Source organism: Cibotium barometz, chromosome 62 (assembly GCF_041138505.1).
Source record: "Cibotium barometz isolate CiBa-2024 chromosome 62, ASM4113850v1, whole genome shotgun sequence".
NCBI lineage: Eukaryota > Viridiplantae > Streptophyta > Polypodiopsida > Cyatheales > Cibotiaceae > Cibotium > Cibotium barometz.
In genome coordinates, this window is record NC_141107.1 from 807,373 (window position 1) to 879,461 (window position 72,089).

General features: G+C 43.4%; 1 protein-coding gene across 4 annotated transcripts; it reads right to left on the reverse strand.

Annotated features, from left to right (window-relative positions):
- Window positions 1-27,012: 27,012 nt before the first annotated feature.
- Window positions 27,013-55,296, reverse strand: LOC147603997 (RNA-binding (RRM/RBD/RNP motifs) family protein). 4 transcript variants are annotated; one of them, XM_086795192.1, is made up of 12 exons: window positions 55,003-55,293; window positions 54,841-54,912; window positions 54,140-54,385; window positions 53,628-53,709; window positions 53,357-53,512; window positions 52,926-53,087; window positions 52,552-52,764; window positions 28,529-28,616; window positions 28,278-28,336; window positions 27,986-28,051; window positions 27,632-27,759; window positions 27,013-27,503 (listed from the first exon to the last, which is right to left on the reverse strand). In XM_086795192.1, exons 1-11 carry the CDS (start codon window positions 55,209-55,211, stop codon window positions 27,667-27,669), a joined length of 1,446 nt encoding a protein of 481 aa, XP_086651318.1. In that variant the 5' UTR covers window positions 55,212-55,293; the 3' UTR covers window positions 27,013-27,503; window positions 27,632-27,666. The 4 variants fall into 4 exon arrangements, 3 of the variants coding, with proteins under 3 accessions (XP_086651318.1, XP_086651316.1, XP_086651317.1); XR_015265402.1 differs by having other exon boundaries at window positions 27,295-27,503; window positions 27,632-27,859; window positions 55,003-55,296; XM_086795190.1 differs by having other exon boundaries at window positions 27,013-27,859; window positions 55,003-55,296.
- Between the last annotated feature and the right edge of the window lie 16,793 nt (window positions 55,297-72,089).

The window sequence follows — 72,089 nt, forward strand, 5'->3', positions numbered from 1 at the left end:
AGACTGGTAAAATACCAAAAGGGCTAGGAAAAATCACAAAAAAATATGGAAAAAAGGGGTGGCCAGCCCACAACCAAGGGCCATGCAAAAGGGACCAAAAGGGCACCCGAAATGGGCAGAAACTGGGGATGAATGTGCCAACACCCCCTCTCAACACCAGATGCTGAACATACTCCGAGAAGCCGAAGAAGTCGTCCTCTGTCAAAGACAGAAGAATGCAGCAACAACAGGTACCAAGAAAGCTCCACAAGCAATCTCCATAGCAACTCAGCTACAAAAGCAACAGAACAAGCTACCAGGTACAGTGCTTCTCTAGAAGAGAACAACCATGTAGCAACCTGTTGCATCGTGCTGCTCCAAATATCGGTGCCAAACCCAAATGTAAACACAGTGTCACAAGAATCCCTAGAAGCGTGTAGCTCCAAGAAGATAACACCCTCAAAAGAAATAGAGTCCATCTGCTCCAACTCTGTACCAAGAGTAGCCAAATGCTATACAATAGCACCCTCCTCGAAGGTCGGCATCGCCAGATGTAAGAACTCAACTGCCCCCTCTGAAAACTGATGTCGGGACTCCACAAGCCCAACCAAATCCAAATCCCAATCCTTCAATCTCTAGAAGTACCACTGTGCCCCAGGCACGGTCACGGACAAACCTGACCACAATCCAGAATCCTCACACAGAGTAAGGGAAATAGGAACATTCACAGTAGTGGCAACTGAAGTAGTAGTAGCCTCCTCAATAGCATCACATAGCGTAGAAGCAAGCTCCTCCATAGAAGGCAAAGGGACCAGCAACACATCCTGGTCACTAGTTGTCGAAGAAAGAGTCAGAGGCGAAGCAATAGGAGACAAATCCCCCTCAAAAGCTGTGAGCAAAGATAGCCCACTGTCTTCCTCAAAAACATTACCAGAGATATCATCCTAGCAAGGAGAAGTATGCAGAGAAACTGAAGGCAAGGCAACAAGAGAAACAAACTCCTCTGATGCAATGAGCAAAACTGGCCCACTATCCTTTGTTGCAGGAACATCTCCAAAAGAAGTATCCATAAGATCACTGGCTACATAGCACCCAGAAGCAGAAACCATCTGTCGATCACTAGCATCATCATACAGGTCACAAAGAAACTGCCACACAGAGAAAATAGAAGCATCATCAGGAGCATAGATGAAGTGTCGAAGAACCGAATCCTGACAATTCAAGAGCAGAAAGCCATAGATCTATCCGACAGTCTTCCTCCACCGAAACACATCCTCCGCAGAGGCAAGGTCCAGCAAGCACCGATTCTTGTACGAGAGAAACTCCATCAAACCAACTCCCTGAGAATAGAACGTGCAACTTCCATGACTGAAAGTTACCACCATCCAGCTTGTCTGCCTCATCAAGGAAATAACAAGAGAGTGGTATGGGAGCCAAATCTGAAATTGTCATCATTGATCCAATCAATAGAACCAACCCTCATAAAATAAAATTGTCCATTGCATCCTTGAGATGATGAAAGGCATTCTCATCGTCAGTCCATTTGAATGATGCTTTCTTCTTAGTGAGCTCATGTAATGGCGAGGCAATAAGAGTAAAATGTTTTATGAATCACCTATAATATGAACATATACCAAGAAAACTTCGAACTTGGTGTACATTAGATAACTCTGGCCAACTTTGGATTATATCAATCTTTGTTGGGTCCATATGGATACCATCTTTTGAGACAGTGTGACCTAAATAGTGTATCTCTGAAAGAAGCAATTCACTCTTCTTGGCAGCATTAATGAAGATTTTGTGCTTTCGTAGCTCATGAAAAATAATGGCAAAATGAGCTCGATGGTCTTCCTCATTCTCGGAGAACACTAAGATGTCATCCAAAAAGACACTTGTAAATTTTCGATGTCAAAAAATTCTGTCTATCATTCTATTGAATGTTGCAGGGGCATTTATAAGACCGAAAGACATGACCAAGTAGTTACACAAACAAAATGCTATCCAAAATGCCGTCTTATGTACATCCTGGGGTACTACACACACTTGGTGATACCCACTCTTCAAATCAATACATGCCGATCCATCCAACTTATCAAGGATGTATCAATGCATGGAATATGAAGCTTGTTCTTGATTGTGAGCTTGTTTAAAGCCGTGTAATCCACACACATTTGGAAGGATCCATCCTTCTTTTGTACTAGAAGCACGTGAGAATATAATGGTGAACATTGTTAATATCTCATTTTTTTATTAATATCTCATAACTTTTTACTAATAAACCTTGTACTCAGTCAACTCTTTATCTTATGTGGGCATTTGCTCATTTTTGGGTATTTTCTTTTATTCATTGGATTTATCTCCTCCCCACACATGGATTGATCCTATTGGTCCATAGGAACCTTAATTGGACCATAATCCAATTTTTTTTTTAAATCTAGACCCTTAGGCTAAGGTCCTTTATACACATTTTCAATTAATTCCAATTGTAGATTAGAAGTTCTTTTTGAATTTCTGTTTCACAGGAAACCATTTTAGACACTAGGAGGATTTTTATATCCAAAAATATCTCAATTCTGGACTATCTCCCTCTAGACATTTTCTCTCTCCCCCCAGGCCAAAATAAGATCTTTCTTCTATTTCAGAGAGGGGAATAATTACAAGATCAGAAGGGGAGGTTCTTACACCTGTACACCTTAAACGCTGGAGGGAGGAATCTTACATCCTACCCCACTTAAAAAAACGTGAGATGTCCTCATCTCGCAGGTGGAGTATAATCTCTTTCATCTTCTACTTCTTCAATCACTTCCAGCGTTACTGCCTTGGAAGTGGACGGTCGATTCGGGAACATCTCTCTTTGACTTTCCTTATTCTGAGGCGGAGGTCTTGCATTACTTTGGATTGAAACTGAGGGTTGGCTAGAGGGTCTACCTCTGGGATTTCCCTGATTTTGGCGGAAAGGAACCTAATTACTCCGGAAGGAAGAAACTAAAGTCTGGCATCTTGGTCCCTGATTTCCCTGCCCCGAAAACCTTGATCCAAAAGGAGTTGGGCAATCTATACTGTGATGTCCAAATCCTTTACAGTTATAGCATTTCACTTCCTTGTTCAAGGGTGGAACTTCAGAAGTTGAATTCCAGGGGATTGAGTTCCGGGAAAAAGACCTTTCTTCCATTTTGGAACTTTCCATATTCTCAGCTTGACCTTGTTGTCTCTTAGGAGGTGGAAGGTTGGAATCACCTTCTGGAGCTAGAAATCTTTTGAAAGATGATGGTGTTGGCTTTGGCGGGACCTTGACATCAAAGGCCTTGGCGAAATCCTTTGCCATCCACACTGCTTCGGCCATGGAAACTGGCTTGGCATTCTTCACTAGGATATTCAAAGGTTCGTTCAGTCCCTGAATGAACCTGGCCATCGACTGTTCTTCATCTAGTGGTGGTGAGTACTTGAGAAGGCGAGCGAACGTTTGGTGATACACTTCAATAGTTTTGCTCCCCTGGGTTAACTCTAAGAATTCATTCATCTTTGTTCCCAAAAAGCCAGGAGGACAGAATCTCTTCCTTAGGTAAATTTTGAGATCATTCCATGTTTGGGTGTTCCGATCCAGACGGTTTGTCTCGCAGTGGTTTTTCCATGCCACTCTAGCTGTTTCTACTATCTTCAGCCTTGTAAGAGCCATTTTACTCTTCTCATTTTACCCGGTGACATCGAAGTACTCTTCCATTGCTCGGCGATCCACTTCTCCACAGTCTCTCCCAAGTTTTCCCCTTCACCCTTGAAAGATCCAGGCTGTGATCTATGAAGAGTTTTACGAACATCCAAGTCGAGCTCTTCCTCATCGAGTTGGGGGTTATCATTCCTACCACGACGACCTCGATCCATGATCCTATAAATACGAAAATTCTTGTTAAGTCCCTTTATTGATAATTCCAATCCGACTTTAGATCCAACTGATTTTGGGGTCCATTAGATTGGTCAGTCCCCCACAGAATCCTGATACCAGCTGAAAGATCCCTTCTAATAGGAGAACATACAGAACCCATTATCAGAGAATAATTTATTCATATTCTTAACATAGAAATGGTCCATCAGACCAAAAAGTTTTATTTGAATATTCCTCTCCATGGGAATTTTAGTTATGCAGGTATTCAGTTTGTCATCCCTTAATTAGATCCACTGGGTCAAGGGTTAACAGCAATAATGTCTGCAATCCACTAATCTCATAGTGATTTACTGAAGTCATAATCATCATTCCAGTTACCAATATCTTCACTGGGATTTGTCCCATTCATCCTCATTGTGGCTTTGTTCAACTTATCTTCTTTTAACACCAGAATTCAAGAATCATCATCTTTCAACCAGAATCCAAATCAACTCATCAATTCTGAACCAGAATTCTAAAATCATATCAAAGCAGCATTCGAATTCATCATCTAGATAGAATTTTTGCTTATAATTTCAAGGTCTTAGATTTACTTGTATATGCTGCGAGTAAAGAGCTGCAGTTATACCCTCGGTATATACGGGTAGTCACGGTCCTTGGAATTATAAGGTAAATACCATCATATCTAGGCCTCAAGCAAGTAAGGGATTCCATACAGTTGCGGTACTTCCATCTGAAGACCCAATTACAAATTTATGAATCTTCATTCTGAATATCAATTTGTATGAATTTCATCACATAATTACAACCTTTTATTGCTACTTCATAAATTTTTGACATTTCTGGCTTCTCGCTTGATCCACTTTAGCCAATTCTCTCTAATACCAGCTCAAAGATCCCTACCCCCTCTGCGCAATGAATTCCGGGGTGCTAGTAGCGGAAGTAGCAGTTCTAGCGCAACGCTGCAGGGCAAAGCCTCTCACTCCTCGGGGCCTCGCCCCCACGGATATTCGGACAAGAGACTAATCCCTCGGTTCTTCCAAAACTGAACCCGGGAAAACTTTCCTCACCCAGAAAGCACGGGCAATTCCTCCAGGATATTTCTAATCTAACGTAGTCAAGGTCATTACTAACCAACCTGATCCGACCGAACCTGTAAGTCACTTGGTCAGATCAAAGGAGAAACTTGCACTTGGATCATAGAGACCAATGCTTTTTTCCTCATCGAGAGGCACAGTCGTTGATTCTTTTCCATAAAACAAGGACTGTCTAGGATTTACTTCATTTATCATACCATAACACAATTGAGTCTCATTTTAGTCTCATCTATCATACCATAACAGAATTGAGTCTCATTTTAGGGATCCATCAGTCCAGCCTAACCGCATCCAGTCCCATGGGTTAGCCAACCGCCCAGCCACTGTAGTGATGGGATCCAATTAGGAATTTGGCTAGGTTTTGTCCCGAGTACCACAGGGAAAAGAGTTCCCAGGCCCCCTAGCCGGCGCTTCATGCAAACTTCAAGATAGTCACACCACTTACACACCCAATATGAAATCGCCTGTTTCACAGATTCAGCTAACTTTAAAATAATCTTTTAGCGAAACCATAGTATCACTGATCATAATCCTCCAAAATATCCAGTTGAATTCTAATTTCCAATCATTCCTTCATTGGTGTACCTATGGCATCATTGGCAACCAGAACGCTCACCACCTGTCCACTCAGGGGTCTTTTCGATTGTTCCTAGCTTATAGTACCCGATAATATATTCACTTAAAAAAATCCAGATAGAGTCTCTGTTGAAGATCAGCAAGATCAACCAATAGTTCCATATAAAAGAGCCATGGACTCATCCGTTGAGGACCAGCAAGGTCAATCAACTAGATCCATGCCCGGTTTCAGAAAATAACTCTAACTCCTTGTCCATTATCTTCCTCGACTCACGTGTGGGTATCTTCGACGGCACCATATGGTCAGCACCCTCTAGGATCCTTCGCTAGGTCACCTAGCACTTCACTCATAGGTGGCTTCCTTGGTCCCTCATCCACCATACCGGAAGCTCACCATTTAAATCGAACCGAGGTTGGTCAAGACCTCGGTCGACGACCTTGCTACGCGAGACGTCCTCCGTTGACTCTCCGTTAGCTGTTGCAACTTTATCAGTTAGGTCTCCACGACCTCATTCACAAGACGATCAAAATGCTTCCCCAGCATTCTTGACATAAAACATGTCATAAATACTATTTCTATAACAAACTCTCGTCTTTCCACATTGTTCCACATCAATCCACATTACTTAATCCAAGTCCAATCATATGTATTCCCATCGTCCTTCATCCATTCTTATCCAATCACATCATTTTCCATCTCATCACATCTTTCCACATTTATACTCCATCACATCTCATCCACTCACATCTACCCATATCCACATCTGATCACATCACATTCATTCACATCTCATCCATTCAGATCTACCCTGATCCACATCACATCACATCCATTTCACCTCACATCTCATTCATTCACATCTATCCCGATTCACATCCCATCACATCTCATCCATTCACATCACATCTCATTCATCCACATCTATCCCGATTCACATCTCATCCATTCACATCACATCTCATTCATCCACATCTATCCCGATTCACATCACATATCATTCATTCACATCTATCCCAATTTACATCACATCTCATCACATCCATTTCACATCATATCTCATTCATTCACATCCCGATTCACATGACATCACATCTCATCCATTCACATCCCGATTCACATGACATCACATCTCATCCATTCACATCACATATCATCCATTCACATCTATCCCAATTTACATCATATCACATCACATCACATCCACATTCATCACATTCATTGTATCCCCACCCCATCACATACATTCTATCCACATTATATCACATCCACATATCATATCTCATTCATACACACCCCATCTCATTCATCCACATCCATCTAATCATTCACATCTATCACCTCACATCCACATATATTCACATCACATCACATCTCTTTACATCGCATCGCATCACATCTCATCCACATCCACATCGCATTCAGATCCACATCTCTTTACATTACACCACGTCTCATCCACATCTACATCACATTCACATCCACATCCCTTTACATCACATCACATTCATTCACATCTCATCCATTCACATCTCATCCACTCACATCTACCCATATCCACATCTCATCACATCACATTCATTCACATCTCATCCATTCAGATCTACCCGATCCACATCACATCACATCACATCCATTTCACCTCACACATCTCATTCATTCACATCTATCCCGATTCACATCCCATCACATCTCATCCATTCACATCACATCTCATTCATCCACATCTATCCCGATTCACATCTCATCCATTCCCATCACATCTCATTCATCCACATCTATCCCGATTCACATCACATTCATTCACATCACATATCATCCATTCACATCTATCCCAATTTACATCACATCCATTTCACATCACATCTCATTCATTCACATCCCGATTCACATGACATCACATCTCATCCATTCACATCCCATATCATTCATTCACATCCCGATTCACATGACATCACATCTCATCCATTCACATCACATATCATCCATTCACATCTATCCCAATTTACATCATATCACATCACATCACATCCACATTTATCACATTCATTGTATCCCCACCCCATCACATACATTCTATCCACATTACATCACATCCACATCATATCTCATTCATACACACCCCATCTCATTCATCCACATCCATCTAATCATTCGCATCCACATATATTCACATCACAGCACATCTCTTTACATCGCATCACATCACATCTCATCCACATCCACATCTCTTTACATTACACCACATCTCATCCACATCTACATCACATTCTCCGCATCCCTTTACATCACATCACATTCTTTCACACACACATCCACATCCATTCTTTCACATACACATCCACATCTATTTACTTCCCATCTCACCCTTTCACATATCCTCTCATCTCATTCTCATCTCATCATTCACATCCACATCCATTTACTTCACATCTCATCCACATTCATTATCATTACCCCACATCATATCACATCCCATTTACATCTTATCACATCCCATTTACATCTTATCACATCCATTCACATCCTATCGCATCCCATTTACATCTTATCACATCCCATTTAATTTCTTGGATCTCAAATATCATGGGAATTTCTCTTTTTGCATTTAATTAATTACATTCCAAATGTCATGTGGGAATTCCTCTTTTATCATAAAATAAATTTATCTAAATTTTCTCTTTTAAATTTAGATAAAATATTCATTAATTCCAATATACCAAGAATTTCACTTTTTCCATTTAAATGATTGAATTCCAATATCATGGAAATTTCTCTTTTATCATTTAAATATTTCTCATGCATAGAATAAATTTATCTAAAATTCATCTTTGAATTTAAATAAAATATCCATGAATTCCAATATGCTAAGAAATCCACTTTTCCCATTTAAATGATTGAATTTCAAATGTCATAGGAATTCCTCTTTTATCATTTAAATATTTATCATACATAAAATAAATTTATCTAAAATTCATCTTTGAATTTAAATAAAATATCCATTAATTCTAATATGCTAGGAAATTCACTTTTCCTATTTAAATGATTGAATTCCAAATTCCTCTTTTATCATTTAAATATTTCTCATATATAAAATAAATTTATCTAAAATTTATTTGAATTTAAATAAAACATCCATTAATTCCAATATGCTAGGAAATTCACTTTTCCCATTTAAATGATTGAATTTCAAATGTCATAGGAATTCCTCTTTTATCATTGAAATATAATTACCATAATTTTCTCTTTTCTTAATTATTTAATTATACATAAACCTTAAAAATTAGTTTTCCATTGAATGTGACATTAAAAATCATTCTTTTAGCCTAAGATATTCAATCCTAGAATATGGTAGGAAGTCCTCTTTTCACATTATGCTGCATAAGAATGAATTATGTATCAATTTCTTAAAAATTTTGCCATAGCTTCGCTGCTATTACTGGCAAATTTCAATATTCTTGAAAAGAATAAGACATAGTAATGTAATTATGATAGTATAACTATCTTTTAACCTTAAGTCCAATTTATGGATTTATCTCATAATATTACTATAATTTTCAAGCATATAAGCATAAAAAACCATTTTCTTAACCTCTAGCTTCACAAGCCTAGATTTTGATTTGTGAATTAAGAATTTCTCCATGAGAAGCATCAATTGAATAGAGAATTGCTCATAAGAATGACCATTCTTTGGAGGAGAGAGAGATTAACATAAAAGCATTCTAATTTAAGCATAAATGTAAACTTTTCTTAATTATTCATTACAACACTTACGAAAAGCTTGATTTGCATTATAAACACTTAATTAGGAAACTTCTCAAGCTTGAGAGGGGTTGAGAAGTGAAAACATTAAGAATAGTAGAGAAAAACCATAAAATTACACTTTACCTCTTGTTTTTGCTTGCTTCTCTATCAAAGAAGAAGCCCCCAACCAATCAATTGGTTTGTATGTTGAAAGGAAAGCTCCAAGGATGGTTGAAGAGAGAGAGAGAGAGAGAGAGAGAGGCTCCACTCTCTCCAAAAGTAGAGGATTTTTAAGGGATAATAAAAAATATCATTATTTTAGTATAATACTGGCATGGTATAGTTCACAGATTTTTTTACAAAGGACTAAGGATCTATTTATAGGTGAGGGAGGCCTCTAACCAAGTCCAACTAGGTTCTAGAATTTTCCAGGTTCAGTTTGGCTGAATTTGGACAAGATTTGGACCTAATTTGGCTCCCTTTTGATTTGGTTTGATCCAAGAGAGAGGAGAGATAAAAATATCACAATTTTTTTGAGTTAAAAACTCCATCACATGTGTGAAATAGGTGCCTCCTTGAAGTCCCCCCTTCTCCTTACCAAGGTGTCAAAAATGTATCATTATACCCAAAATATCTCATTTTTTTTATTAATATCTCATAACTTTTTACTAATAAACCTTGTACTCAGTCAACTCTTCATCTTATGTGGGCATTTACTCATTTTTGGGTATTTTCTTTTATTCATTGGATTTATCTCCTCCCCATACATGGATTGATCCTATTGGCCCATAGGAACCTTAATTGGACGATAATTCAAATTTTTTTGAAAATCTAGACCCTTAAAGGTCCTTTATACACATTTTCAATTAATTCCAATTGTAGATTGGAAAGTTCTTTTTGAATTTCTGTTTCACAGGAAACCATTTTAGACACTAGGAGGATTTTTATATCCAAAAATATCTCAATTTTGGACTACCTCTCTCTAGATATTTTCTCTCTCTAGGCCAAAATAGGATCTTTCTTCTATTTCATAGAGGGGAATAATTACAAGATCAGAAGGGGAGGTTCTTACACCTGTACACCTTAAACGCTGGAGGGAGGAATCTTACATCCTACCCCACTTAAAAAAACGTGAGATGTCCTCATCTCGCAGGTGGAGTATAATCTCTTTCATCTTCTTCTTCTTCAATCACTTCCAGCGTTACTGCCTTGGAAGTGGACGGCCAGTTTGGGAACATCTCTCTTTGACTTTCCTTATTCTGAGGCGGAGGTCTTGCATTACTTTGGATTGAAACTGAGGGTTGGTTAGAGGGTCTACCTCTGGGATTTCCCTGATACCCTCCGACTCATGTTCTCCGATTGAGGTGAGTTTTCATGAGCGCTTGCAGGTCCCTATACTCTGCAAATTAGCTCGTAGGGCTAAGCGTTCTCAGAATTTGCATCTGAGGTCGTTTCAGGCTCTGTTTTTGCATTTCAAGTTCTGCACAAGTGTTTTCCTCATTTTCTGCAGAAATTTCGACAGTGCAGTTTTCTGCAAAACAGGCATACGTGTTCTATTGTGGACCGTGCTCTACATAGCACAAGTTGTCTTCTGTTCAGTCTTTGCTTCATTACAGGTAGCTTTTGCATCAGTTTCAGTCAGTGGCCATGGCTGATAACAGCAATGATGTATTTCGCATGTTGTCTGCTGAAGACAAACTGGATGGAGACAGCAACTACCCACTTTGGGCATACATGATGCAGCATGTTTTGGTTGCAAAAGGAGTGTGGAACATTGTGCAGGGTACGGATGTACATCCAGGTTCTGTGGATGTAGGTCTGTTGAGGATGTTGCAGGTTCTAGACAGCTCTACTGTTGCTGCTGTTTTACCCACTGCTGAACAAGCTCGTTGGGATGGTAAAGATGTGCAGGCTCATGCCTTGATTGCACTTTCTGTCAAACGTAACATCACCCCACATATTCGTTCAGCTAAAACAGCAAAATAGGCTTGGGATATTCTAGCTGGTTTGTATGCAGGTCGTAACGAGGTAAAAATCGCTTACCTGCGTAAAGAGCTAGAATTGAAGATTATGCAAGAAGATGATGACATGAATGTTTTTCTTACTGAGATTAAAGATCTCAAAGAATAGTTGATTTCTGCAGGTGAGATTATTCCTAATCATTCTCTTGTGCAGACTGTTCTTGATGCTTTACCTGAGACATATCACACTTTTGCTTCCATGTGGAGACTTCTTAATGAGGACAGACCTGATGCTGTCCTTTAGTCAACAAGCTCTTGCAAGAAGCGCAGTCTAGGCAAAACAGGGCCAGGCAGCGTGCAGTTGATCAAGCATTTATTGCTTCCCAGCAGCAGAGAAGAAGTGGTAAGGCAGCCCCTTCCACTGTTTCTTCTCCTATTAGTAGGTCTGCAACTTCTTCTCCTTCCACAGGTAGCAATAATAAGTCTGAGAAGGCTCTTGATAAAGGCAAGAAAAAGACCAGGTGCAACTATTGTAAGGCAAATGATCATGTCATTAAGAATTGCCCTAAGCTAAAGGCTAAAGAGGCAAAGAAGAAAGAGTCAAATGCAGCCACAATAGCGGATGCTTCTACAAATGCAGATTCTGCAAATGTTGTGCAGGATACAGAATGGGCGTTTAGCGTGTATTGCCAGTATGACCCATCTGAACATGATGCATGTTTGGCAGTTTCTGTTGACTCTCATGTATGGTATTTTGACAGTGGTGCTACAAAGCACATTACCTCGCATCGTGATATGTTCACTTCTCTTGAGGCTGTCCCTAATGGGAATACTGTCACATGTGCCAATAATGCTTCTTACCCAGTGAAGGACATTGGTAAAATTATGCTTACTACTGCAAATGGCAGTGCTTTCACACTTTCAGATGCTTTGTATGTGCCAAGGATAAAGAAGAATCTATTGTCTGTCTCTGCACTTGCTAGACTTCGACTTGTAGTCAAATTTGTGGATGACAGATGTACTGTTCATGATTTGACTTCTGGTGATACGATTATTGTATCTGGCATCTTGTTTCGTGGGCTATATAGGCTCAATTCTTATGACAAGTGTGTGGAAGATTCAGCAAATGCAGTTTCTGATGAAAAGGCAGTTTCAGATGCAAAACTATGGCATGCTCGTTTTGGTCATCTGAACTTTGCGAGTTTGTTGCGTTTGCAGAAATTTGATATGGTTGCTTCATTGCTTCCTCTTGAGGCACCATTAAAACACGTTTGTGAAGGCTGTATTTTGGGAAAAATGCAGCGTTCTGCGTTTCCAAAGGATGGTTCTGTGCAGGCCACTCGCAAATTGCAACTTGTACATAGTGATGTATGTGGGCCTATGCAAACTCCGTCATTTGGTAAACACTTGTACTTCGTGACTTTCATTGATGATTACTCAAGGCATGCATGGGTATATCCACTGAAGGCAAAGTCCGAAGTGTTTTTGTGCTTCAAACAGTTTTTTCTTATGGTTGAAAATGTATCCAATTGTACTGTGGGCACCCTCCGTTCTGATCGAGGGGGGGAGTACATGTCTAAAGAGTTTGATGCATTTCTGGCTAGTCGTGGGATAAAACACCAATGTACAGTGCCGTATACCCCTCAGCGAAATGGTGTTGCTGAGAGGAAAAACATGTCACTTATGGAGATGGCACGATGTATGGTCAAGAGCCAAGCTTTGCCACATGCGTTTTGGCTTGAGGCTGTCATGTGTGCTGCATGTGTACTCAACAGGTGTCCCACTAAGGCCTTGCAGTCTATTACTCCATACGAAGCTTGGCATGGCAGGAAGCCTTCTATTGGTCACTTGCGTGTCTTTGGTTGCTTGGCCTATGCTTTAGTGCCTATGCAACAATGCAGAAAATTGGATGATAAGGCTGTCAAATGCATTTTTGTTGGTTACAGTGCTGAGAGCAAGGGTTACAGATTGTATCATCCGCAGTCAAAGCGTATCTTGATTAGTCGCGAGATGTTGTTTTTGTGGAAGATGCTGTGCAGCCTTTGTTATCATGTACCAACAAAGAGACAGGTGTTAGCTCACGGGATGTATTTGATACATTGTTGCCTCTGTTTACAGGTGGGAATTCAAATGTAAGTCCTAATGAGGTAAATATTCAGCCTATGCAGATTTCAAACGACATCATAGATCAGCCTATTTCTGATGCAGATTTACAGGATGTAATTTCTGAGGATAGGGCTGAAAATGAGCAGGCTAGAGGAACTTGTAATTTTTGAACCGCCTGAGCAAGTTTTTTAGCATTTCATGTAACATTTTACGGATTTTTCCCGCTCAAATGAGCGCACCATGATGTAAACAAAGGATGTCCGAGCTAAGTGTAATGTTGGCATCACATAAACATGTACACGAGTAGGTGTAAAGACACGTAGTTCTCATTTTCACACAATGGCCACCCAAGTTTGTGTGCCCAGCCACATAAGTTTTGTATAAATATCAATGTAAGGAATGAGAACACACACTTCCCTTGTGCAATCTTAGAGCTCTTGTGTGCCTCTTGTTCTCTTATCCTCTTTCTAGTGTGAGAGAGAGAGTGTGTGTGTGACTCTGTCTTGTAGGTTATTTGATTGCACTACCATGGCTATGGAGCTATGAGCGGGTATATCTGAGGGGTCAACATCAGACATCGTTGGTGACAAATAGTGGAGAGTGCATCCACAACTAGCTACTATAAGTGGTTGGAGAGCCTCCTTGGAGAGCTCTAAACGGGTTAGCATAAGCATCCCCACGACAAGTAAGTTTTTTTTCCTTAATCTTAAGATTAATCTCTCGTTAGTGTGGGCATAGCACTTCTATGAGCATTTCCTTAGTGAGTGGGAGGATAATATTAATAGGGTCTTTAGATCCTTTCATGTTCAATGACCTTATATATACAATCGCAGATACCCTGCAATCGCTCCTCCTCTGTTGTGGCCCCAGATATGGATTGGACAATTTCTTCCAAAATAACACCATATGCTTGGCGTGTGGCGAAATCCACAAAAGTCTCTATGGATGCGTCATACTCCCAATCATTTGTGAAGAAGACATTGATCCATGATTTGCAAGCCTAGCTCTTTTCCATAGATAGATACAATGTTATTGCTTATATCGAAAATATCGGACACTACTTGCGTAGTCCTGGCACCACAGGACTCATTTGGGTGTATTGGGTTGTTTGGGCTGCTAATCATTGGTGTGCCGATTGCAAGGTCTCTTCTTCCTTTGCTCTACCAGATTGGATCAATGCCCCTACCACACGGGACTCGTTTGGGTGTATTGGGTTGTTTGGGCTGCTAATCATTGGTGTGCCAATTGCAAGGTCTCTTCTTCCTTTGCTCTACCAGATTGGATCAATGCCCCTACCGCCTACAGTTCTTCTAATGTCCTCCCATCAGGCATAAGCACTTGTGCAGGGGGTGGTTCGGTGGTCACGGCAGTTGCCCAACAGGTGCAATAGGAGCTGTATGGACAGGGATATCACCACAAACGCTCCCTGCTTGCAGTGATGATGAGAGTACACCAAGTGTCTCTCTGGAGTTAACCTCAACTCCTTCATCATATGGCATGTAGGTCATAAGGTTTAGTTTAGAGGTAGCGGTTGAGGCCAGACCTCTAAGATATCTACCTACGCGGCCAAAAAGACTAGAAGTTGGCTTGGCTAGTGAGACCTAGTTAGGGTTCTCACTTCTTGGAAGTGGGGATCCTTCCATTGAGTCAAAATCTGACAATATATCACCGGTCCCTCTAGTAGAGGTTCTTGTACAATGCTAAACTAGGTTCTGACTGAAGGTTTTAAGTCTAGTGTACGCTGTATATATTAGGTAAGTTTGTGCGAGCACTTCTCGAAAAATTTCTACTATTCTCCGATCTTCACCTTTCCCCTTTTAGCTTTTCACTTTTCACTTTTTTATTTTTTGCTTTTTGCTTTTTGCGTTTCACTTTTTTATTTTTTATTTTTTGCTTTTTGCTTTTTGCGTTTCACTTTTTCTGTTTACGTTTTACGGTTTCACTTTTCAGTTTCATCGATTCACCGAAAAGGGTTTTCCTAGAATCTTTGACTTGGGAGCTTGCACACATTAAATGTGTCCAGCCACACAAAATAGACTTTTGAAAATTTTTGGCTAGTGGCCTAAAAGCCTACACACATTAAATGTGCGGCCAGCCAATCAAGATGCCCGGGATTAGGGAGAGGATTAAGTATAATTAACTTGTGTTAATTACACTAATGCAAAAATGTAGAAAATGTTCAAAACACAGAAATTTCTTTGTTTACCAAATCCTCCCCTAATTCCCAATTTCTCTACATAAGGAGTCAAAATTGGAATAAACCCTATGCTAGAAAATCGATTCTGTGGTTCATGGGCTCCTCGTCACCTTTATTTGCCCACTGCCGCCGTGGCCTGAATGGTGATCTTGTTAAGGTTAGCTTGCCACTATGTGAATCCACAGCCTCAACATACATCAAATCTAATGAAGATCCGTCTACGTGGGGGAGAAGATACTTCTTAGGCTTTTCATGTGGCGTTATCCTTCTATGGGAAATATAGAGGTTGATCCTCTCACTAAAGATCCATCTCCAACTATGGTAAGGTGAAAAGATTGATCAATGAGGCTTATGCAATGATATGAGGATGATGGTTATGACAATTGTATAATAGGAGTGGATCTATGCAACTTGTCCTTTGATACCATGAAGAGCTAATAAGCTCTTTGGAACAATGAGAGATAAAATGAGGAAGAATGCATACATGATGAAAACATGGAGATGAAAGGCAAAAAGACATATGATGCCAATGAGGAGCATAGCCCCGGATATATACTCAATGATGATGATGATACAATAATATGAATGATAATGATGATGTTGATGTTGATGTTGATGTTGATGTTGATGTTGATGTGTGTGAAGAGGTTACACTAAGAGAATGTGGGCCTATGCTCATAGGAGATGAGGAGAATTTGCTATGTGTAAATAGAGATATCTAGGAATTGTGGAGATGATAATGACATCATAGGACTATTGAGGGAGTCGGAGTCTGGGCAGAGTGCTGAAAGTGATAATCTCAATGTGCTTTGTCTTAGCATTATAGGTTGGGTTACTAGCCAACTATATGTTGCTCATATTATTATAGGACTATTGAGGGAGTCGGAGTCTGGGCAGAGTGCTGAAAGTGATAATCTCAATGTGCTTTGTCTTAGCATTATAGGTTGGGTTACTAGCCAACTATATGTTGCTCATATTATTATAATAAATGACAATAGCCCATCCATAGACTTACCCATATCTGCAAGTAGCTTCTACAACCAAGCTACCTCACATGAGGCTGTAGCAGCACCCTTGTACTTATCCTATGTACTAGATAAAGCAATCGTTGGTTGCTTCTTGCTACTCCAGCAAACAAAAACAATTCTTTTAAAAAAAACATAAAGCCACTAGTAAATCTCATGTCATAGCCACTACTAGCCTAATCCACATCTTTATACCCATGCACATGTACATCATGTCAAAGATACTACCAACCTAATCCGCATTTGTACACCCATGTATCTATACGCCAACCTCATAGAAGTGTGTTGTGGACTTTATGTACCTGAGAATCCTCCTAGCCGCATCAAAGTGTGGTTGTGGGGCCTACATAAACTAACTTACCAATCCACCAGCATAGCTCAATTTGGCCTGGTGACAGTCATGTAGATCAAACTCCCTACAATGCACCTATACATAGTAGGTTCCTCTAAAACTTGTATCTAAAGCCAATTTGTGTTATGCTCCAATGGCACTGAGATTGACTTGCAATTTGTCATCCATACTTGGGCAGCATGTCCAAAGTATACTACCTTTGCAAAATCCAAATCCCATCACGTGATCTAATCACTTCTATAGCCAAGAGGTATCACGTCACCCAAATCCTTCATTTCAAACTTTGTCGTTAAGGAGCATCTTCATCTCATAAATGTCAACAACATTGTCCCTAGTGTGACAATCAAGCCATCAACGTTTACAACAACAATTTTCACTTATAGTGAAAAATCTATTGTAGATAGATAAAATCTAGTAGTGATAAGATACTCTCCTATCTTGTCTAACCATGCTCTAGGTGCATGTTTCAAGACATTCAAGGCTTCATGCAACCTACAAATAAACATTACGTGTGGATGGTCCTCGTATCCTAGTGGTTATGCACCATGTAGACCTCCTCTGTAAATCACCATGTAAAAATGAATTCTTTATATCCATTTGTAAAGACCATCCCTTAGCTAAAGCCATAATAATTACTCCTCTCACACTCAGTTTTGCCATCCTAACAAACTATACTAAAAGTCTCCTCATAGTCAATGCTATAGGTATGTGCATATCCCTTGGCTACAAATCTTGCCTTGTACGTGCTCATAGACCCATCTGAATTATTCTTTACTCTATAGATCCACTGCATCCATTTTGTCTTCTGCACCTTAGGTAAAGGCACCAACTTTCATGTCTCATTCCATCTCTTCATCCATGGCATCATCCCAATGCTTATGTACAAGTGTCTCCTCAAAAAGTGTGGGCTCTATCTCTTGTATTAATTTAAACATATAAGCATAATGATGTGTTATATACCCATCATACCTTAACCTATCCACTCGATATTATCTGACCCTCATAGACTTGCATACACTTGGATCACTGCCAAGTGTTCTCAACACTACTTTAGCTTTTTGTAAACCAAGTGTAAAAACAGTCAAGATCCCAAACTCCTCTCATAAGGCTCTAATTTGGGCCACTATTCCCATCAACAAATGAATGGCCTGCTCTAGAACATCAAGGCATTATGAAAGGCTAATCCACCTTCTCTTTTCCCTTTCATGATACATGTGAATTTGCTGAATTTTCAACATCTCTAATACCACCAAATGATGTGTAAGAAATCCTGGCATTCTGCCTCAACCTTCTTAACCAAGGTCTAACAATAGACCCACTGCTAGAGGACTCTCCACTTCCACTAAGCACATGTGATTGCTGCTCTCCATTCGTTTGCAACCACATTGTTATTTATATCAACCTCTATGGAATCCCACTCGTGTATACCCTCTACTCATCTCATCAAAAACAGCATCCCTTCTCACTCGCATCTCACGCATAGTTAGGGTTCTAACATCTAAAACCTTTCTGCTCAATCCAATAAAGATACATTTTTCTACCTTAAGATCTAATTTGCTTCTCACGTCATCTGATACAATGCACCCAAATATTTTGAAGTGTGCCAAATTTGGTTTTCTACCATTAATCTTTTTTTCAAGCATCATGCCATGAACCTTTTTCATCATCGCATGGGAAACTTCTACAATATGCATGTTCTTTCTTTCTCTAACCCCATTTTGTTACGGGGTGTACCTATATGTAAACTGTCTCTTTATCCCATGTTCTTTCTTTCTCGAACCCCATTTTGTTACGGGGTGTACCTATATGTAAACTGTCTCTTTATCCCATTTTGTTACAGGGTGTACCTGCATGTAAACTGCCTCTTTATCCATGCTCTCTTAGATAATCATTGAATTCATTGGATAAATATTTTTCATGTGATAAAACACATGGATCTAGGCATGGCTATGGTGGATTTAGGTGTGTAAAGAACAAGAAATGCGAACTGACGCTCTAATACCATAACAAGAATCTGAGGGAGGAGCTCCTACTGCAACAAGCAAATACACACGTCCTCTATTTCACTCCGAAGGGTGATTCAAGATGCGACAATGCATATTATGTTGTGCGTGCATGCTGCTCTTCACTAGTAGTTACCTGTAGAGATTTGCTTCCATATCAAAGGGAAATAGGTGGAGATAGGCTTACCCATGTAGTACCGTTTCATTTACTTGCCTCTTGTTTGCCACTTGAGTGCGAACCGGCGCTCTAATACCATAAGAAGAATCCCAGGGAGAGAGTGAGCTTGAGCTCCTATTATACCAAGCACACACACACACACACACACACACACACGGGTAGACAAGCAAACAAGAGAGATGGATGGTTGAATTTTCTTCTATTGGCTTCTCTTCTCTACAAGCATAACATAAAGATAAGATAAGGAAAAGTACTTTCCTGCTAAACCATACAAAGATCGCTCCATAGTGTGAACCTCAGGTAAGAATTGTACTATAGTACCCCAATAATTTCAAAGGATAAGGCACGACACACCTTGCTCTGTCCCAACACCTTCTTCCCTCAACACCACCTCCACTAGCCTTAGGCAAGTATGTACAAGGAGTCTTTGGACTTTCCCTACTTGACATTAAGCTCAAGGTAAAGCTGCTTTATATGTTTCAATGTCCTCTTACAAAAGATAAGGGCCCGTTCGAGCAAGTGAGCTAACAAAGTGCCTTATGGTAGGTCGGGCAAGTGAAACCATGTTAACCTATAGAGTGATTAACATGTTACATCTTTCTTCTAGCCATAAGTTTCCCTATAGCTACCATGTTACGTCTCCACTAATCCAACCATGATATGTGCCATGGAGACCATCAATATGAAAATAAGCAACACAAGAAATGGGTTACACTCAACTAGGCATGGGACATTTTTCTAAGTCACTCAATTAGGCATGGAATATTTTAGTAATGGGTGATCTTCTCAATGCTTCGAGGGAAACCAATTCAAAAGGTGTGACAAACGGTGTGTACGTGCCCTTGCACATATCCATTGTGGCATGCTATCCACTATAATTAGTGATTCCAACTCCACATTCTCGAGTTGCGGAGAACAATCTAAAATGAGGCAATCTTTCTACAATCGGGCCCAACTTCTCTCAAGAGTCAGACCTACCTTCTTCTTCGAGGTCTTTGAAATTTTAATCTTCATTCAAAATCAGATATTAGTCAAGCTGGTCTACATTGCATAATTATAACACTTTGCAAAACACATAACCAAATAAATTGAATCATGGTGGACTTATGTGACAATCAAGACATAATCAAGAATTAATGGTCCTGATCAAAGAGCAACAAACAATAAAGATCTCACATGGATTTTATCAGTTAAATCAACCCCCGCAATTGAGAGCTCATGTACAAGTAAATATGGCTAAAGGTGTGAGCATCTTTTAATTGCAAGCTTCTCAAAATCGAACTCAAATTGATCAACCCCCACAAATTGAGAGGGCATATACAAGTTAATATAGCTCAAAGTGTAAACCCTCCATAATTCTTTCAATCTCCACAAATTTATCTCCTGTACTTTCTCCTTCAACCCTAGATTCAGTCCCCCTCTTCTCATCGATGTCTCCCAACTATTTTCCGATGCAATGCTCACACTAATAACCTTTCATCACCCTTAATAATCTTTCACCACACTATACAAGAAATAAGAAATTGCTTCTCTTTTTTTTACATGTTGAGCACTCATTACTTCCCTAATTAGAAGATGCATGACACATGCAGAAGCTCTAGGAGTCTTCTTTCAACCCTAAACACCATCCTAAAACAACCTGATGCAAAATGCAAGCAAGAGAGATAGAGAAAAGATATATATATATATATATACATATATAGCTGAGTATTCAGTATATTATAAAGTACAAAAATGAAGTACAAGTCCAACCATAGGCTGTCTTGAAAAAGGTAGAAATCACCTAATCTATGCCTAAGCCTAAGACCCAATCCAAGAAGGATTGAATGAATAAAAATGATGAGCAACTTTGCCTTTTATAGGCCTTGGAAATTACTAGTGGATTGGCCGACGGTCCTAGATAAAAACACCTCGAAAAACTACAACCGACTAGTCATAAAACTTGTAGATGCTCGCCGACAGCCCTTCCCTATCCTCCAATCTTTTCCTGCCTTCTACAACAACAACCAATGCTCCAGAGTTTGGTTCTGATCTAGTTCTTTATCTTGTTGCCTTCAGGATTATCTTGGTTTAGTGAGTGGATTAGCAAAGCTAAGGAGGATCAAACATGGCTATGGTCATGGTTAGGTCATGGTTAGAAGCAAGATTATGAGTGGATTAAGAGATGCTAATGAAACATGGTTTAGGCATAAACATAGAAACACGAGTTGTACTCTTCATTAGCAAGGGCCTCTTATATAGGCAAGTAGTACATGACCTCATGACATCACCTATGATGTCTTACAAGCATAAGATGCCATCTCCCCCCAATGTGGGTTTGCCATAAATGAACAAGATGCCCTCTAGGCTATTTTGAAATAGGCGCCCATTTGAAGATGATTCTTGAGTAAAGTAATCAAGGTAATATAGCCCCTTTTAACCTTTGAATGGATTTGGGTGATATTTCCAACAAACCCTCCTTCAACTAAATCCATGACAATGCTACCTTTATGATGGCAATTCTAGGCTCTAGTTACAACTTACAAAAACTAGTTATGAGATGACCATGCTGGTGCCCGTAGATCTTATTCCAGTTAGGTTTACAATGCTAGCAATGATGGATGATGCTAGAATACCATAGTAAAGCTTACAATGAGATAGTTATGTTTAGGATGGAGAGGTTTTAAACATGGTACGGGCTATCCCTTGATTTTACTCAAAAGGCCCATTCTTCTTGGATAAAATTGGCCTCTTCGGAGGCCTCTTCTTGAATCTCTTCTTCGTCTTGACTTGCGAGGAATGCCTTTTGTGCCTTTTGTTTGAAGAAACAATTTTCTTCATTGTGATTGTCCTTGCCGCAGAATCCACAAGCCTTCTTCTTTCCTTTTGTGTCGATGAAGTTCTTCTTCTTGAAGTGTGACTTGTTGTTGGAGAAGTATGCCCCTTCAATTATCCCTATCTTCTCTTGCTTCTTCTTGTGCTCCTCAAGGAGTGCAGCTTCAATGGCTTCTAAAGTAGGGTCCGGAAGATTCATGAGAGTTGACACTAAATGTCCATACTCATCATAAGGCATGCTTTTCAACAAAACTGCAATCGCATCTTCCTCATCTATTGGTGCTCCTATTGTTGCAAGTTGTGACATTAGGCTTTTCATATAATTAAGATGAGAAGGTAAAGACTCAAAAGCTTTCATTTCAAGTTTAAAAAATTGGATTTTCAGCCCTATCTTGGAATGCTTCCCTTTTGTCCCAAATAATTTCTCTAGGATTTCCCATGCTTCAGCGGAGTTATTTGCATTAGAGATATGATGTATGTAGTTGTCACTTAGACCTAATGCAATTATGGCAAAAGCTTTCTCATCCCTAGGTACCCATCCTTGCTCACCATATCTAGTGGTAGGTTTTTTCTCCTTTCCACTAGCAACCCCCCAAAGACCTTTCTTCATGAGAATAAATCTTACTCTAACTTGCCAGGTATGAAAGCCTACCCCTTTAAACTTATCAACATGAAATGAGGATGTAGACATGATGATAAAGCAAGGTCTTACCACTTGAGTATCACTCAAGGGCAGTGTCTAATGCTTTTACAAGATTAGATACCTTCACCAAATAGATGAAAATGATTTATGAAAAATTCAGACCAGTCATACCCTCTTGAAACATTGTTTGCTCTTGGGTTGTAGACATTGTTTCTTACCCGTCTCCTCGGCTTTCTGCTTTTCTTCTTAGGCTTCAAATGTTGAATATTTGATGATTCAGCATCAGATGGTTCAGCCATTGTGATTCAAAAAATGATGTAAACAATAACATCATCACAATATAGTAATATCATCAAGTATATGGTGACCAATGTGATAAATGCTTTCAAAATAGTTTCTAAAAATTGGTTCACTTGGAGTACTTAAAAGAAGTAGAGGCCTAGGTCCAAGCACCTAATGCTTTAAGCACTTTCAATATCAGTGATTTGAGACCAATTTAAGCATAAAACATTGGTGATTAAGTGGAATAATCACTCATTCATTTACTGTTAAGAGATGAAGCTCCAGAAGCTATGTCAGTCCTATAACCACCAAACCATGAAACCATATGCAAAACTGACCAAATAGGCGTGTTCGCAGCCTATGAAAACCCTCGAGGCTCTGAGGAATTAGTGATTGGCAAAGTGATGGCGATGGGGCAACGTTTTTTCCCAAATAAAAAGGCGCAGGTCTCTGCAGCAATGTCGTTGACTCCGGGCACTTCTTTGGCTAATTCTTCCCATCAGCAGCTTCGCCTTTGTGTTGAGAACGCCTAGCTGAGCGCTTGTGATGAGTCTTGAAGAGGGCGATGGGATCTTGACGCTCCATGGACTGCCTATATTTCAGGCTAGATAAGTGGAGGGGATAAGATAGGCTTAAGCTAATGAGGTACTAAATAATCTCTAATGAGTGAGATTTGGATAATGTTAATCCTAAGCTCTGATACCAATTCTTGGTTTAGTGAGTGGATTAGCAAAGCTAAGGAGGATCAAACATGGCTATGGTCATGGTTAGGTCATGGTTAGAAGCAAGATTATGAGTGGATTAAGAGATGCTAATGAAACATGGTTTAGGCATAAACATAGAAACACGAGTTGTACTCTTCATTAGCAAGGGCCTCTTATATAGGCAAGTAGTACATGACCTCATGACATCACCTATGATGTCTTACAAGCATAAGATGCCATCTCCCCCCCATGTGGGTTTGCCATAAATGAACAAGATGCCCTCTAGGCTATTTTGAAATAGGCGCCCATTTGAAGATGATTCTTGAGTAAAGTAATCAAGGTAATATAGCCCCTTTTAACCTTTGAATGGATTTGGGTGATATTTCCAACAGATTAGTCTTGGGATCAACCCTGCACATGTCTAGCACATGACGGGATTCCAACTGTTCTTGGATAATTGTCATCATCCCATTGTCTATTCACGGAGTCTCAAATCTGTCATGCTTCCCTTACTAGCAATCTTTTCCCTGTCCGCTCTCCAAATCCACTCCAACTCTGATGAAGATCTATGCATCTCTTCCGTCTTGTCTCCTTTCCCTTCATGCAAAGTCCTTGACCACTTTTCTCTGGTCTTCTTTTCCTGAGTATTGAGTCTGGCACTCACTCCAACCCTTGGAGGATGGAACCGTTCCCTCAAAGCCTTTCCTGGCATGCCCCAAGTGTCACCCGACTCACAGGACTGCCATTCCCCTTGGGTCTTGTGGAACACCACCAACCAACCTCCTGGGAATTTCTTCCATGTCTTGTGTTCCTTTCCTTGGGGCTCATACCTGTGCACTTTCTTGTACCTTGGACCTGCGCATCTTCATCTCAGATTGAATCAGTGTTTAGCCTTTGCTGAGACAATGTTGCCTGGTTCCCACAGCACCAAAAGATCAAGATACGCGCGATGGTTTCATCTATGCACAATGGAGTAAGGGTGGGTGGGACATGGGCAGCAAAATATCTCAAAACCAGCCTGAAGCTCTGATACCAATGTCACATGTGGACGAAGTCTTCTTTCAACCCTAAACACCAACCTGATGCAAAACGCAAGCAAGAGAGAGAGAGAGAGAGAGAGAGAGAGAGAGAGAGAGAGAGAGAGAAGAAGAAGAAGAAGAAGAAGAAGAAGAAGAAGAAGAAGAAGAAGAAGAAGAAGAAGAATGTATTATCGTCCTCTGGGAGCCAATAAACGGCCCATGGGACCTCCACGAAATTATTACAAAGCTGTAAGAAACAAAAAACAAAGCCTCCTCCCTTCATTGGAGGGAAATACAAAGCCTTCTCCCTTCATGGGAGTGATATGGAGCTTGTCGTATGGTCGCATTGTGCTGTAAGGTAGCCATGATGTTTAAGAATCTTGGTGATATAAATGCCTACAGCAGAAAGCTTGGCATGTGTGAGCAAATCCACCAAGTCATGATATCCTTCTAGAATGGTACTAAAGTCCTTTCTTATGGGGTCATATTGTGGACATGTTAAAAGGACATGTTCCTCCATCTCCACTGCTCCCAAAGTGCATACTTTGCAATCTTTTCTCTTTTGGGATATTGCTCCATGCTCCTTTTTCAATCTCGAGTGTGTGTGACCTAGTCCGGATAAGTGCAAGACCTCTCCTTGCATTGGCGGGAATAGACATGCTTATGTATTTCTGAGCATTGTCTTCTTCATCAGAAAAAAGGGCTATTGGAAGCACTCCACTGTAAATGGCAATCATCAGAAAAAAGGGCTAAATTTGAACTAGTTGCAAAGGGCATAATATTCAAATTTAGCCCTGTTTTTTTATGATTGCCATTACAGTGGAGTGCCATTTGCAAAGGGCATAATATTCAAATTTAGCCCTTTTTTCTGATGATTGCCATTTATAGTGGAGTGCTTCCAATAGTGCTTGATGAAATGCCTTCTCATCTACTTCATCTGATGCTGCATTTAGATAGGAGTCTACCTCCCATCTTTGAAACCAGCCGTTGATGTCATGCATCCATCCTAAAGATAGCATCTTGCTTTTGTTTGTTTTCTGAGGTCTTTTACTTGCTAGCAAAGCTTTCTTCGGTAGTCTCCCCATCTACATGGACTTGACCTTCTGTATGTACTTGAAAATCCTTTGGAGTGCTCAAAGCTCGATGGGTCTGCTGCCTGTTTCAAGCATTAATATAGAGTAAGGTGTAGTGGTTTTGACTCCTAGGTGTCTTCTGAAGAACGCCTTTTGCATCTTCTCAATGTCATTCCATGTTGATGGTGAGATACTTCCACCCCATACCTCTACTCCGTATAGCACAGCTTGTACGACATAAGCATCAAATAAGATACGTCTGATGTGCCATCTCCTGATGTTATTGTTGCTGCAATCATTCTCAAAGCGGTAATATTTTCCCCATCCAACATCAATCCTTCTTTGTATGCACTGATTCCATCTATGGTTTGCTGGAATATCAACTCCTAAATATTTAAATGAGTGCACCATTTCAATTTGCTGACCATTGTACATAATATCTGGAGCTTTGGTAGGCTGCAGTGTTTTGCTAGACCACTTTCCTTGCAGAAATTTTGAAGCGTATGCATCATTCGCTGCATGTTTTCTGTTGTGTATGAGAAGAACACTACATCATCTGCATATAATAGCACTAATATTGTGTTTTCCAAGAGTTTGGGGCCTTCAATCTGTTCAGCAGATGCTGTTTGCTTGATCATCTCTTCCAGCCTGTCAATGCATAAACCAAACAATGTTGGTGACAACGGGCAGCCCTGTTTAACACCCATGTTGCTGTGGAAAATGAACGACATCCCTTTTGTGGCTTTAAGTTGACACACCACCTTCTCATACAATTTATTTACTGCCACTCTCAATTTATTTACTCCTCCATGAGAACTCGTATTGTGACCAGAGAGAGAGAGAGAGCTGAGTATTCAGTACGAAAAGGAAGTGCAAGTCCTACAGCCACACGCTATCTTGGAAAAGGTAGAAATCACCTAATCTATGCCTAAGTCTAAGACCCAATCCAAGGAGGATTGAATGAATCAAAACGATGAGCATTTATAGGCCTTGGGAATTACTAGTGGACAAAAACACTTCAAAAAACTGCAACCAACTGGTCATAAAACTTGTTTACGCTGGCCAACAGCCCTTCCCTGACCTCAACCAGTCTTTCCCTGCCCACAACAGCAACCAATGCTCCAGAGTCTGGTCCTAATCTAGTTCTTTATTTTGTTGCCCTTCAAGATTAGTCCTGGGATCAGCCCTGCACACGTCTTGCACATGACAATGCAAACCCACAAATTCTAATCAAAATGGCAAATATAAAGAAAAGCAACATAAAACAAAAAACAATGTGACATAGCTAAGGTCACACCATCCATGGAAAAAATGCAAGTCTGACCTAACTAGTTAAGGCTTTCAACCTAGTATCAATTACCAATTGTGAACCTCATATGTACAGTGAAAACATCCCACAATATCATTTCTGAATAACAACAAAACATGTCATTTTTACATAGGCACAATAATCGAGCAGTAAAACGCTGAGTGCTCAAAGCATTGCAGCTTTGAACCCCCCTTGACACATAAGACTAAGTACATGTTCTCCCACTAACGTTTTCTAACACAAAACCAATACGAAGTACGTCTTCTCCCCTTGACATTCTTAGAGGTGGAAGAGGTGGAAGACTAAGTACGTGTTCTCCCACACTTTTTCCATCACAAAACCAATAAAGACAAGTTTGTGCAAACAAATAGTAACTTTGACTTGCACATCACTCGTGAAATTTGCCTGGTGTTAAGAAGAGTTGTAAAGCAACTAACTTGTATGATACTGCTCATAAATAAAAGGATTTAAGACTAATAAAGCTGCCTTTGTGTGCCTTTCTAGACAGGCACCTGGACACCTCTTAGGCCACCCAATGGTTTTTCGGATTCATCTTGATAAGTCTGCAACAGAATGACAAGAATCTTTTGTTGTGAACCAAATTGGCAAAGCACGGAGTCCATGGCAAAAACTTCACTAGATTTTGTGTCGTTTATTGATGGGGAATCCCAATCATTCCCCACAGCACTACCTTGTTGTGAACAGCCTTAGCATAGCACTAGGCTATCATGATTGAGCAGTTGTCTTGGCAGTTGTGGGATTACGACCAAATTGTACCACCATCGGCTTCCCTTTCAGCATAAAGCCATGCACAATATTCTGAGCAAACAAAAACATTGCATGTGAGCATGAAGTGGTGTTCCATCCTCCATAAAGCTACAGCAATGAGCTCCTCAACTGAAGATACATGCACAATATTCTGAGCACACAAAAAAATTGCATGTGAGCATGAAGTGGTGTTCCATCCTCCATAAAGCTACAGCAATGAGCTCCTCAACTGAAGATACACCTGTATATCATATTGGGCTAAGTAAAGAAGGAATACCAGTGCATCTTCTGCCAGATCAGTTGACGGGAAAGTCACAAAAGCTTGACCTCTCATCCGACCTTCCTGTTTTCAAACATTACAAAAAAAAAAGGATAAAACAATGCCTTAATACCATGGGTGAGACTCTGCAAATATCACACCAACCCAAATCATCTAAATGCATTATGTTTTCAATGCATCTGGTGTGACTAAAAATATATGGGGACCTTTGAGACCTTTTAGAAAGCAAGCACTCTGCTTCAACTGCTAAGATTACAGAAAACCAAAACAGAACAAGAGATGGATGTACCTGCATGAGCTTTACTCCAAGCTGAGATCTAAAATCCTCAGATTTTGGGAACACAGCCCCTGCAAATTAGTCAAAGTGAACAAATCATCCATTAACCATGTTTTCAAGTATTTGTCCAGTCAACCAGATCTATCAAAGAAACCATGCAAAGCTTGCAAGATGAAATATACACTGCTAGACGAAGCATAACGATGTCTAGCTGCAAAAATGAACCAGGCCCTGTGCACTCAAGCCACAGGGAAAGCACTTACCAAAGATGTAGTGCAGATCATCCTGAGTCACATCTTTTGCCAAGTTCTTTATGTACAGAACCGGTGTTGGCATACCTCTTGTGTAGTTCTGCAGTGATAAGTAAAGGTTGAAAGGAATTTTTCCCTTTGTGAGAAAGCAAGCTAGAGACAATGTCAAGAACGATCAAAGGTCCCACAGCCTCTAAAGACAAAGCAAAGAATAAACCAGAGATTTTTTTTTATTGTGAGTTATATAACATATACTTGAGTGTTCAAATTTGAACTCATGCCCCCATCTTGGCTTGTGTGATAGCCACCATGGAGCAAGGGCCCACTGACAAGCCAGAGATGTCTTAACCTTAATCATCACTCTTGTTTTCAGAGCCATAGAAATGATAAGTCTCAAGAACAACACAAGATAACATACAAACATGAAATTTTCATCTGCTCTGGAAAATTTTGAAGTATCTGCAGTCATCTTTTAAATCACACAACAACAACAACAACAACAACAACAAAAAAAAAAAAGATAAGCTTAACTTCTACTATTTCAACTTCCGATCAGGCTGCAGTGGAAGAGGCTGAAGAAAGTCAACTACTACCTGTCAAGATCTCAGCCATGACACATACAAAATGTCTCACACCATATTGGACAAATCAAGCACACCAAGGCTCTAAGACTACTGTCGTTGTGAAGGTGTTAGCAGAGAAGAATGACGAGCAGAAGACTTTAGTTCTCGCTCTCTCCAAGAGTAGATCCTTCTATAAATTGAAAAAAGGAGTACAATCCTCACACAATGGTTGTTGAGATTACATGGTGCTTGAGAGAGAAAGAGATGGCGGGCGGCGGGGAAAGAGGGGGTGGGGGGGGCGGGGGCGGGGGGGGGCAGGGGGCGGGCAAGAGAGAGAGAGAGAGAGAGAAATGAAATGATATGATATGATATATTAACGTCTTCAAAAGGCCAAAATGACCTATGAGACCAAAAAGGTTACAACAATTGGTGGATCTGATACAATGTCTGTGTAAGAAAAGCTAAAACAACTAAACAACTAACTGAAACTGAAACAACAACTATGGGGAAAAGTAAGGTACTAGGAGCTCCTAATGGATAACATCTGGGAAGGAAAACTCCAGCAACAAAGGTAAGCATCATATACATCACTATCCAAAGATGTCTCTCATCGGTCGATGGCGGATATCCACAATGTCCTCCATGGTGAGTACTCTGACTAGACGTCTTCCATGCCGTGCTAGTATGGTCATGATCCTCTGTTGTAGTCTCCGCCGGTGTCGAGATGGGCCTCTCATCTTGGGGCGCCTGGACCGCCCCAGCTTTATAGCCCGATCAATCAGTGTACCTCTGGTGCGGCTATACTCTGGGGCTAGCTGCAATGCCTGCTGGCCTGACTGCTCAATCTCTGATCGAAAGAAGTCTGTAATCTGCCTCTGTAGGTGTCTCTTCCTCTCTGATCCCCTCCCTCTCAAGAGACCCTCTCTATGTCTACGCAGCTCCAACAAGTATAATCCGAGGCATCTCTAATCCTGATATCTCATGACTCTGGAAAGTGGTCCGAAACCCTCTCTGAACAGGCAGTGAAAACGGCCTCGTATCTCATAATATACTGGACAATGACATATGTAATGTAACTCTGTCTCTGGCTCCATCTGCCAGTCTCAATCTCTAGCTGGTGTGAGGATGTGCGCATCTAACCAATAGCACACCGTACCCCATGAGAAAGATGAGTATCCATGTAGCTGGGTCTAATCACAAACCCATCCTCCGTGAGCTGGAGAAGATGATCTCTATAGAAAGCCATCTTCGTAACAAGCTCGTGTGTCTCTCCTAGTGTCCAGCTGATAAGTCTGGTAATCTCTGCCCGTGTGAGAGAGAGGGAGGGTGCATCGAGGGAGTAGTGAAATGGAGGTAGCATGTCCATACTAAAGCCATGCAGCTGGAACCAAGCTATCATCTGTGCATACCAACATGATCCGTCTCCCTGTGATGCCAACTGTCGTGAAGACTCCAGGGCTAAGCGAGCATATCTGTCTCTAGGGAGAGCCCAAGTGCTATGTATAAAGGAGACTGATCGAGTGAGTGCCTCTACTACCAATGGAGGGGTAGCCATCTCTGCACGGAGTGGTACGGAGGCCTTGGCCCTAATCATCCGGGAAATCATAGAAACCAAGGGCCTCTCCATACATCTCCATCCATCAGTGCTACCCGCTCGGCTATGGTGATCCACTGAGGGTCCCCATATCTCCACTCCATACAGCATGGCTGAAGTGACCAAAGTGTCAAAGAGCCAGAGCTCTGTTCGAGGTTCTTGAAACTGAACCTACAAACACATCCTCTCTAGTCTCCCCAATGCTGCATAAGCTCTGGTCAATCTGGTCTCCGCTACTCTCCTCAAGGAAAATAATGGGCCACTAAAAACCCCACCAAGGTAAGAATATGCATCTGTATACTCCACTGTCTCCAGACCATATGTAAATGTGGGTGCTGACCTCCTAACCCACTATGCTGTGGTGTTAAACACCATCACCTTGGTTTTACCAAGGTTAACAGACAATCCACTGTCCTGTGCAAACGTGTGCAATGCATCCAAATGACGTTGCATCCCCTCTGGAGAATCTGAGATCAACACAATATCATCAGCATACAATAACAGCGGAATCCATGTCCCTGCTAGCTGTGCTCCTCTGTCACCCTCCCGCTCTATATAGTCCAAAACCTCATCCACATACATCCCAAATAAGGTGGGAGAAAGGGGGAAGCCCTGTTTCACCCCAATAGTGGAGTGAACCATCTCAGATATACCCTGAGTAGTACGTACCTGCCCCACAACTGTCCTGTATAAAGCCATGATTCCCCAAATCAGCTCTGTGGGCACTCCCATCTCCTGTAGTCTGCGCATCAATCTGGCTCTCGGTACTGTGTCAAAAGCTTTGCGGAAATCCACAAAGCAACAATAAATGCTCCTCCCATATGATCTGCCCTCCTCAATAATAGCTCTGAGTGTCAAGATATGGTCAGGAGTGGAGAAACCTCTCCTGAACCCTGCCTGCCCTGATGCAGATATGCCCTCTCTCTGCCCATCTACTCAACTCCTGCTCAAGAATAGATGCATATAATCTAGCCAATGTGTGACCAATCATGATGGTACGATAATTCCCAGGAAGCATGGGATCCCCTAACTTGAAGATAGGCACAATCGTGGACATATTCCAAGTCTCAGGAAAACCCTCACACATGACTCGGTTAAACATCATAGCAATAAGCTCTGCAAGCATATCTCTGGCATGAATAAAGTGCTCAGCTACCAAACCATCATGATCATATGCTCTCCCAGTCCTCATCCTGTCAATAGCTTACATTAACGTCTACAAAAGGCCAAAATGACCTATGAGACCAAAAGGATTACATCATCACGGGTACTAAAATGAAATGAAAGAAAATGACAAAACTAAAATGCTAGAGCTGTGAAGGCCAATGTGGGTTAGGGTTTAGAGATGCTGCAAACAGGCGTGGAGAGCAACAGAGAGAGAACACGACTTCAGTGTATTGAGTTGATCAAAATGTGAAGTACAATAGCCACATAATAAGTGACCTAAAGAGATGTGTTCACATGTCCGGCCATAAAATGTGCCGGGTGGACCAAAACACCTATAAACTGCTTATAAGTGAAACTAAGCTAAACTGGGGGGAAAAACCTCCACTAACTGAAGTAAAAAGTGCCCCAGTAATCTACTGATGATCACTAGCACTCCTCTGGGTGCATACACAGCATAAAACCCAACAAACCCCCCTGGAGTGATATGTGATCACTGTACATCATCCACCAAAAGGAAACAAATTCAAAGCAGTGCAGAATGCTTCGAATTTCGGACGTGGTAATGCCTTGGTGAAGATGTCTGCCACATTCTGATCTGTAGGACAGTAGATCAGACTGATATCTCTTGCCTGGAGTCTCTCCCGAACAAAATGATAGTGAATCTCAATGTGTTTCGTGCGAGCATGAAACACAGGATTCCTGGCCACAGCAATGGCACTCTGACTATCAATATAGATAGGTGTAGGCTCCTCCACTGAAATATCCATATCAGTCATGAGACGACGCAGCCAAACACACTCAACAGTAGTAGTGTAGGCTGCTCTGTACTCTGCCTCACAAGACGAAGTGGCCACTGTGGTCTGTTTCTTGCTTAGCCAAGAAATGCATGAAGAGCCAAGAAAGAAACAATTTCCACTAGTGGAATGTCTGGTATCAAAATCACCAGCCCAATCTGAATCACTGTAAGCGTATAACTGCATGTCACCCCCCTTAGGATAAAGCAATCCAAGAGACAAGGTACCCTGCAAATAACAGAATACACGCTTCACAGCTTGCCAATGTGACAACCGCAGGCTGCGCATGAATTTGCTCAACTGAGAGACTGCATACTGAATATCTGGCCTTGTATTACACAAGTAAATAAGGCACCCAACAGCCTGAGCATATGTAGTGGCATCAAAGGAAATACTGTCATCTTGTAGTGACAGTTTCATCCCAGGCTCCATAGGAGTACTAATAGGCTTGCAATCCTGAAATTTAAACTTCTCCAGAAGTTTAGCAACATACCGTGATTGCAACAACCCAATGCCTCTGTTATCTTGCACAAACTGTATGCCCAAATAGTAGTGTACAAGCCCCAAGTCAGACATGTCAAATGTATGTTGCAGTATCTCTTTAAAAGCTGCAATTTTGTCATCATTTGATCCCATGAGCAAGAGATCATCCACATAAAGACTGATGACCAGCAGATCTGTTTCTTCTTTCTTTACATACAAAGTGGCTTCTGATGGACTGTTCACAAATCCCTGAGTGAGTAGGAAAGCATCTATTTTTGCATACCAAGCTCGTGGAGCTTGTTTCAAACCATACAAGGCCTTTTTCAGCCTGCATACTTTCCCCTCATGACCATGTTCTGCAAAACCCATGGGCTGATATACATAAACTTCCTCCTCGAGGTCCCCATGTAGGAATGCACTCTTTATGTCCAACTGGTGAACAACCCAACCACGATGTGCAGCCAATGCAATGACACACCTAAGTGTCGACATACGGGATGTAGGAGCAAATGTCTCCTCATAATCAACGCCCTTTTTCTGTGCATAGCCCTTTGCAACTAGAGGGGCTTTGTACCTGTCAATGGATCCATCTGCATGTCTTTTCAACTTATAGACCCACTTAGTACCAATTGCTTTCTTGCCTTTGGGCAGATCAACCAAATCCCATGTTTGATTCCTTTTAATAGAATCAAGCTCATCGTGCATGGCTTTGTTCCAATGCACATTATCTCGTACATCCACAAATGAATCAAGCTCATCATCATCCTGTAAACTGGCTCGTACAAAATGTGATACCGAAGGCTTGCGGCCATGCCAAGCCTCAAAAGGAGTAATGGAAACCAATGCCTTTGTGGGACATCGATTCAAAATATGACAAGCACACATGACAGCTTCCACCCAAAAGATATGTGGTAGCCTTTTTGCCTTTAGCATACATCTGGCCATCTCCATGAGTGACCGATTCTTCCTTTCTGCAACCCCATTCTGCTGTGGAGTATAAGGAGTAGTATACTGATGTTTTATACCTCTACTCCCAAGAAAGGAATTCAACATGTGTGACATATAATCCCCCCCTCGGTCAGAACGGAGAGTCTTAACCTTGCATCCTGACTCTGTCTCAGCAAGTGCTACAAAGGCCAAAAATCCATCATATACCTGTGATATCTGTGTCAAAGGATAGACCCAGCATATACGAGAGAAGTCATCAATAAATGTTGCAAAATAGAAGCAACCACCTAATGACTTCGTCTGCATGGGACCACAAAGATCACTGTGTATAAGCTGCAACTTTGCAGTTGCTCGTAGAGCCTGATCACGTGGGAAGGAAAACCTATGCATTTTTCCCAAAATACATCCTTCATAAATGTGATCTGGAGGCTTCTCCATGAGAGGTAGATCTGTAAACATGTTATGTCGCTGCATAAGCATAAGACTACCAAAATTTACATGCCCCATGCGAGCATGCCATAACTCCGCATCAACCATAGCTGGAGTAAGAGTGAATGCATTATAAGCAGACTGATCCACTGGCTGAAATGCATCCAACTGATAAAGTCCATGACATAATGTACCAGTAAGCATCAAGGTCAAAGCATTAGCTTTGTCTCTGACCATGCATTTATCATCATCAAAGTGGACTTGCATACCACAATGTGCTAAAGAAGAAATGGACAACAAATTCTTCTTTATCCCTGGTACATATAAGGCATCTGTAAGGCGGAGAATGGAGCCATCAATGGCTGTGAGCTGAATCTCCCCAATGCCACGAACTAGATATGAAGCATTGTTGGCACACTAAACAGTTTTGCCAACAGGGGCAGGGCCAACATGACTAAACAAATCCCTGCGAGATGTGATATGCTTTGAGGCACCACTATCAAAATACCAAGTACATGCATGCTCTGTCATACTGAGTGCCTGTGAAGACCAAGAGGCATCATAGCTACATGTATAAAAACAGTAATCCCTGTCCTCAACAAAAGAAGCAGTCTCTGGAGGAGCTTTAGAAGCATCATTAACAGACATCCCAGCTTCCTTTGCCTTCTCTTTGGCAATCCTCTTCCTACATTCAGTGATGTAGTGACCTGGCTTCTTACAGTAATGACATTTGCCCTTCTTTTTGGGCTGTCCATCACCTTTCTTGGTATCCTGAGAAGAACCACCATCACCTGAATTCTGATTTGAACTCTTTGGCTAAGTTTTTCCTTTCCCCTTTTGACCTGTAGTAAATGCTTGTTCAGCACTTGTGTTCATATTCATATTCTTCCTCATTTTCTCTTCTTGTAGCAAGAGAGCAACAAGTTCCTGATACTTGAGGGGTTCAACACCATTCCTCATGCTGAGGTTCAAAGAGGTATGAAAAGCCAAGTAAGATCTTGGCAAAGAGTGCAAGATGGTGGACACAAGCTGTGTCTCAGGAATAATCTCATCCACATTGATGAGTTGCTCTCTCAAATCCTGCAGCTTGTTTAAGTGGCTAGACATATCATCTCCTTCATTCATTTTCTGATTTTCCAGCTCTCTTTTCAAAAATGAGATCCGAGCCTCATTACGAGCAGCATACATCTGCTCCAAAGTCACCCATGCATTCTGTGAAGAGCCAGCTGAACGAATATGAGGTATAATAGACCTCTGTACTGACAATGCAATGAGTGACAGAGCTTGTGCATCCCTGGCATCCCATGTCTTCTGAGCATTTGTTCTTTGAACAGGCAATGGCTGACCTAGAGCCTGTACTTGTTGTCCTCGTCCACGAGCACCCCCTTGGGGAGGAGTCTCTGGAGCCAATGGACCTGGACGTGGTTCATCACCACTAACAAAATCCCAAAGACCTTTTGCCACAAGCACATTTTTCAGCATAAAACTCCACAAGGAGTAGTTCGTGCCGTCCAATTTGTCTTCCTTAGACAAATACGTGAATACATCACTCTGCCAATGATTTGCCATTATGCCTATGCACAATGTTGTACCTGTGTATCAAAAAACCCAATAGCAAGAACCCTGAAAACAACTGTACTCCACTGAATACAGTTCACCCAAATATGCCTGCACTCTCAATCCTCTGAATGTGCAGCTCAATGCACCAATGACTGAGTAGAGCAGCAAAAATGGCGTACACAATGCCAAAATGCCCCAAAAATGCCCAAATTTACTGCATCCACAATTGTGCAAAAAGCATGTAGACTTCTTTACAAGAAAGTCTGTCTGTAGTGCCTGTAGATTTTCACAGAGAAAATAGAATTGCCCAAAAAACAAAATTTGTAATGCTTACCACAGTTGTACTGAGTAGGTTGAATATATGCAGGTACAGTCCACCAAATGAATAAGTACAGTTGACTGTACTGTGCAGGTACAGTCGACTTGTACTGTACGGAACAGAAGGTGACTGCAAATGTTTACTGTGTGCAGGTACGTTTACTGTGTTGAGCGGGCAGGGCGACCAGGTACAGCTGGTGCAGTTGACTGTTGACTGTATGCAGGAAGGCAGGTACAGTACGAGGGGCTCTGACAGATGCAGTCGGCGTTGATAGCTGACTGGTGCAGTCGGCGCTGACAGGTGCTGTACGGGCTGGTACAGTACGATACCAGTGGAAGGCGGCGCTGACAGGAATTGAAGCTGCAGTACGGCGGCGAACAGGTACGGCAGCTGCTGCAGGCGAAGCTGTTGCTGGCGAGGCTGTACTGGTACTGTAGACGGCGCACAGTGTACGGGCAGATGTACAGATTATGCAGTACGGACAGTAACAGAAGGCGGCTGTGTACAAGCTGGGCAATGGCAGGCCAACACACCTCTGATACCAAATGAAGGCCAATGTAGAGTTAGGGTTAGGGTTTAGAGATGCTGCAAACAGGCGTGGAGAGCAACAAAGAGAGAACACGACTTCAGTGTATTCAGTTGATCAAAATGTGAAGTGCAATAGCCACATAATAAGTGACCTAAAGAGATGTGTTCACATGTCCGGCCATAAAATGTGCCGGGTGGACCAAAACACCTATAAACTGCTTATAAGTGAAACTAAGCTAAACTAGGGGGGGGGGGGGGGGGGGGGAACCTCCACTAACTGAAGTAAAAAGTGCCCCAGTAATCTACTGATGATCACTAGCACTCCTCTGGGTGCATACACAGCATAAAACCCAACAAGCTGATCCATGTACAAAGTGATAGAATGCACTGCAGAAGATGGAAAAAGGAAACACAGGAGAGAGAGAGAGAGAGAGAGAGAGAGAGAGAGAGAGAGGAAACACAAGTGTATACCTGCTCTCAATATCACCAAACAAGGATACAAGTCCCGAGCAAGAGGAGAGCAAGCCTCATATGTGAGGGACTGCAGCAAACAATGCTAAGCAATGAAAAAGAGTGAGGGTATGCCCGGCTATATATATGCCTATGTAGCGGCAGCCAACTAGCATCCCACGACTAGGATAAATGTCCAAGACTCCATAAAATGGAGGAAAATATGGGTAAATGGTGTGAGGGGTGACTAGCCCCTCTAGCTAACATGGTCAGCCCTAAAGGCTAAAAAGGACACCACACAAGAAGCAAGCAGCAAGGAGATGATGTCTAACACCCCCTCTCAGCACCGGATGTTGAGTGAACTCCAAGAAGCCATAGATGCCGTCCTCGATCAAAGATGAAAGACTTCACAAACAGGTACTAGGAAAGCTCCACAAGCAATCTCCTCAGCAACTCACCTACAAAAGCAACAAAACAAGCTGCCAAGTACACCGCTCCTCTAGAAGAAAACAACCATGTAGGTTGCGACGTGCTGCTTCAAATAATGGTGCCAAACCCAAGTGTAAGAACACTCCCCGAAGTCATATGTCGTGTTTCCAGCTTGGATAAGGTATAAAAAACCTCAAAACCAACCAAGATTAGATCCTGTGGATAATCAATCTTGGGAGAGGCAGGCTGCTCCTCACTGAACGCTCTAAGTCTATGAACTCTGTAACAAGAGTTGCCAAATGCTAAAGAGAAGCGTCCTCTAGAAAGGTCGGCATCACAAGATGTAAAGACTCTGAAGAAAAGATGGGGTCCATCTTCTCAAACTCCGTACCATGAGTTCCCTAATGTTGTACATAAGCACATTCCACTGAGGTGGGCATCGCCAAATGAAAGGACTCCACATCCCCCTCTGAAAAAAGATGTCATCGGACTGGTACAAGCCTAACTTGATTCTGATCCAAATCCAAAAAACTCTGGAAGTACCATGCACGGTTAGCAACCACAGATCCAAAGCATCCCACCGGGTCCAAAAGTCCATCCTCTAAAACAACAAACCTGCACACCACATCAAACCCAATGCAAAACTGGCAAGGGGAGCGGCATCCTCAGAAGCATCACAAAGAGAGGCAGAGGTAGACTCCTCACAATGAGAAAGGAAAGCAGGAATATAAACTGCAATGGTAACAAAGTCCTCAAGAGCATCACTAATAGTAGAAGACTCTTCCATAAGTAGAAACAGATCCCAAGAATGAGCAACAAACAAGTGATCCATGTGAAAGGATCACACCTCACAAGCAAAACCCCCTCCTTTCTCTGCAAACACTACAAAGAACACAGGCTCGGACAAATTAAACTCTGCTCAAGATCTCTGAAAAGATCACTACTCTCCTCCAAAATCTGTAAATTCCTATCACAGAAGAAAGTCTCCACACATACCAAACAGCTCCCGATACTAATCCTCAAGTGAAGTAGCTGGAGATGGGTCCCCCTCTGAGTGTAGAAAAACTCCTTTAGGTAGCAGAATGCAGCCAAAAACACTGCTGTCCAGCAAAAAACAGCACTCCACCGCCAACAAAAAGCAAGGAACATGAAGAAACCGTATAACTGTGTAGGCCAGGAACAAAACACAGGTAAAGATGCTCCAAAATCAGCAAAACGCTGACTGAAATCAGAAATTCAGTGTCCTCAAGAACCAAACAGCCACCAAAGCCACAATCCACACAAAACCCCCTCTGCATGTGATTTGTGACCACTTGAGAAGAAAACGCAGCCAGCCAGAGGGCTGCAAACCTGAAAATTCAGGCCAACCAGGTTCCACACCTCATATGAGGAAAAACGCTGAAGAGAAGGTACCTTCACGTCCAACGGAAGAAGCCCACGTGAAGGTAGAGCTACCAGCAAGATCAGTCCAGAAAAACAGATATCTCTCTCTGATGGCTGTATATGCTCTGCATCTGCATACATAATGCTCCTCAATCTCCACCTCCTCTCTGCACAATTTGCATACCCTCTCCTCTCGGGGGATCTGTGCTGCTCTGCCAGTCTGGATCTCCAATCGATGTGATGAAACTCTAAGCTAACCAATAGCCACTCGGGAGCCATGTGGTAAAAAGCCCTCCATGTATCTAGGCCTCTCTATAAATCCATCATCAGTGATACTCATGAAGTGATCTCTGTAGTATAGCATCTTCGGTGGAAGAGGCTCTGTAGGCGATATCCATGTCTCTCGTGTATAGAGCTGCCATAGGTCCTGTCTCAATACTCTATTCCTCTCACTATGAGAGAGACGGATATGTGGTGCATCCCTGTCATAATGGAATGGAGGTAGATTATCCATGTCTAGGCCATGCTGTGAGAACCAATGTGTGACCTGTGCATACCATGATCCTCTGTCTCCTGCCTCAGCCAGCTGTCTAGATGCCTCAAAAGCTCTGTATGACAATCTGTCCTGTGGCATCTCTCTGAATCTATCTAGCAGGCATATAGTCTGGAATATGGCCTCTACCATCATAGAAGGCGCAGCAAACTCTGCTCGGATAATGTCATGAGGTACTGACGGTTTGCTGCATATCATGCGTGCCATCATGAGGGCCTGTGGTCTCTCTATCTGTGTCCACCAATGGGTAGCAAGGCTTGGCGCCCATACCGCTGCTCCATACATCAGTGCCAATGTGACTAATGTGTCAAATAGCCACCCCTTCGTCCGAGGCTCCTGAAAATGCGCCTGGTGGCACTGTCTCTCTAGCATAGCCAATGCTGCATATCCCCGTGTCAATCTAGCTGTGGTTGCTGAACCCATGGTGAAGCGCGTGGCTGCTGCAGAGAAGGTAACCCCTAGGTACACGTATGATGTCACCACCTCCACCTCGCGTCCTGCGAGAGTGAATGTCAGCTGACTCCTCCTCTGTCTCGATGTATGAAAGACCATAACCTTGTTTTCCCAAGGTTCACAGTAAGACCCCTCTGTGTGCAGAAATCATGGATTGCATGTAGATGCTGCTATAGACCTTTTGGAGACTCAGACACTAATACAATATCATCAGCATAAAGCATAATATGTACTGAGGTACTTGCTAGATCAACTCCATCTCTGCCTCCCCGTGTAATGAAGTCAGCCACCTCATCAATGTATAACCCAAATAGCGTGGGGGAAAGTGGGCATCCTTGCTTCACACCAATGGTGCTAGCAATAGTCTCGGACATACCTCCTGGGCATCTGACTCGCCCAAAAACCTGCTCATATAATGCATAGATGCCCCATGTCATATGTGCTGGTATGCCAAGAGACTGCAGGCGCTGAAAGAGGCTCTCTCGTGGTACTGTGTCAAATGCCTTGCGGAAATCCACAAAGCAGCAATAGAGCTTTCTCTTCCTCACTCTAGCCTGATCAATCATACATCTCAAAGTGAATACATGGTCAGTGGTAGAGAAAGCTCTCCTGAAGCCTGCTAAACACTTGCTCCAACACTGCACCATAGAATTTGGCCAACACGTGGCCAACCATAACCGTCCTGTAGTTGCTCGGATCGAGCATATCCCCTGTTTTGTGGATCGGCACAATGGTGTGCATCCTCCACTCCGCAGGCAAACACTCTGCTAGTGCCTTGTTAAATAGGTATGCAAGAAAAGGAGCCAAAGAATCTACTGCATATATGAGATGTTCACCCTGTAGGCCCATATGGTCGGCGGCCCATCCATGTTGTAGGCGGCGGATAGCTTCCTTTACCATCGAGTGGGTAAAGAAGCTAGCTGTGGTAGGTCGAGGCTCCTAGCTGAGGTATAGGTGGCTGTTGTGGGCGTGGTATAGGCCCTCTGCATATGTGTGACATGTCTGTGGGTCTGCAATGGGTGTCGGTGTCCGGGGCTCTTTGAAGTGCTGCCATGAGATAGGGCTATCTCTACTCATGAAGAAATGGAAGATCTCTAGCTCCTGTATCTCTACGAAGGCCCACCTTTTGCGGCAAGTAAGTCTCCTCATGTCTCTCCTCGACTCCTGCTCTGTGATGGCTCCCAAGGCTCTTTGTATGCGGAGCAGTGAGTATAGTGTTCTGCACTCGTCCTCATACCATTTGTTCTGGGACATAGTCCCAGATCTCGCAGGCTCTGAGTGGACACGATGTGGGAAGCTATGTAATGCAGCCGTGTGTAGGAGTGATGCCAGCTGGGCTATAATGGTATCCATAGGTGCCAGGGGATCCATGAGTAGGAGCCCATCCTCTACTCTGCCAGTGTATATGTCTGCCATGTCATGTGTGAAGTAGATGGTAGTGTGTGGCGTGGGTATGTGGGGGGCTGGTGATACTGGTGATCCGGCTAGTGAAATTGCCAAGTATGTATGTACTATGATCTATCCCAATAGGACGAGGTGGGATGGAGAATGAGGTGACAAGTTGTGATGCCTCCAAAGACCCCATAATGTAGTCTACCACCGTGCCTCCACTCCGTGTATGACCCCCATGTGGGAAGCATGTCAGCCCTCCTGATCCCGGCCACTGTAGCATCCCGTTATAAATAACGAGACGATGCCTGGCTCCCAACTCTAGTAAGTGGTCCCCATAATGTCCTCTGTCTGGTCCAGTGTCCTTTGATGCCCGACTAGCCCCTATCTCCTCTGGATCCACAGGGTGGAGAATCTCCATGTCATCATAGTCATACACTTCACACTGTCTGCCGTGTGTGTGGGCATTGAAGTCACCCGTAAGAAATACTTCCCCTAGTGTAGAATAATGCATGATCTCCTCTGACAGACAAGTGTATGGCGAGGCTCCTGTCTCCTCCTCCTGTGGCATGTCCTCTGTAATGACATAGGAGGATCCTGATGGAGGAAAGTAACATAGGGCTATGTATCTAACCCTGTCCTGTGAGAGCTGTAAGCTGATCCACATGTATCTGGCCTCTGGATCCTGTGCTACCACTCTCCGTCTCGCTTGTAGCTCCTGTCTGAATAGAACTGCTACTCCCCCCAACCCTCTCAAGGTACCCTGGCGTGTGGTCCTCCTGTATGCTGACTCCCATTGGAATCCCTCTACTCGAGGTAGCCCTCTCTGTGGGCTCTGATGTGTCTCTGTCAGAAGAAGTATGATGTCTCTCCCCACCATAACATGCTCCAGTCGTCCAGGTTGCACCCATAGTGAACCATTACAGTTCCATACTGCCATGTGTATCTCTGTCAGTGGCCTGGTCTGTGTCCCATAGGCCCCAAACCGCTAATCCATGGGCCGGCCATCAATGATGACCCAACCATCTCGATAGAAGGCCTTCTTGCCTTCTCTCCTCACGTGTAAGACTCCTGGCATGCAAGCTCTCCCATGCTCTAGCTGCATCCTCGTGAGATCATCATCCAAGAAAATAGGAGCTCCCTCTAAGCCTCGTAATATGACCCTCTTCCTCATGAAGGTGACCCTGTCCGTCTCTCCTGCAAACTGTAGGATGAGGGCTCGCTTGCGTGTTGAGTCTTTCCCAACTCTCCATGCTTTGGTGAAGGGGAGAGGGTCCTATTCCCTGTAGCCTAGCTTCATGCATAGAAGCTGTCCATCTTTCTCGGGAGTGGAGTTGGGTGTCTCGGCTATACCTGTGACTCGAATGTTGAGGCGGCGGGCATGCCTCATCTTCTTCTCCTCAATGGTGGTGTGAATGATTTGATGTTCTTCCCTTTGAGTCTCCTCCCTCACTTCTTTACGGATGTTCTTCTTCACCACCTCAACCCATCCTGACTGCTTGGCTTCCAGTTTTCCCTCCATGTCCTTTGTGATCTCCTTGGAGATCTCTTCTTTGATGGCCGTGAGAGTGTTGTCATTGATCTCCCCTTCTTCCTTCTCGGTGTTCTTGACGGCTACCAATTCCACTTTCAATGCACTCACCTCCTCCTTGAGTGATGTGTTCTCTTGTTCAAGGTCCGTGACCCGTGCTTCGAGGGCCATGATGTGCCGGTGTAGTTTGTTCTCCACCTCATTGAGGTTGGAATCGGATGTCTTCTTGTTCTCCTTGATTAGTGCCTTCATTGCCGTCTCGAGGGCCTCGAGTTTCTCTTGGAGACTCGGGGCCATTCCTCGAAATTATTATGCAGCCCTTCCAACAGGCAGGAAGGAGAGAGAGAGAGAGAGAGAGTTATGGTGCTGCCTTGGGGGCCTAAGCAAGGGTGGATGGGAAAAAGGGGGCCTACCAGACAGGCAAGCGGGCCAGCATAGCGCCAGCCTGGCAGCAACGCGGAAGCAAAGTGGGCGGCTACGCACAGAGGCGCAAAGCGAATAGGGGACAGCGAAGCGGCGAACAGCGAAGAGAGAGAAGCGAACAGATTGTGCAATGGCGGGTGGCGAAAGGGGGCGAAGATAGAGAAGCGAACAGAATGTGGGGCGAGCAAGAGAGCGACGAACAGCGAAGCAAGCCCAGGCGTTCGCTGTTCGCCCATGCGGGAGTGATGGCGGCGAACGAGCGAGAGAGAGAGAGAGAGAGAGAGAGAGAGAGAGAGAGAGAGAGAGATTAACGTCTACGAGAGGCCAAAGTCGGCCTATGAGACAAAAAATAATACAACTGTGTTCTTCCGATCATCGGAAGAAAAGGAAAAGAAAGAAAAGAAAAAGTGTGCATGTGTCTGGATACAGCTGTGAATCATCATGGATCGGTGGAGCCCATATACAAACAATATAAAGGGTGGTGGGGATGTGGATGGAGTGCTAAGGCAAGATGCATCTCTATATGCTGAAGGGGTAGTACAAGCATGCTGTGCAGATCTATGTCTAACTCCATCCAGTGCCATAAGAGGGATATAAGATATCATACATCGCCGATGCTGAGGCTGTGAGTGGCGTGAACATGTACCCTGAGTCTGAATGAAAGCGAGCTAGCCTCTCCTGTGTCTCCATCTGGTGTCTCATCCAGATAGCTGCTATCTCTCGGTGGCGGAGTCAGGGTGCTCCGTGTCCAGTCTGTCTAGGTCTCCTCCTGGCTCTCAATTCCTCTGCTCTCTGTGCGGTCACCCCACGTGGTACATCAGCTCGCACTGGCATAGCTCTCTGGAAGAAATCTGTGAGCTGGGACTGTCTCCCACCCCTAGTGGGAGCGGGTGTCTGGAGGAGTCTCTCTCGAGAACTATGAAGCTCTAGTAGTAGTCTGCCAAGTTGTCGCTAGTCCGAGGCCTCCATCAACTGATGTAGTGCAGAGTGCTCCTCAAACAATCCTGCATAACTATCTCTGACCCCTTGGTGGGCTCTACATCTACATACAAAGTGATCCTCAGTCTCCACCTCCTCGCGGCACAATCTGCATATCCGCTTGGCTCTCGGAACCCGTGCCGCTCTCCCAGCCTCTATCTCTAGCTAATGTGATGAGACTTTCTGACACACTATGCACTCTCGCACATAAGCTTCAATATCCCTACGTAGAGCTAGCCAAAAGAAATATCTTTCCAAAGCCTGTGTAGTAACCAGAATACCATGATGACCAGCATATGGTGGAGCATGACACTCTTCCATAACCTTTTGGCGTAATTCACGCACTACACAAATACAATTCTGCATCATCAGAAACCCATCTCTAATCGAATAAGATGGCACAGCAATACCATGATTCAAATCAACCCAAATAAGCTAAAAATCTGTGTCCAAAGCATACATATCTCGCATCCCTGATAAGTCTTGATGGTAGGTGGTAGTTATGGCATGCACTTGTGGCCTGCCTGACAAAGCATCCGCCACCAAATTCTTCTTACCCAGGGTATGCAAAATCTGAAAATGGAACATGGACAAGAAGTTTGCCAAACTTAAATGCATTTCCGAGAATTTTGGCTGTGTAAGAAAGTGCCGTAAACTTTGGTGGTCTGTTTTTACCATAAATTCAGTCCCCAAAAGATAATGCTTCCATGTTTGAAAGGCATGAATAACGGCTAACAACTCTTTCTCATAAACCTGCAAATACAATTCCGCATGTTGCATGCGGCGGCTTTCAAAAGCCACTGCATGTCTCTCTTGGTTCAAAACAGCCCCCCACATGCATCACACTCGATCACAGAAGGCCTATGCAAATCTGGAATAATAAGAACTGGCCCTGATATGATGCAATCCTTCAACTTCTATGCCCACACTTGTGCTGTTCCATTTTCACAGGGTCATGACATACCCCCCTCTTGAAAAATGGCAAGCGTCCTCGATTGCATTCTGGTGATACAACAAAATAGCCAAAGTGAAATATACAATATGGCAAGATCAGCGTCCCAATCTCTCTAAGCCATGCACATGTAACAACATTCACTGCAAACCAATGGCGTAGTAATAGTCCAAGTTGTATACCATTGTGAACCATACACAACCACAATATCCAATGTGACTAGTACACATATCTCATAGAAGTCCCATAAACACATGTACTGTCAGCCATCAGTACCTTCGGGTGAGACAAAAACTGCACCAAGCGACCTCTAGATGTCATCTGAGCCTGTCTGTATCAAGGGAGTGGAGGTGCTACCCCCCTCTTGAGCATCAAGCAATGCTCCAGACCCATGCTCTGCTGAACCTGAATGAGCCGTAACAAGAGTCGGCTCCAACTCAAAGGCATCGAGATAAAGCTGCAAAACCTGAGGTGAATCTGTTAAGTCACCTTCCTCCATCCACTTCGCATCCATCGGTGAATAGTTCTTGAACTTCTACAACCTCACAAGCAGCACCACAAGCAGCCCGGTACTCTGCCTCTGTCGAAGAAAGGGCAATAGTTGGCTGCCTCTTGCTGCTCCAAGAAACTGCTCCTGAGCCGAGGGTAAGACTGTATCCTGAAGTAGATCTCCTCGTGTCCGGATCTCCTCCCCAATCTGAGTCACTCCAACCTTGGAGCCTGACTCCATTCCCTCCTGTGTAAAAGAGTCCCAGATCCTTCGTACTCTGCAGATACCGCAAGATCCGCAATCCTGCGTCCCAATGAGTCTTCAATGGCGTCTGCATAAAAGAGCTCAACAGCCCCACGGAGAAGCTCAAGTCCAATCTGGTGTTCAGCAACCAGATCAATGAACCAATCAACTTCCGGTACTGCGAGGCATCAACTGGCTCACAAGGATCAGTAACGGTTAACTTTGTGTTCGGGTCCATCGGCGAAGTAATAGGCTTGCAGTTCTCCATCCCAAAGGCCTCAAGCAACTCATGAACATACCGCTGCTGAGAGACGAAAAACCCCCTCTGGGTCTGCCAGATCTCCAATCCCAAAAAGAAGTGGAGTAAGCCTAAATCGGTCATCTCAAACTCCTGTGACAAGGCAGCCTTCGTCACTCTAATGTGCTCCACATGACCGCCAGTGAGAATGAGATCATCCACATAAAGGATGATAAGCGTGACCATGCCGCGTTCCCGAAAGAGATACAGGTTCGGATCTGCAACCGATCTCTGAAATCCAATCCGAATAAAGAAGGAATCAATCTTCTGATTCCAAGCCCTGGGAGCCTGCTTAAGACCATACAAGGCCTTACGTAACCTGTAAACCATCCCTTCAGATCCTGGAACAATAAAGCCTGGAGGCTGCTCAATATACACCTCCTCCTACAGGTCACCATTAAGGAACGCAGATTTTACATCTATTTGATACACGGGCCACCTCTGAGAAGAAGCAAGGGCTAGAACGGTCCGGATCGTGGACATCCGCGCTGTCGGGGCAAAGGTATCCTCATAGTCGATGCTTGGCCACTGAGCATAACCTTTAGCCACAAGTCTGGCTTTGTGTTTGTCCACCGACCCATCATACGCATATTTGGTCTTAAAGACCCATTTGACACCAATGACTGACCGCTTCGACGGCCTCAGTACCAACTCCCAAGTGTTGTTCTTCTCGATGGCATCAAGTTCCACCTGCATGGCTTTCCTCCAAGTATCCTGTGAAAGGGCTTCCTTTACGGAAGTGGGCTCTTTGTCCCGCATGATACGAGACATCAAAGCATAGTTCACCTGAAGAAGCTCCGCTCTGTTGCTTTTATCTCGGACTCTCTGTGATCTTCGAGGGCCGTCCTCTGTGGTCCACTCGGAGGGTAGCTCCGTGACACCCGACTCCCGAAGGGTGTCTAACAACCACCTAGGTACTCGAACAAATCGTGGAGCCTCCTGTGATTGCGGGGGCTCTACTCCAGCTGCAGGCTCAACCTCCTGTGATGACTGAGGTTGAGCAACTGAAATGATGGTCTGAGAATCATCATCAGACTCCTCCGGATCTCCAAGAAGTGGCGGCTCCTCGACAGTGGATACTGGAACATGCTCGTCAAAGACCACATCCAGGCTGATAACAATCTCGTTCCTGTCTGGATCATACAACCTGTATCCCTTGGAAAGAGAGTTATACCCCACAAATACAAGCTTGCGGGACTTGGAGTCAAGCTTCCCCCTCTGCTTCTTCGGAATACGTACATACGCGTCACTCCCAAAGACACGGAAGTACGAGACATCAGGTTTCCTGCCAAAGTATGCCTCATATGGGGTACTGAAGTCATCGGAGATCGGTTGAGGGTATGGACAGCCGTTGCCACAGCCTCTCCCCAAAGTGGACGAGGAAGATCACAATGCTCCAGCATGGTCCTCGCCATCTCCACCACAGTCCTGTTCTTGCGTTCAACAACTCCATTCTCCGAAGGCGATCCTGTATTGGCCAGTTCCCTTTTGATGCCATGATCTGCACAAAATCTGAGAAATACGGTCGAGGAGAATTCACCTCCTTTATCAGCCCTGAGAGTCTTGACCTGAAATCCAGACTGAATATACAGTCCACACTTCATCTTTTTCGGAGGCAGAGCATCGCCCCCATCCTCCCCTTTGGTTAGATCACTTCTTCAGGCTTGGGATTCCATGAGGAGGTTCTTGATTCATATACCTCACAGTCAGCAGAGGAGGCTAATAGACAACCCATTATATGGAATGACTTGATCTTGGATGAGTATGATAGACCTCTTGGGGCAGCTGCACAGATTCAGTGGGTTGGCTGCGAGACTCTCTTCCCCACAGTGCTGGATTGGAAGAGGCTTAAAAGCCTCTTCCAATCCGAGAGGGGCAGCTACACAGATTCAGTGGGTTGGCTGCGAGACTCTCTTCCCCACAGTGCTGGAGGATGAGAGAGGGGTGCTTATGCAACATCCGAGAGGCACTAGTCAGAGGATTGTGCAGATTGATCCTGCCATAGCCAATCAGTAGATCACATGGACCTTCTTGGAAGGGCTTCATCACTTGTGGCTTGGAGTTTTCTCAGGAACAGGTGTACCTCTACATGTTATGGGCCTCCCAACGCTGGGGAGGATGACAGTGGTGTTTTTCTCCGTACAGGATGCCATCACGTGCCAATCTTGGAACCGAGCAAAAGCTTGGTCCTTCTGGGAAAGAAAGTAGACCCACGTGAATCTGGTACAATCATCAACAAGCAGCATAAAGTAGAGAGATCCTCCCAAAGATGGTGTCTGCTGAGGTCCACACAAGTCAGTGTGAATCAACTCCAATGGTTTCGAAGCCTGCTTCGGAAAGGATTCCCTGTGCTGCTTACCACGTATGCAAGAACTGCAACGCCCTTGCCTACTTCCAACATCTCGCAAGCCAACCACCATCTGGTCTCGGAAAGCTCGCCTCAAAGCATCCACATTTAAGTGGCCAAAACGAAAGTGCCACAAATCGCCGATCTGAGAACCTATCAATGAGGAGAGTGCAGAGAGCTTGTAGATACCATTCTCCACACCGCCTTCCCAAACAACCTGGCCAGTCTCTCGGTCCCGTAAAGCAACTGAATGCTCCTCAAATTCCACCCGAAAGCCAATCTTGCATACTTCATGCACTGACAGAAGATGAAAACCCAGAGCAGGGACATAAAGAACACGGGAAGCATGCTTGCCCCCCTTGCCGTCGGAAATAATCTCCATCCGGCCCTCACTATGTATCGGAATAATGGAGTTATCGCCAATAAAGATGCGACCTGACTGCCGTTTCGGATCCAGAAAGAAGTCACGGGATGGAGTCATGTGCCTGGAAGCACCACTGTCAAGAATCCATTCCCGGGTATCCTTCACGGTGAAGCCAACTGCCTCCTCGCTCGAAGATGATGAAGCATCGGAGTCCACCATCTCTAAGTGCACAAATGCCGAAGTCTTTGCAGCTGAGGCTGAGGAATCAGCACTCTTCCCTGTCCGCTTAGGACACTTCCTCCAATAGTGGCCTTTCTCGCCACAATCATTACAGGATCTTTCGGCCTTCAGCTTCTCTTGTTCTGAATTAGGCTTCTTCTCAGAAGACTTCTCCGGTGAAGCCTTCCCTTTGCCCTTGTTGTTATTCCGGCCTTTCGACCGTTGGCCAGTTAAGGCCTCTGAACCTCCGCTGCGAGGAGGGTTCGTGAAACGTTCCTCCTAGTCCAAGACCATTGGCACAAGCTCCTCCCAGGTAATGGTGCTGAGCCTGCCACTCGTAATCAACGAGGAATAGAAAGCAGAATACTAAGCAGGCAAGTGGGACAGCAAAGTGATGGCCATGTCTTCAGATGATATCTCTTTCCCAGCTTGTAGGACTTCCTGCTGAAGGGCCTGCAGCTTGTTAATGTGTTCCCGCATCGTCGAAGACTTTGCAGGGTTCATAACCCGCATCTGCACTTCCAAGGAGATCCGTTTCATGGGTGATACCTTGTTATACAAAGAAGCCAAGTGCTCCCATATGCCTCTCGCCAGCGTCATGTGCTTCACATGATTGATCACTTGTGGTGTGTAGTTGAGGAAAATAAATGACCGGACCTTGGCGTTGACACGATCCCACATGTGTGCCTGTGCCTCTCGGTCCTTCCTTGTCGACAGTAACTCCCCTTCCTCTGCTTCCGGCCGTGGAACCCCGATGATGATAAAATCAGCAAGGTCATATGACTCCAGCACCGACTCCATCATGACCTTCCAAATGCCGTAATTGGACCCGTCCAACTGACGATTTACAAGGAACGTGGGGAGAGTCGGAATCTTCACGTGCTTCTCAGCCATCTCTAGTAAATCTGCCATCGCGGGGAGTAACCTGAAAGGGTGGGTGGGTGGGAAAAAAATATATGTAAAACCTGCAAGTGGCTGTCCAGTCCCTTTGGCCCGCCTTTCTCTTACACCTTCTCTTCCCGAACAGTCCAAAACAGTCCACCAATCAGCAACCTAACAATCCCTCTCTTGCTCAGAAAAACTCCCAAGATCTATCACGAGCCTAGGGCTCTGATACCATGTCAGAATATGCAACGGAAATGATAACCAAACTTGGGTAGACAAGAGCAAGTAGACTGCAGAAAATAGATAGCACAAGAAACACAGAGAGATAGGTGTGTAAACTCTTCTCTATACACAAGATCCCGCAGAAAACTGAATGAGGAAGTGGTGGGGGCATGGATGAGAGCAGTCGGCCAGCATTGAAGGGCCTCCACGACTGCATGAGCAGTCGGCCAACAGTCCAGAAGCCCACGAATGATGTGTGGGCAGTCGGACAGCCACAGGACTGCAGATGGGACAGTCGGCCAGCCCTGAAGTGCTCCTGCCAACCTCTGGCATCTCTCCACACCACCGGAAAAAATGGAAAAAAATAGGGAAAAATACCGGCAGTGAGGAAAAATGATAAAACACCTTATACAGGGCGGGCACACCCACAACAGAGGCCCTGGTGTATAAATATAGACAGGAGATGACTTCTAACACACCGTACCAAACTTAAAACATTGGTTCTGGCACAACACTGTTCATTTGCTGCCCCACCTACTCTGGCACCTAGCTATGAGCGCCCAATCACTCCACACAGTAGAGGTGGGTCAGAAAGGTAGATAGTGGCAGTAGGCCAGACCATAGTTGAGGGAAATGGGGATACGGATACATATACATACAGATACAGATATTTCCAGGAGAGGAAATAGAAACGAAGGGAGAGGAGGGGCTGAAAGTTCATGATTGTTTGTACACACATGTGATCACATTATGACATGAATTTTAAGGTTTATGAGAATAGAAGGGGGATTTCAGTTTATGTAATGTACATTTTCTTACACATTCATGTCAATGTAGAAAAGTTTGGGGTGGTGTAATGGGCAACAGCAATCTGACTGACAGTCCAAACGCATGGAAGCACCAAGCTCTCTGAATGGCTTGTTGGGTTCCCCTGGAGGCCCCAATTTGGCTTACCCAGCTGACCAACCCTAGACGGAGATTATGGCTAGAGAAGGGGCCGCCTCCGAGGCATATTCCAAAACACACCAGACACTTCTATGTTGGCGTTGGATTTCGTCGCCTTCCTCTCCTACGCTGCCACGTGGCAGCCAATATCCCACATGGTGTGTTCCAGTCTTCACAGCCCTTCTATAAGGGGCATTCCGCCCCATGGTCTCCCTCATCCCCCACTTATAGTGGATAACCAGGATTTGGGGGTGGGGAGACCCTCCGGCCAGGCTAGGCCTCTTCCGTCCGTCCTCTTCCACACTGCTGGCGGTGCTCCTGGGCAGCTCTCCGCGTTTCTGATATGGTATCAGAGCCTGTTCAGCTCTTGGGCTCCTGCTTGCATCGTTCGGGCGCTTTTGCTGGGCTTCGTTCCATTCTTTGGGGGGGGGGGGGGGGGGTGTTGTTGGCATTGGATTTCGCCTTCCTCTCCTACACTGCCCAGCCAATATCCCACATGCTGGGTTCCGGTCTTCATGGCCCTTCTAGGGGCATTCCGCCCCGTGGTCTCCCTCATCCCCCACTTATAGTGGATAACCAGGATTTGGGGGTGGGGAGACCCTTGGCCAGGCTAGGCCTCTTCCATCCGTCCTCTTCAGCACTGTTGGTGGTGCTCCTGGGCGGCTCTCTGCGTTTCTGTTATTCTAAAGCTCTGTATCACCCTGTTCCAACACATAAGAACCCCTTCAAACACAAAGTTGAGAGGGTCTTCAGCAAGCCAATACCTGGAAATGTAGCCAAAAATTTTGCATCTTGTCCAATAAACAGAAAGTAGGAAAGATGAGCTGCTTCATTACTAAAGCTTTAAAAGAGCTGCAACAATTAGCATATACATCACCAGATGGTGATACTATGCAACCATAAGCCAAAACTATGGGTCAAAATTAAGCAAAGGTTTCACTTGCAGGCCTCTATTATAGGGAACATCCATAATTCTGACAATTTGTTGTGCAGCTATGAATAGTGTGCCACACTAGACAACACAAACAACAAAACGAATCCAAACTGCTCTGATAGCTTTAGTTGCAGAATTGTGGGGCACAAAGCATGCCACTACCTTGAACATTGAAAGGGCAAAGATTTCGTTAGCAGGCATTCTGCCAGCTACAAGCTCTTCCCGTGTTGCTGAGTTTCTTCGTTCCAAAGTCCCTTCCTCCTTAGCCAAGTGATGTGCTTCTTCCAGCCCAGAATCGTGCATAGCTTCCTCAGGTACTCCTTGTTCCTTCAACACCACCAGTTCTTTTGGCTGCCCCTTAGAAGATATATTGATCTGCCAAGCACCAAGTAAATTGTCAATCTCAAAGAGTTGTAGTGCATTCAACATTAAATTTAGTTCTGGAGTCATGAGTGGTTTCTTTTGCAAAATTGTTGACATGTGAACAGCCCCCATGTTACAAGAGGCACCAAAATGCCTATGCTTTAAAGAGTCACCTGTAAAACAGGCCGTTTTTTCTTGATCAGAGGCCTTTCTTTAGGAACCAAATGTGTGGATCTGGCTTCAGCAGCTTCTTCAGTCAAACCCTTCCTCTTTCTTGTGGCTTGACTGCTATGGCTCCCAACTTCTCCTGTACCTGCAGTCGTAGCCATGCCCATCTGCTGACATGTAGCATGATCTCAGGTTATGAGCATCTTGGTATGATGATAATTTTCCTCAATAAGCTACAGATATGAAACCACTTTCAAAAATGATTACAAGCATTTCCAAATTAAAACAAATCAATGCCGTGCACTACCACCATACTATGAACAAGTGCAAACTATAGTGGCAAGCATTTCAACAGGATATCAAGCTCCTGCAGTGGTTAAGCATCCTACCATAATTGTGGAGCAGGTCTACATCCAAGGCAAAAAAGGAAACCCACCTCTTCGGACGATTCTAGTTCTGATTCATCACTGGAAAGATCTCTATCTGGACAAACAGGAGCAGCTGGTTCTGGTGGAGGGGGTGGAAGTGGAGGGGTCGGCAAAGCTGGACGGAAAGGTGCTGGTAAATTCATCTTGTTCATCAAGTGTAAGACCTGTTTGAGCAAGACTAAATCAACATGCCTCTATCAGATGAAATCTAAAGAAATATAATCTGATTGAATCAGTAGATCTGCAAGCACCTACTTCAAGGTACCGACAATTGCATACCTGTGTGTAAAAGCGAGGAACTGCAATTAGAGCATTCACAATGTTTGTCAGTATGTTACCATCTGGAGGAGGATATGCATACCTGCCCATAAAACCATTTGGTCAATCACCAGTTAAACACTTGTTACTAATGACTATCCACAAGCCTACAACAACTATGTGCACATAAGTGAAAAAGAAGGCTTTTCAGCAGGCAAAAATAGCCTTGCCTTCAAAAGGGTTCACTCCATGCAGAGTCCTAAGTTGCTAGATAAAGTAAATACAAGAACGAATTTCTCAAGGTGTTAAAACAAGGCTTTTGTAGTAGCAGGCAAAAAAAACCTTGCCTTCAAAAGGGTTCACTCTATGCAGCTTGCTAAATTGCTAGATAAAGATTTAAAAAATGCTGTTGTCGAGTCAATAAAATGAGGCTTTGTAACAGGCAAAAATGATCTTGCATCCAAAGGTTTCACTCCATGCAGCTTGCTATGTCGCTAGAAAAAGTTGATAGAAGAACGGAGTTCTCCTCTTACTCGAGATGGGGAGGGAAAGCGTAATCAATGCCAAGACTCGGAGCAATGGGTTCACTTCTTCGTCCTGCACCAGCAATCCCCATTTCAAAATAACCTGCGGAGGAAGGTAACCTTCGCCCTTCTGATGGATGTGTGAGAGGATATGTAGATGATGGTGGAGGATGGTCATTCTGCTCTTTTGACAATGTTTTGGGAATGTATGGCTTGGCTCTCTCTACTGCCAAAATTTTCCCTAGAAATCGCAACCTGTTGCATTTCAAATAAGAAATATTCAGGCTAAATTAACCAGCAAAAAGGTTTTAATGAAGGTCATAAAAACAGAAACAAATCCCATTCGTGTGTAGATAGCAAGCCCCTAGGTGATTTTGTGCATCCTTTGCCTTACAAATTTTATGGCACGAAAGGGCATTGCAAAAAGTGGTGCAAGGATGTGCTCATGGTGATGAGTGTCTATGCTCAAAACCTTATGCAAGAGGAAGCTTACTATAGGGATAGAGGGGGGTGGGGAGGGATCCACCCACTTTGAGAAGGGAAGGAGTATGGTTCTCTCTTTTGTTACAGGCAAGACCCACAGTGAACTCACCCAATATCGTACATCATGACACAGAAAGGGGAAAAAAATTTGATGCGTGTGTGTGTGCGAGCGCGCGCGAAATCATCAAAATACAACATCTGCGTCCCAAACAAACACCTATCCTCACCTGTGCAGCTGAGACTGAGCCCGAGCGGCTTGAGCCTCTTCTTTGAAATCCACGAAAGCACAATTCTTCATCCTGTGAGTGTGATATCAGATGCCGGGCATGAGCAGGATTTACAATAAAAACCTAAGAAGATGTAAAAGTTTGGCAGAATTGCACAGATACCTTCCTGCAGCACACGGCCGGATGTCGGAGGCGCCATAGTGAGAGAAGAGGCGCTTGAGGGTGTCGATGGGGAGGGCGTCCGGCAGATGCTTTACCAACAAAGTGGCTGCGCCTTCCACCACCATCATCTCTTGTGGTGATGCAGGAGGCGGAGGCACCAGGGAGGGTGCCTGCTCGATCGGCAGAGGTGGTCGAGGAGCTTCTGCCATATCTGTCGGAGGCAAAACTCACAGCCAAAACACTCTCTCCCCTCCCCCTTGTGCCATAGGTAGCATCTCTACGCTTTCAAAAAACAGTATTATATTATTTCAATTCAAAGACATCCACATTACCACTCACCGATGCTTTCCACGGGACTAAATGACATATCATGAATCACGAGGGCTCTAAGGCTGAAAAGAGGCGTCACGATCTTGCCTAATCTGGATTGTCGGATTCCCGTCGGGCAAGTGAACTAGGGGTGAACTCAGGGTATACCATAGGGATTTTTGGGACTTAGAAAATAACCAGCCGACATCTAACCACTATGCTATACTTTCGAGCAGGTTGTGGAGAGTGTTTTTAAATTTAAATCTTGATATTTTTTCCCTAGTTCACTTTCTTGAAATGTTTCCCTAGTTCACTTTCTTGAAATGTTTCCCTAGTTCACTTTCTTGTTGCCGGAAAAGGTCTCCCTAGTTCACCCTAGTTCACCCTAGTTCACCTCGACTTTACCCGAGAGTTCACCCCTAGTTCACCCCTAGTTTACCCCTAAGTTTACCCACAGTTCACCCATAGTTCGCTTGGGAATCCAACGATGTTGATCAAGTCCCGATCGCAATGCCTCTTTCCAACCATAAATCTCTCCTGATTCATGATGTGTCACTTAGTCATCATGAGGCCGATGTTTTCACAGACAAGATAGGTTGTTTATCTTACAATGCATTTTTAAATTTCAAAAAATAAGATACAATATATTTGTGCTCATTGTTTTGTACCTGACTTACCTTGCTCTCTCGTTGCATCTTAAGTTAAGATACGTAGCCCTTGTAATATAGTCTTTAATATATTCTCTCTCTTCTTGCTTAAGGTTGTAAATGCATAAGGTCCATCTTACGCCACTCAGAGCCACTAGTGAAAGCCGACTTAAGTGAACAAAAGTTTATCTTTTTTGTTTATATCAAGTTACCAAAACCATTGCCCAGCTTTGTAATCAAGACATAAGCTAAAAGCTTTTATTTTTTAATTATCATCTACATCTCCAGAAGCTTCATAACTTGATTTCCAAATATTGAACAATATTCCCGATTCTATCAAATTTAATCATCAACTTAGAAATATAGACTACTTTCACTCTAGAAGCTTATATGGCTCTAGTTTCTTATGTTACTTCCATTGCTACCCTAACACTATTTTTCATTGCTTTATTGATTTGTAAATGAGATACAATGAGGATAGTATCACCTGATTCGCCTGCATCTATAAGATTCTCTCGGCCTTTGTACATAAAAGAGAGTTTGTTTTGTCTTGTAATTCTTGTAGAGTTCAAGGCGAGCATGTCGTGGTTTGCCAAGCAATACATCACATCCATTGAGAGGTGCAATAAGGAAGTTATCATGGTCAAGGTAACCCTGGATGTGAATTCGCAACTTTTCAATGAGAGGAGTGACCTTCACGTCTTTCTTAACAAAAGCTAAACATTCATAAATTTTAGGTCCCATGTCTCTCACTTCAGAGTTCAAGGCAAGCATGTTGTGGTTTGCCAAGCAATACATCACATCCATTGCGACATGCAATAAGGAAGTTATCATGGTAGAGTTTGTTTATCTTGTAATTATTGCAGTGTTCAAGGCGAGCATGTCGTGGTTCACCAAGCAATACATCACATCCATTAAGAGGTGCAATAAGGAAGTTATCGTGGTTGAGGTAACCCTGGATGCGAATTCACAACTTTCCAATTAGAGGAGTGACATTCACATCCTTCTCAACAAAAGCTAAACATGCATAAATTTCACGTCCCATGTCTCCCACTTCAATCCCCAAGGCGACAACCGTTTGGGTAGAGATGACGTTGTCGGTAGAGCAGTCATCAAACATAAATAAGGTGGGCTAATCTTTAAGTTGCGTTTGGAAACACTAATGCGTACACGTCTTGTAGGGTCAAGTAGAGGTTATTATGATGAGATATACCCTTGTGGTGCTTGAAGGTTTATGGCTTATGTTTAAACATGTTAGATCGTGTCAAAGTATAAGTGTGCATAATCATGAGCATGAGTGAAAGATCACTCACAAAAAATGAGTGGTCATACACCATGAGTGATCGTGCACTCTGAGTGATCATATTGTAGCATTATATGGTAGTGATGTGTGTGAACACACTTAGGACCACCAGGGCACTTTTTCCTTCACTAGGAGGTTTTTTCCCCTGTGCATATGTACACCCTCTTATCTACTGACTTTGGGGTGTGTACTTATCTTTTGTATCTGGCACACATTTGTTCATTCTAAGCTAGTGAGTTTGTGTGCTCTCAAGCTTCTCTATCTTGTGTGTGTGTATTGTTGCAACAATAACCCTAATTCCAACAATTGGTATCAGAGCTAGCTTCCTTGACACTTGATCTAGTAGTGTGCCTCCCTCCTCACACAACCCTATTTTTCTATCTCCGATTGAGATAACCTCTTAGGAGAAGAAGGTATATGCTATAGTGTGAAGTATATAAAGTATACATAAATTTTCGGGGTCTATGGCATGATTTGGGCGCATTTTAGGCACCGCAAGATTTCTGCAAATGTTATGGGAGAGGTGTCATGTTGGATTGGTTCTACTCGATTTTGGGTGTTTGGGCTGTGCAGCAGCAAAAATTTGGTGTGCAGCAGCATCTACAGTGTCTTCAACAACATCGACTATCATACTTTCGCTAGTAACACTCTATTCTCTACTATGTGTTATTTTTCATACACTTTGCAGGTGATTCAATCAGTTGGCCAACCATCCGGGGTTGCATTCAATGAATACTGATGAGTACTTGCAATGTTGAAAGATTTTTCATTTGGTAGACAGTTATGGCTGGCAGTAGTGATGTATTCAACATGTTATCTGTTAAAGACAAACTTTATGGGACTAACTACCCATTGTGGTCCTATATGATGAGGCATATACTGGTTGTTAAAGGTCTTTGGAATGTGGTCAGTGGTACTGAAACTCGTCTTGTTTCACAACTACCACTGTAACCAGGTGCTACAGGTACATCTGAAGTAGAATCTGATACGGCTCCTCCACATGCACCACCAGTACCTCCCATTACTGCTTAAACGAGATGGGATGGAAGAGATGCACAAGCACATGCGTTGCTTGCACTTTCTGTGAAGCAAAGCATTATTCCTCATATTCGATCATGTAAGACTTCAAAACAGGCATAGGATGCACTTGCTGCACTATACCAGGTGGTGTGCAATGAAGCACGTGTTGCATATTTGCACAAACAGTTGGAGTTTGAGCACATGAATGAGGGAGACTCAATGGAAAGCTTCTTGACCAAGATCAAAGATTTTAAGGAGCAGCTTGCTAGTGTGGATGAGATATATCCTGATAGTACATTGGTGCCCACAATTCTCAATGCATTGTTAGATTCTTATCAGAGTTTTGCCTCTACCCTTAGACTCATGATGAAGGGAAATCCAAATGCCCTTACATTTGATGAGCTGGTTTCAGTACTCTTGCAAGAAGAGCAGTCTAGGCAAAACAGATCTGTTATGTGAGTTGGTGACCAAGCTTTTGTTGCAGTCAGAAAGGCAAAGGTAAAGCCTTCTTGCATGGTGGCTATAAGCCAAAATCAGAATCCTCAGGTAAGGATGTAGAGAAAGAAGGTGATAAGTCTTAAAAGAAGGGCAAGTGTCACTATTGTAGGAAACCAGGGCACTACATAAATGAGTGCAAGAAAAGGCTAGAGAAGGAGAAAAAGAAAGAATCGGCGGGCATGGATGTGGCTGATGCATTTACACCAAGTGCAGAGAAGAAGGAATCTGAAAGTTTTGCTCAAGATGATTGGCCATGGACTGTACATTGTAGTTATGACCCTTCTGTTCATGATGTATACATGTCACTGGCAGAATCGGATGCTTGGTACTTTGACAGTGGTGCTAGTAAGCACATTACTTCACCCAAAAAAAAAAACTCATCTCTGGAATCTGTCCCAAGTGCAAGAACTGTCACATGTGCAAATGGTTCCTCATATCCTGTGAAAGGATTTAGTAGAGTTGTGCTCACTGCTGCAAATGGGGACGCATTTACTCTTTCTAAAGTTTTATATGTGCCAGGCATTAAGAAGAACTTGCTATCAGTTTCAACCTTAGCCTTGTCATACTTGATGGTGAAATTTGTGGATGACAGATGTACAATTCATGATAGAAATGATGGTTATTCTATCATTGCCTTAGGTACCTTATTTCATGGCCTATACAAGATGGATGTATTTGAGAAGTTGCAGCATGATGCTAGCTCAATCTCTACGACTCATGATATGAGTGATGCAAAATTATGGCATGCACGATTTGGCCATCTGAATTATGGTAGTTTGTTACGCCTTCAAAGGCATGATATGGTGTCTGAGTTGCTAACTCTTGAAACCCTTGCTAGACATGTATATAAGGGGTGTATTCTTGGTAAAATGAATTGGGCATCATTTCTAAAGGATGGATCTGTGAGAGCTGTTAAGAAATTACAGCTTATACATAGTGATGTATGTGGTCCTATGAGGACACCATCTATTGGGGGATATCTCTACTTCATCACTTTTATTGATGGTTACTCCAGATATAACTGGGTGTATCCATTAAAGCAGAAGTCAGAGGTTTTTATATGCTTTAGGCACTTTGTATCGATGTTGGGTGAAAATATATGTGAATGAAAAGTTGGACCCTTCATTCAGATCGAGGGGGGGAGTATATGTCCAAGGAATTTCATACATATATGGCTGAAAAAGGCATAAGGCATCAATGTACAGTGCCATACACACCTTAGCAAAATGGTATGGCTAAGAGAAAGAACAGGTCTCTCATAGAGATGGCACGATGTATGGTGAAAGCCCAAGATTTACCTCATGGTTTTTGGTTAGAGGCAATTATGTGCACAAACTATGTGTTGAACAAATGCCCTACCAAGGCCTTGCAGTCTAAAACTCCTTATGAAGCTTGGGATGGCAGATAGCAGAATGTATGCTCACATGACATGTTGATTCGCTCCTACCTTTGTTTATTGGAGGACAGCCATATGTAGAGCAATTGAATGCTCAACCAAGTTCTAAAATCCAGCCTGTGTAGGTGCAAAATCAGCCTACAAATCAGCCTTTTGATGAGGCAATTATTGAGGATGTAGAGTGGATGAGGAGAGAGCAGCCATAGAAGAATCTAGGCGTATGCCAAATGGCTTGTGCAGACATTGATGGATAACAAGTTGGCAGCTCCTTTACCTAGTAGAACTCATGCAAGTTCTCACCATGGAGGTTCTCATCATGCAGATTGTTCTCATTTCTACTTTATGTAATGAGGAGGAACCTGTTTCCTTTGAGGAAGCACAGGATGATCATTGGATGCATGCTATACAGGATAAGTATAACTCTATACTCAAGAATGACACTTGGTATTTGACAGATCTACCTCATGCCAAGAAGGCCATTGGTACTAAGTGGGTTTACAAGTTAAAACGCAAAGTAGATGGTAGCATTGATCGCCAAGGCCAGACTTGTTGCAAAGGGGTATGCCCAGCAAAGGGCATGAATTATGACGAGACCTTTGCACCCACATCTCGTATGACTACCATTAGGTGTCTCATTGCTTTGGCAGCACATCATGGGTGGAATTTGTACATCAATTGGACACTAAGACTGCATTCTTGAATGGTGATTTACATGAGGAGGTGTATATATTGCAGCCTCCTGGTTTTGCTGTGAAAGGAGAAAAGTCTAAATTATGCAGGTTGAAGAAGTCTCTTTATGGCCTTAAGCAAGCTCCTAGAGCATGGTATGAGAAGATTCATGCATACTTGGTTGCAAATGATTTTTGCAACATTCCAACAGAGAGTACCCTCTAAGTGAAGAGGAGTAAAAACACATTTTTGGTCCATCGTTCTATACGTTGATAACATGCTGCTCATCACGGGACTTGATATAAATAAGATTTCAGCCTTTAAGGCTTATTTGCACATTTGAGATGTCAAATTTGGAGCCCTTGCATTACTATTTAGGGATTCAGTTTATGCAGCGCAATGATGGCATTGTTATGCTCCAGTCTAAATATATATAGAAGTTATTAAAGAGGTTTAATCTTGAAGACTGTAAACCTGTGGCGACACCTATGGAGACAGGCACTCGACTTAGTCTTCAAGATGCAAGAGACTCTTTTGATGCTAGTTTGTATTAGCAGGCTGTTGGATCCCTTCTTTATGTGTGCAATATGAGGCCAGATATATAGTATGCGGTGTCACAGTTGAGCAGATTTATGCATAGCCCAGGTACGAAGCATTGGCAGGCTGTTAAGCGGATTTTTTGCTATTTATAGGGCACGCAGTATTTTGGATTATTTTATCCAAAGAGGAGTGAGTGCTGCATGCTTTCAGTGATTCAGATTGGGCTAGATGTTATGACACACGAGTGTCCACTAATGGGTTTTGCTTTCGCCTTGGTGATTCATGTAGATCATGGCTCAGCAAGAAGTAGCCTACATTGGCTACTTCCAGCTATGAAGCTGAGTACAGGGCCGCTTTTACAGCACAGCTACAGTTGAGTGTGTGTGGCTTAGACGTCTTATGGCTGATTTGGGTCACTACTACATATTAGCCTAATACCGGGGCTTGTACCGGCGCTATTTAACGGGGTCTAAAAAAGCCTCGTCATCGGTATAAGCGCCGGTATCGCAGCATCGGTATACCTGTCGGGTATTAATACCGGCGCATATAACGGCGCCTATACCGACGCTAACCGGGGGTAATACCGACGCTTAAACCGGGGCAAATACCGACTTATATACCGACGGATAAACCGGCCTCTATACCGGATTATGTACCGAGGCTGATACCGGGGCAAATACCGACGCTGATACCAGGGCAAATACCGACGCTGTAGCAGAAATTTTTTTTTGGGCAGAATAGTGCTGCCTGGCTGTTGCCTAGCTGCCTGCAATGAGCAGGATCAACAACAGCAAACAGACAGCACCATTCTGTCTACAATAGAGCACAAAAACAACCGTGCTCGTTTGCATATTTTCCTGATCGACAAACAAGAAATTAAATTAAACATCAATACTCAAGAATGTTTTGATCATATTTCATTAGTTTGAAGGTCATCTTACATCATGGTAATGCCTCCCAATTGACGGTCTCTCCTTCTTCTTCAAGCATCTCAAACAAGGCCACAAGGCCATGTTTGTGAGCGTACTTCTCCTCTCGCCTGCTTGGTGGGCGATTCATGGCCAACTCCTGCACACACGATTAACAATTATAACTTTTAAAAAATCAACATTTAGCCCACATACATACATTTAAATAAATAAAATTGCTACAAACACTTACGAATTCATGGCGCATGGTTTCGTAACCACCACTCCCGAGATGAGAAGCCCCTACTGTTTGGAGTCTTGCCCTTGCCGCCTCTCTTTGTTGTTGAAACCTGTCTGGTGTCTCGGTGAGCTCCTGAGCAATGGCTGCCCACTCCCTGTCATCTAGCCAAACAGGTTTCTCCTTCCCCTCTCTGAATGCGTCCCTCGCCTCTGACCTACGATGCCCCATCAAAATGCGAGCTGTATACTGTATCCACTCATTAGAGACGACATTCATAGGGTCAGATGGCTGGAACTCTTGCTTTATCTTTGTGTTTATATAATTTTTCTTCCCCTTGTCTTGCTGATCCCATTTAGTCATGACAGAGTCATGAAACTGTATAGTGCACAATTGTCGAATGCGTGTCTTCATTGCCTTCCCTGCACTATCCATTATTGGTGCCCCATCCCTAATTGTGTAAATCTTGCTGTTGTCATGGTCATGTGCACCCCAGGGAGTGGAAGGTGACCCTATGGGTGTGCTATCAACAGATGAGAGCGAAGGACGACGCTCACGTGGTGGTGGTGTCACTGTTGGAATTAGGGTTGCAGGAATGCACACACAACTTCAAGAAGATGAGGAAGCTTGAGCACAACACGGTAGTGTATTATAAGTGCCAAAAATGAAAGATAACAAGCCCTAGAAGATAATGGGCGTATATACAATGCACGGGGGAAAAAACCTCCTAGTGAGGGAAAAAGTGCCCCGGCGGTCCTAAGTGTGTTCACACACATCACTACTATAATATGGTAACAAATCCCCCCTGGAGTGATGCGGTGAACAAGAGCTAGCACTCATGTATAGGGAAGTGTCTAGCTATGTGGACGAATCCACAAAAGGGAGTAAGCCCAAAGCTTTGCGAAAAGCTTCGAACTTCTCACGAGGCAGAGCCTTTGTGAAAAGGTCTGCAAGGTTATCCTGTGTTGGCACATAAGCCAAACTGATCTCTCCTGCAGAGAGTCTCTCCCTGACATAATGGTAGTGCACCTCAATGTGCTTCGTACGAGCATGGAACACTGGGTTCCGCGCAACTGCCAATGCGCTCTGACTGTCAGTGAAGATGGTGGTGGCAGATGGCTGCCCAACACCCAAATCAGCCATAAGGCGTCTGAGCCACACACACTCAACCGTAGCTGTGAAAGCTGCCCTGTACTCAGCTTCACAACTAGAAGTGGCCACAGTAGGCTGCTTCTTGCTCAACCATGATATGCATGAGCTTCCAAGCATGAAGCAAAAACCACTAGTGGACACGCGTGTGTCATAACAACCAGCCCAGTCAGAATCTGAAAAAGCATGTAAATCTGGCGGCAATGATCCCCCCTTGGGATAAAACAACCCAAGATGCCGAGTACCACTCAAATAGCGAAAGATACGCTTCACTGCCTGCCAATGCTTAATGCCTGGGCTATGCATAAATCTGCTCACCTGTGAGACTGCAAACTGAATGTCTGGCCTCGTAATGCATACATAAATGAGGCAACCAACAGCTGTCTGATAGAGTGTGACATCAAAGTGATCTCCAGCATCATGAAGACTCAACTTCAAACCTGTCTCCATTGGAGTAGCAATAGGCTTGCAGTCTTCAAGGCCAAATCTCCGCAACAATGTTTCAATATACTTTGTCTGACACAAAGCAATACCTCCATCACACTGCTTAAATTGTATCCCCAAATAATGATGCAAATGCCCCAAATCTGACATCTCAAAAGAGGCATTCAAATCAGCCTTAAAATCAGCAATATGACTCTTATTTGGTCCTGTGAGCAGCATGTCATCGACATAGAGAGCAATGATTAGATGTACACCATCCACACGTTTAACATACAAAGTGCTTTCTGTTGGACTATTCTGAAACCCATGTGCAGTCAAATATGCATGTATTTTTTCATACCAAGCTCGTGGAGCTTGCTTTAAACCATATAAAGCCTTTTTTAACCTGCACACTTTGTTTTCCTGCCCTCTTTGAACAAAACCACGAGGCTGCGATACATACACCTCCTCATGCAAATCTCCATTTAAGAACGCAGTCTTTATGTCCAGCTGATGTACATTCCAACCATTATGAGCTGCTAATGCACAGATGCTACGAACAGTGGTCATACGACATGTGGGAGCAAAAGTCTCATCAAAATCAATGCCCTTCTCTTGAGCATAACCTTTTGCAACAAGCCTAGCCTTATGGCGATCCACTGTGCCATCAGGCTTACGCTTCAATTTGTATACCCACTTAGTGCCAATGGCCTTCTTGCCAGGGGGCAAGTCACATAAAGACCATGTACCATTCTTCATAATAGCATCGTATTCTGCTTGCATAGCAGCCATCCAATTTTCTGAACTTTGTGCCTCATCAAATGAAACAGGCTCACTTTCATCGCACATACTAGAAACAGCCAATGCATAACAATCTGACGCATAAGAGGCACCATGAGAGCCAGAACGAGTGCGACTAGACAAAGGGGCATCCAACTTGCTGTCACGCAAAGTCTGCACCAGCCATCTAGGCATATTCCTAGAGCCCTCAATCTCTTGTCTCTCATCCTCAAGTGCATCATGCACATCTGCATCAGATATAGGCTGATCTGTGCCATCATTTAAAACCTGCATAGGCTGAAAAACTGCCTCATGAGGTATTGCACTTGACTGTGCACCACTGAAAAGAGGCAACAATGTATCATAGACATCACGTGAGCTGATATCTGTCTCCTTAGTACATGAAACCAAGGGCTGAACTGCATCTTCCACAAATACAACATCACGGCTAACCAAAATGCGCTTTGTCTGTGGATGATACAAACGATAGCCTTTGCTCTCAGCACTATATCCAACAAAAATACATTTGACAGCTTTGTCATCCAATTTTCTGCGATGTTGCACAGGCACTAATGCATATGCCAGGCAACCAAAAACACGTAAATGGCCAACAGATGGCTTGCGGCCATGCCAAGCCTCATATGGAGTGACAACCTGTAATGCTTTGGTGGGACACCTGTTTAGTACATAAGTGGCACACATGACAGCCTCAAGCCAAAAACCATGTGGTAGACTTTGACTCTTAACCATACATCTTGCCATTTCCATGAGAGACCTGTTTTTTCTCTCAGCCACACCATTTTGCTGTGGTGTATACGGCACTGTACATTGGTGTTTTATCCCACGCTCAGCCAGAAATGCATTAAATTCTGAAGACATATACTCCCCCCCTCGATCTGAACGGAGGGTGCCCATCTTACTTTCTGACACATTTTCAGCCATAACCAAAAACTGTTTGAAGCACAAAAACACTTCGGACTTTGCCTTCAAAGGATATACCCATGCATGCCTGGTAAAGTCATCAATGAAAGTCACGAAGTAAAGGTAGTTTCCAAATGATGGAGTTTGCATGGGTCCACAAACATCACTGTGAACAAGCTGCAATCTGCGTTCAGCTCTCACTGATCCATCTTTGGGAAAGGAAGCACGCTGCATTTTACCCAATATGCAGCCCTCACAAACATGCTTGACAGGTGCCTCAAGCTTAGGCAAAGAAGACACCATTTCAGATTTCTGCAGGCGCAGCAAACTTGCAAAATTCAGATGACCAAAACGTGCATGCCACAGTTTTGCATTTGAAATAGCCTGCGTATCCATAATAGCACATGCTGAATCCTCTACACATTTGCCATCCATATTGAGCTTATACAGCCCTCGACATAGTGAACCAGATGCTACAATGATGTCACCACAAGAGAGATCATGAACAGTACATCTGTCATCCACAAATTTTACAACCAAACCTGTTTTGGCAAATGCGGAGACTGACAGCAGATTCTTTTTGATCCCTGGCACATACAATGCATCAAAAAGTGTAAAGGTGTTGCCATTTGCAACATTCAGCACAATCTGTCCAACTCCTTTAACGGGATAAGAGGAGTTATTGGCACAAGTGACAGTATTCCCTGTGGGAGCAGACTCAAGGAAAGTGAATAAACTGCGCTGCGAGGTGATATGCTTAGTGGCACCACTGTCAAAGTACCATACATCTGAATCTACTGCAGACATACATGTGTCATGCAAAGATGGGTCATAACTGCACTGCGCATTGAATGCCCATTCTGTATCTAGCACAACATTAGCAGATTCATTGTTAGAAGGAGAGGCATCTGCAACAGCCATACCAGCCTCTTTCTTCTTAGCCTCTTTCGCAGCCAGCTTAGGACACGCTTTGATGACATGATCATTTCCCTTACAGTACTTGCAAAATGTCTTCTGTTTGTCACCCTTCTTCTCATCTTTGTCTTCCTTCTTTGGTTGCGCAGCATTTGCAGATTTCTGCTTACTAGAAGAAAAGCCAGCTTTACCTTTCCCGCTTCTCTGACTAGCACCGAAAGCTTGATCTGCGACACGCATATTATTCCTGTTTTGCCTTGACTGGTCTTCTTGCAGCAAAACAGAAACTAACTCCTCAAATGATAAGGCATTGGGATTGCCTTTCATCATCAAGCGAAGAGTGGAAGCAAAACCCTGATAAGAATCTGGTAGACCATTCAAAACAGTCTGCACAAGTGAACTGTCTGACAGGATTTCATCTGCAGAAATAAGCTGCTCTTTGAAATCCTTGATCTTTGTCAAAAAGCTATCCATAGAATCACCTTCGTTCATATGCTCATTCTCCAACTGTTTTCGGAGATAAGCAACACGAGCCTCATTTCTTGCCTGATACAATGTGGCAAGTACATCCCAAGCATCCTTAGAAGTCCTGCAGGAGCGAATATGTGGGATAATGGTACGTTTGACAGACAGCGCAATCAAGGCATGAGCCTGCGCATCTCTACCATCCCAACGAATCTGCTCTGCTGAAAGTGGTGGTTCTCGAACAGCTGCTACAGCACTTGTGCCTGCACCATCATCAACAGTACCTGTTTCTGATGTGTTTGCAGCATTCCCAGCCACAATAGGACGTGCATCAATACCCTGCACAATGTTCCATAACCCCTTTGCTACCAATACATGTCGCATCATATATGCCCATAATGGATAGTTGGTGCCATCCAACTTATCCTCAGCAGCCAACATGCGGAATACATCATTGTTGTCAGCCATGGCCAATGACTGTACTACTAGATGTAAATGCTGTCTGTAAGAGGTAAACCTGTATAAACTCGACCTGTGCTATGCAGCACAGCCCAAAACAGACGAATGGGCACCTGTCCTGCAGATTTTAATCTTGACAGAAAATCTGCACAGTAGGACGATTTTGCCTGCGCAGTACTTGGAATGCAAAAACGGAGGGCGAAATGACTTCAGATCAAAATTCTGAAACGACCGAGCCCTACGGGCTCTCCCACGGCATATACTAACCTGCAGACGCTCGTGAAACCTCGTTGCAATCGGAGGAGATGAAGCGGCAGGTGCCGGTGATGCTGCCCGGGAGAAGGAAGCCTGCTCTGATACCAATTGTTGGAATTAGGGTTGCAGGAATGCACACACAACTTCAAGAAGATGAGGAAGCTTGAGCACAACACGGTAGTGTATTATAAGTGCCAAAAATGAAAGATAACAAGCCCTAGAAGATAATGGGCGTATATACAATGCACGGGGGAAAAAACCTCCTAGTGAGGGAAAAAGTGCCCCGGCGGTCCTAAGTGTGTTCACACACATCACTACTATAATATGGTAACAGTCACAGCATCTGTGGCACTACCACCACAACAACCTCCCCCTGAAGACCTACTACGTGCAATATCCACACAATATGACAGAAAAGGGGCCCCATTGCCCAAATGCATCCACAAAGTCGATGGTGAGGATTGTTGAGGACGCGCGTTGAAGCTTGCCGATCTCCCGGCCAAGCTCTTCTCACCCCTTCACCGAGTTTTCCTCCAAGGTGAAGGTTGAGGCCATTTCTTCACACCGGTGTACCTAATCCCCCTTCGTACCGCTTTACCAAGCAATCACGGCACAAAGAGTTCAAGCCATTCTCCCCTTGGCCTCTCCAACCAATGCCAAGGTACCCTCACACATTGCTAGATTCTATAGAAACTTGAAGTGGTTGCAATGGTGAGTGTAGGTACAAAATGATGTGGATAATATCAAATGATAGAACAAGTTTGTTGGCTTACAAGTATTGAGCATGACTCATGCCCTTTTACAATTTAGAACTCAGCAATAAAGCATGGACTCATGCCTCAATCCATCATCCAAAAGCTCCAACACAAACCAACAATTCACAATGCCCTCACCATGGCATTTGCATAAGCATTTGTTAACCACAATCAAGGCATTTGCAATTGCATTTTAACAATCCCTTTCATATAAGCCATATGCATAAGTCTACCTGCGTACGCTCTATGCATAAGCCATATGCATAAGTCATATGCATAAGCCTTATGCATACGCTCTATGCATAAGTCTTATGCATACGCTCTATGCAAGACTTATGCATAAGCTCTATGCATAAGCTCTATGCTATATGCCTTATGCACTATTATGCTAACCCTTAATCCCTTTCACATAAGCCTTATGCACACGCTCTATGCAATTACGCTCTATGCATAAGCCTTATGCACACGCTCTATGCATAAGCCTTATGCATAAGCTCTATGCATAAGCCATATGCATAAGTCTACCTGCGTACGCTCTATGCATAAGCCATATGCATAAGTCATATGCATAAGTCTTATGCATACGCTCTATGCATAAGTCTTATGCATACGCTCTATGCAAGACTTATGCATAAGCTCTATGCATAAGCTCTATGCTATATGCCTTATGCACTATTATGCTAACCCTTAATCCCTTTCACATAAGCCTTATGCACACGCTTTATGCAATTACGCTCTATGCATAAGCCTTATGCACACGCTCTATGCATAAGCCTTATGCATAAGCTCTATGCATAAGCCATATGCATAAGTCTTATGCGTACGCTCTATGCATAAGCCATATGCATAAACTCTATGCATAAGTCATATGCATAAGTCTTATGCATACGCTCTATGCATAAGTCTCTTGCATACGCTCTATGCAAGACTTATGCATAAGCTCTATGCTATATGCCTTATGCACTATGCTAACCCTTAATCCCATCACCCAATGGTGTAATAAACATGATCTTGTTTTACGTACATGGATAATAGAGATTGCAAGCTTATTATAGGTTTTATGCATAGATATTAAATTAATCCTATGTGTTGTAAGCTTACAAGAACCCAAAACTAACCCTAAACCATAAAACAAGGATGCAAAAATTCATATAAAATAGCATAAACAAGAAAAATCAAAAGAGGATCTACCTCTTTTTTGCAAAGCTGAAGGAGAGCTCGAGGATTGGTGAAAGATTGGTGAGGTGAAAGAGCTGCAAAACAAAATATTAAACAAACTAATTAGTAAATTAAACACAAGAAAAAGAACTAATACAAAACCCTAAAATCTCTATGCATGCATTAGGAGATCTATGCATACATAGAGAGCTCTAGATCTCAACATGCATAGAGAGCCAAAAAAACACAAAACCCTAAAAATCTTAATTTTCCAATTAAAACTAAAAGCAATTGCAATAACATGTTAGGAGAAGGAGAAGAGGAGAAAAGAAGAATGAAGGAGAAAAGAGGAGAGAGGAAAAAAGAGGAGAGAGAGGGAGAGAAAGCACCTCTTTCGCTTGATTACTTGCGCATCTTCTGCGAAAAACCAGAAAATAGGCTCTCGGCTGTGAAAAACTTACGAGCGCCGGTATAAGCGACGGAATATGTGTCGGAATATTCGTCGGTATATGCTACGGAATATGCGTCAGTATCGGCGTCGGTATAGGCGTCGGTATACGCGACGGGAAATGAAAATTTAAAAAAACCCCGCCATACTTGTCTCCTCCAACATGACGACGGACATACCGACGTTCGACATTTGCGTCGGTATTTTGGCGTCGGTATGTCCTCAACCTCTTGTAGTGGGTGTTGGCAAGTCATCTAGCACTACGATTTTCATTGACAGCCAAAGCACATTAGCAGTTGCAACAAGGAACCTAGTGTTTCATGCTTGCACTAAGCACATTGAGGTGCATTACCACTATGTTAGGGAAAGACTCTCTACAGCAGAGATGAGCTTGGTCTATGTAAGGGTGGCATGATGACATTTAAACACAGCATTCCTCTGCACTATATGCCATGGGGTCTTAAATGAACCCATGGTGGTGGGATTAACGGCACGATAGCCTAGACACCAAGATTGAGGCAACCGCAACCAAATTTATTAAAAGTAAACTAGGCTCGTAGGGAAAATGGCTGGCCACCCGAAAATTGGCGTGTCAGGTTTGGAAGCTCATGCTGCTTTTATGTCAGCTTTAGGTGCTAGCTGGCGACCGCAGGCTCTGATGGGAAGTTTGAATTGGCCTAGTTTACTAAAACCAAACCAAAAAGGGGCACCCCAAATTGCTGACTAGGATTGAAATCCAGTGTAATGTGTAAGTGGGGGAGTGCCCACCAAGTTTTCTTGACTGAGCACCCTCTAGTAGCCTGAACTTTGTATGATCGTGCAAATTGCGCAAAGCTTCTTGTGTGCATAAACCCTACCCTTGTCTACCTAAGTTCTACGCCAGATCTACCATAGTCTACCAAAGCTTGTACGCTGATAAACCTTAGGTTTTCTTTTGCATGTTTTGTTTTTGCTCTAGTATTTGTGTAGATTGATGACTTTGCATCTACCTATTTGCCATACTTTTATTGTTTTGCCCTGGTTTTTTTAGATATGGGACATAATTCTTCACAGTCTAAAAAGAGGAAAGGGGAGAGACATGTTGGGGCCGCTAAACAAGGGGGCACCACACCAAAGCCCATCATGGATGCTCTTGACACATAGCCATTTCCCCCACCAAAAGGTAAGCAAAGGTCTCTTGTTGGATCAATAAGCTTTATTTTGTATGTGTGTGTGGTGCTCCAAATAGGTGGCAAGGCATCTTTCTTTGTTTTTTGTGAGGGGAGGGGTAAAGGGGCAAGAGCAGGAAGAGGTCATGGCCTACTAGTCTTTGTTTTTTGTGAGGGGAGGGGTAAAGGGGAAAGAGCAGGAAGAGGTCATGGCCTACTAGTATTACTTGTCGAATGCATCATCCCTTGTGGGGATACCAGGCAGCTTCAACCCCACTTTGGGCCTCTTCTCTTTCATAGACATGCTGGCCTTTCAATAATGAGGATGAGGCAACTTACCCCCTGGCTCTATGTTATGTGTGGGAGCTCTTCACACAGAGGCAAATGGTGGCTTCATCGACGTGTCAATATATGTGTAAGGACCTGTAGTAGGTGGCAACCTTGCTGGTCCACTAAACACTAAATCGGTTGCGTAAGCAACTACCCTATAGCATGCTAAGAGTGGGTGTTATGTGTGAAGGGAAATTGGGTGTTTATCCGGAGTTTTCCCCCAAGAAAACATAAAAATAAACATCGATGCCAAAGTACTAAGTATCCCTACCTTGGAAGTAAGTGTTGACCAGGGTGTGATGTTTAGGGTTTGCTAGTAGTGCTATGTTGTACGTGGCCTCCTGGTTGGTGAC

Excerpts from the sequence above, each read along its gene's own strand:
- LOC147603997 (XM_086795190.1), bottom strand. The coding sequence starts at position 55,211 with ATGGCAGAAGCTCCTCGACCACCTCTGCCGATCGAGCAGGCACCCTCC. Across the intron at positions 54,913-55,002 it reads CGGCCGTGTGCTGCAGGAAG|GATGAAGAATTGTGCTTTCG; the intron begins GTATCTGTGCAA and ends TCACACTCACAG. Across the intron at positions 52,765-52,925 it reads AAAAACGGCCTGTTTTACAG|ATCAATATATCTTCTAAGGG; the intron begins GTGACTCTTTAA and ends GGTGCTTGGCAG.